The sequence below is a fragment of the Mercenaria mercenaria genome, chromosome 16 (assembly GCF_021730395.1).
Source record: "Mercenaria mercenaria strain notata chromosome 16, MADL_Memer_1, whole genome shotgun sequence".
Taxonomy (NCBI): Eukaryota; Metazoa; Mollusca; class Bivalvia; order Venerida; family Veneridae; genus Mercenaria; species Mercenaria mercenaria.
Window position 1 is genome coordinate 26,424,026 of NC_069376.1, and position 67,092 is coordinate 26,491,117.

At 36.2% G+C, this 67,092-nt stretch overlaps 4 protein-coding genes and 1 long non-coding RNA gene across 10 annotated transcripts; 2 read left to right on the top strand and 3 right to left on the bottom strand.

Annotated features, from left to right (window-relative positions):
* The first annotated feature begins 12,900 nt into the window (after nucleotides 1–12,900).
* On the top strand, nucleotides 12,901–14,429 carry LOC128549836 (uncharacterized). The gene is made up of 2 exons (XR_008367972.1): nucleotides 12,901–13,253; nucleotides 14,277–14,429. It is a non-coding gene; the product is annotated as an uncharacterized LOC128549836 (long non-coding RNA).
* A 7,095-nt stretch (nucleotides 14,430–21,524) lies between these two features.
* LOC128549268 (polyadenylate-binding protein 1A-like) lies at nucleotides 21,525–22,825 on the bottom strand. Its single transcript, XM_053525818.1, has 3 exons — nucleotides 22,604–22,825; nucleotides 22,213–22,437; nucleotides 21,525–21,665 (listed from the first exon to the last, which is right to left on the bottom strand). Exons 1-3 carry the CDS (start codon nucleotides 22,823–22,825, stop codon nucleotides 21,525–21,527), a joined length of 588 nt encoding a protein of 195 aa, XP_053381793.1.
* A 5,343-nt stretch (nucleotides 22,826–28,168) lies between these two features.
* On the top strand, nucleotides 28,169–34,533 carry LOC128549545 (N-acetylglucosamine-1-phosphodiester alpha-N-acetylglucosaminidase-like). The gene is made up of 3 exons (XM_053526468.1): nucleotides 28,169–28,399; nucleotides 30,296–30,424; nucleotides 34,396–34,533. Exons 1-3 carry the CDS (start codon nucleotides 28,360–28,362, stop codon nucleotides 34,479–34,481), a joined length of 255 nt encoding a protein of 84 aa, XP_053382443.1. The 5' UTR covers nucleotides 28,169–28,359; the 3' UTR covers nucleotides 34,482–34,533.
* Nucleotides 34,534–37,494: 2,961 nt separating this feature from the next.
* LOC123540040 (polyadenylate-binding protein 4-like) lies at nucleotides 37,495–53,690 on the bottom strand. Its single transcript, XM_053526458.1, has 11 exons — nucleotides 53,215–53,690; nucleotides 50,404–50,597; nucleotides 49,995–50,110; nucleotides 48,517–48,676; nucleotides 47,939–48,013; nucleotides 47,414–47,647; nucleotides 46,535–46,738; nucleotides 42,340–42,508; nucleotides 40,825–41,096; nucleotides 40,322–40,546; nucleotides 37,495–38,277 (listed from the first exon to the last, which is right to left on the bottom strand). Exons 1-11 carry the CDS (start codon nucleotides 53,411–53,413, stop codon nucleotides 38,188–38,190), a joined length of 1,938 nt encoding a protein of 645 aa, XP_053382433.1. The 5' UTR covers nucleotides 53,414–53,690; the 3' UTR covers nucleotides 37,495–38,187.
* Nucleotides 53,691–60,195: 6,505 nt separating this feature from the next.
* Nucleotides 60,196–63,245, bottom strand: LOC123541021 (protein qua-1-like). Of its 6 annotated transcripts, XM_053526463.1 has the most exons (4): nucleotides 63,031–63,245; nucleotides 60,626–61,786; nucleotides 60,509–60,547; nucleotides 60,198–60,382 (listed from the first exon to the last, which is right to left on the bottom strand). In XM_053526463.1, the coding sequence occupies exons 1-4, from the start codon at nucleotides 63,083–63,085 to the stop codon at nucleotides 60,249–60,251; spliced, it is 1,389 nt and encodes a 462-aa protein (XP_053382438.1). In that variant the 5' UTR covers nucleotides 63,086–63,245; the 3' UTR covers nucleotides 60,198–60,248. The 6 variants fall into 6 exon arrangements, with proteins under 6 accessions (XP_053382435.1, XP_053382438.1, XP_053382436.1 ...); XM_053526461.1 differs by having other exon boundaries at nucleotides 60,509–61,786; XM_053526462.1 differs by lacking the exon at nucleotides 60,509–60,547 and having other exon boundaries at nucleotides 60,199–60,382; nucleotides 60,587–61,786.
* Nucleotides 63,246–67,092: the final 3,847 nt, after the last annotated feature.

Below are 67,092 nucleotides of genomic sequence, written 5' to 3' on the forward strand. Positions count from 1 at the left end.
AAAGAAATTTTCCGTTGCAAACGTTTATTAACACGTGTAAATCTGAATGTGTCCCCGAATTGGCTATTTAGCTGTTATTGATTACAAAACGTTCTCATTTTCAAGGTTAAAGTGACATTATGCTTTGACCTACAGATACCAAAAAAAGCAATAATAGTAATATACTTTGACCTACTAACCCCAAAACACTGACCACAGGCAGTCGTCCTATGATGTTTGACCACTGCAGGCAGAAACCATTTGCACTTAGTGAGCGGAAACCGTTTTTCTATTATTTTAAGGCCACATTTTGTGTGTCTTATGACTCTTATGACAAATCCGGCATGTGCTAAATATATATGAACCCGCAAGCGTTGCCAGCTTTTTACTTTTAAATCCAAATATAGAAGCCTTATCTAGCTGCCTACTTGAAGCCAAATTCGTATCAAGTCACGAGTGAAAATTCACATTTATCTAGTACATTTAAGGTGAAGTTCTGCAAGACTGGATTTTTTTCTGCAATGCAAAATTTGATTAAGGAGGTAGGTTACCTTGTTACCAGGGTAAATTCAAATTAGTTGAGCCGCAGTGATTTTTTGTATTTCGTGTAATTTAATGTTTTAACTGCTACAATCTCAGTTCCGTTTATCTCTGTCCCTTCAAGTACAATTTTTATCCAGGTTTGAAGTACATGACCCTCTAAGGTATTTTATATAGAAAGAAGAAGGAAAATACGGGTATTTAACACTTTTCAGTGTAATTTAGTTTCATTGTTATCCGTAGAAGTCTGCATAATTAATAGTTTTTACTAGTATGCGCATTAGCTTTCTAATAAAAGCTTAAAAGTATATGTCGCGGGGCTCGTGTTTCCATGGTAACGCATTTTCTCCTCATTTTTTCAACAATTATGTATGAAAACGGGTTTTTTCGACGGCTTCAGTGCCATTCTGTTATTGACCAACATGGAATATTTGGGTAATATGATTAGCAAAATACCAAGAACTTTACATGGTACTATGTTTTTCTTAAAGTTTAGAGTAACCATGGCAACAGAGATGTTAAAGTAGCTTATATATTGCTTTTTATCGTAATTTCTTATAAAAAATATATTATAAAAATTATCTTTCTTCTTAATGTAGCTTTAAAACATCTTATTTCTAACGTTAGTAATATTTTCGTATGAATTGCAGTTAATTTAACAAATTCACAGCTAAAATACTTACAGCAGGCCGTCGACTGACATGTATATTGAAAAATCGTTCTGCATCGTTATTATAATTCTCATGGATATTGTTGAAATAAAATAAAAAGCCGAAGCTGAGTTCCTTAAATAGACACAGTGTCAACGCTTTAGAATTTTTACAATTAACATATAGGCACGGGCTTCCGTTTCCAGGTAACATCAATTTAATTCAAATCACCACAATTTTATACTGATATTGAACAATTTTAGAGCTTAGATTTAGTATTTAAGTAAACAAATTATCACGAAACTGGGAACTAGATATAACAAATCCAAACTGCCCAATTTTATTTGTAAAATGACCGTAAGAAGTCCGCTTTCAAGTAGCCAACTATATCCCAAACACATCATTACCATCTCCATTTTTTCTTAGCATTCCTGCATAACATTTCAATATAATTACATAAAAGAAGCAAACTATTGATCAATTTTTTAAGAGCAAAAGACTAAAAAAAAGTATTTCAGCAAATAATGGCTGTTTAAAAATAGTTCAAATAAAGAAAAGCACAAATCACGTACTTTCAAATAAAAGCTATTATATTTTGCGCGGTACCTGACACGTAACGTCATGACGTCAATGACGTCATTTTAAGCAACAATGTATTTTGAAGCGTTTTCTGCGGCATACATTCAATAATTTCAGCTAATTAAACCATTAAACACAAGATCGGAGGGCGAGGTTTTTCCTTGCATAATGGAAAAGTTAAGACCTCAAGAAAGTCTTTCGTGAAGATCACTACTTTTAATGCTTATTTTTGCAACCACAAAATTTTACTTTAATATAGATTTTAATGAATCTGGCACAGTACAGGTCTGTAATGTATTCATATGTACTGTATGTTAGGTCAATATGTGAGCCGCGCCAATGAGACAACCAACATAGTGGCTTGCGAACCATCATGATACAGACCAACAACCTGCGCTATCCGCCATCATCTTGTCATGATCCATGCTGTTCGCTAACAGTTTTCTTCTCTAATTCCAATAGTCTTTGAAACGAACGCATGATCCTGACCAGACTGCGCGGATAAGCGGTTTTTTTCTCATGCGCGGCCTCTTGTGTTTATTTTTGAGATTTTCATCCCAAGAATAAAGAGAGTCTGCATGTTTTCAGGCTGATTTAAGATATTTTTTTTCTCGTGTGGTAATATTTTATCTTTGAAATGCAGAAAAAGTTGCGTGGTTTAGCTCAGGCTGATGGTGAACTGTGCATTCAGCAGCCTGGACAGGCCCGGATCCCGGGCCGGACCGAGCCGAGCGAGCCAGCCGAGAGGGCCCGTGCCACCCTCCTCCCCCCCCCCCACCCCATTAGTTGGCTGAGAATTGACGTATACACATACAAAGATGCTTCCTAACTATTTTGGCAAAAAGGAATAATTTATTTTTTTTGTTTTTTTTTTTTTTTTTTTTTTCTCACATTTAGACCCAAAACGTTCAAAAGAGGCAACCATTTTATTTAATACCTGTATTTCAAAATTTTTTCCAGTCTCTGTACTAGACGGAGCCACCCGTCAACATATTTCTGGATCCGGGCCTGAGTCAGCCTATGCCCGTCGTGCAACAATCTTACTGTATGGACTCTAGAGGTCACATTTTTGCCCAATCATAATGAAACCTTGGTCAGTGTTTTCCTTAAACATGACTCTCATGTGCTATCTATGGATAAAACTAGGTCAAATAAATTAAATCTTTGTATATACCTTAAAGTCCACAATTTCCATCTACCTTCCTAAAGATTTGTCACAATTTTGTCTTTAATGAAATCTAGGTCAAAGTTCAAAACTGGGGTTTTCTAATTGAAAGGTTAAAGACTAGGTCACTAGGTTTATATCCAAGAAAACAAAGTGACAACACACTAGACGCCACACTTCTTGCTTGATCTACATAAAAATTTTGTCAGAATGTTTTTCTCTACGAGATAAAATTATGTCTGTTTTGAAATTTAGATTACTGAGATTAAAAACTAAGTTATTCGTTCAAAACTTAGAATAATGTTGTTAGTCAAAAGTAAAATTTGTTTTCCGCTCCAAAACTTTATTTACATTGGTGGAATCATCTTAACACTGCACACAAATGTTCCCCCATTATGAGACCAATGTGTCTCATACATGGTCTATGCTTGAAGGTCAAGGTCATACTATTGAAATTTAGGGTAAAAATAGTTTTTGTTTCTTAGCTACTAAATGCCTTTAAGCATTTCAGTCCAAACACTATTGTCAACAACACTAACAAAGTTTGTCACTGCAATACAGGGTCACTGTTAATACTTAAATACCACATTTTCTACCAATTGTTCAAGAAACTTGTCATAATCATTGATATTAAAATCTTAAAATCAGGAATCAACTGAGGTCAGCACTAGTTCACTAGTCATTTTATTGAAAAAATCTTGTTTGCTTACCTAGAGATCAATTTAAAAACCTGATATTCATGAAAGTTGCTTTAAAAAATCTGGGAAAGTTTTAAAACTCGGGTCTTGTCGAGTAAAAATCTAGATCACTAGGTCAAATTATTGACAAACTTTGTTAATGTACTACCAGGTAAAGCGTGTTCAGAATGATTTTGTAATGAAATATAAGTCAGATTTAGGTACTAGGTACTTTGGTACGAACAGGTCAAGCAGTCCTGTGTAGTGTCTTCATGGCCCTCTCTACTAAATTAAAGATCTACACGGGACCGCACATAATTTGTAAAGATTTTCCTTTTCTGTATGCTTGGTCCATGCTTTAAATCTACGTTTTCGTATTATTAATGAAGTTGATGCAAATACTCTGATTACGAAACGTTCAGAACTACTTGTACCATGAATTAAGTTTGTTGAACAGGTTCTATATGTTTATCAGAAGACTACGTAAGACTTCCCGTATATTTACTTCGTTCGCACGAACCTTGCCATTTTCGCAGTTGTCTTTGTGACAATAACCATGAGAGTATTTTCTCGTAGCCGTTTAGTTGCGCTGGCCGGTGGAGTATTACTGCTATATTTTAATTTACTGTCACCCCCATCCCCCCCAACCACACTCTACCCTGCCAACCCCTTTTCCCCACTTTAAACCCGCCACCCTTAAAAAGGCCCCTAATGTAAATTTTGCTGAAAATGTGCAGCAACACAGAGAGACATGAACGTGTTTTTTGTAATAAGCTGTTGGTACGAATTTCGGATTCTGATTCATGTTTCGCTGTAAGTGCTGACAGCTGTATTGGAAAGCTTACCTTTTCCCATAAAATCCGATTTCATTTTGAAATAAAGTTTCCGAAATGTAGGACGTTTTAGCTGGGGGGAACTATGTGTTTTTGTGGAAACAAATGGGACTGGACTAAAGACTTTCAGGGGAAAAAATTCTATTTTTAAAAGAAAAAAAAATTGGGGGTTCTTGGTTATTTGGGCCTTATTTGAACATCAAACATGAAATTTTATTTTTTAAATTTTTTTTTAAAAAAAATTTATATAAACACAAAAACCGCCCTTTTAGCAATACAAAAATGCGTCTTGAGTGGGAAATCGAACACGGGTTACCTGTCTATTGACCGTACACCACATGACCGTTTATAAAAAGCAATTTCCCCATCGGAACCCTTGCGAAAAACTAAAGATTTTAAATAAAAAATGAAAGAAACCTCCCTCAACTTGCCACTAAAAGACAAGGGGGAAATATAAAAATATAGAGCGATACTGAATTTATGTTATACTTACGTCTGAGATAAATGGCAAAATATTTAAATCAAAATAAAAATCTTTTTCCCGAGTTTTTTGAAAAGTGACAAAAAAAATGCCAAAAAATGTAACTGTTTAAATTTTCTGGCTAAATTGGGGCAACCCCCTTTTTTCTTGGGAAAATGCAAAGCAAAAAAAAATGGCGTGTTCCGTTTTGGGTTCTTTTAATTAAATAAAAAAACAGGGCCCAAAATCTAATAAGGACCACTTGTATAGGCATCACATTTTGGGTTTGGTTTCTAATATTCTATGTTTTTCTATTTGATAAACCCATTCTTCCCCGATTATTGATGATGGGCAATTTTTTTTATTGTCTTTCGAAATGTTAAGAAAAATTTATTTCTCATTATAGGGTCGTCAAAATTAAAAAGTGAATACCTTTTTGACTTCAGATACTAGCGATGTCTCGATTTACATTTGTTGGGGTTTGGGGTGAGCTCTGTAAGAAATCAACTCACTTTGGTTCAAAAAAAGCATTTATTCTAACATGGCCCCTTTTTGATTGCCAGTTAAAAAAACAAATGTCAAGCTCTGTTTCTAAGAACATGTTAAAGCGCGGGCCAGTAAAAGTAAAACGCCAATAATGACTAAAATGCCACTACGTTCCATTTAATACACTTGGATAAATAAAACCCCAGAAAATTTTTCATCAAAATATTAAATGAGCATGTAAAATGAAAAAAATAAAGGGTCTTCTTGGGGTTTGTCGCTAACTTGCACGGTTTATCTTTCAGTTTCTTGGGTTTAGCCAAAACCCGTGAAAACCAGGCGACGTACCACTCAACCTTTGGGTTATTTGTTAAATAACTCCATTTACGAAAAAAGATAAACAAGGGACAATTGGACGTAACGCAATAAACCACTCAAAATAACGTTAGCCTTTACGTTAAAAAATAAGCGCTTTTCGAAAAAATTTTTTAAGTTTGGGCGGCACTTCCAAAACACCGACTTTCTGAAAACCGTCAGAAAGAGACATCAAAATTATTAATGGTTTCATTATTGTGTTGTTTCAGTGTACGTTAGGGGGGGAAACATGTAAAACACTCGTGAGTGTCACATCCGGGTTTCCCTTTGCGGCAGTCATGGGCATTTTGTGTCCCAACCGCTTTTGTGATGTAGGGATGGTTTTTTCCGGGGGGTAAATTTCTCATTTTCTTTTTGGGGTTTTTAACGTCTTTTTCATTTTAAATCAAATTTGTTTAAAAAGTATTGTTGCTTTGTCGGCGTCTGGTACTGATGATAAACCCGGACAGATGATAAAGTCAAAACCCTTTGGGAAAATTTTTCGATTGCAATCTTTATTTAAAAAATTGAACCACCACAAATATTTTTCCACTTACAACCCAACTGGTGAAAACAAAAACAAAATTGGTAAAATTCTGTATAAAATGACTTACAAAATTTGTAAAAAAAATATTTTTCAAAATTACTGGGAAAGAGGGGTTTTTTGCGCATGGTCCTGTCGAAACATAAGACCTGACATTTGGGTTTAAATTTCATTTCTTTATCAGGAAAGACTGTTGAAGGCCTTTTGGGGGGAAATTTTAATAAATAAAACCAAAAAATTTTTTAAATGCAAAGGGTTTTGAATTTACACTCCGTTCAAAAGTCCCCTTTTTCATCCCTTGGCCCCACTTCGGTGAGTTTTTCTTCTAAATATAAATTTTTAAATTTTGTAAAGTTTTCAGCAAAGGTTTTGCTTTTTTTTGTCCCACCATTGATTTCAATTTGCAGAAAAAAAAAATTAAAGGGAAAAAACCCATTTTTATTCGGGTTTATCATCAACCATATTTTATCTTTTGCCTCTCAAAAATGCGATTCCGATTCTCATTTGTCATAACTGTTATCTTTGTTGTTCGATAATGCCGAATACTTAAAATGAACCTTTTTATACCAGACGGGGTTTCCGGTATTTTTTCCGGCTGGAAAAAACCATCAAAACGGCCCGGTGTTTAAAATCTCTCGTGCGTAAATGACGTATTCAACTACTAAATTTTGAAAATTTATGTATAATATTATTTTATTTAAAACACGGAAAAAAAATTAATCCCTTTACGTTCCTATTGGGTTCCGAAGTATATTCTCGATTCAAATCCGTTATTTTACCCCAAAAAATTTATACTTACGCTGCAAATGAAAAAACAAAACCGGGAAATAAACATTTTTATTTGTTTTGAAAAGTCTGATTTTCCGTTTACGGACGTTGGTTTCCCCCGCTTTTTTTAAATACATGCCATTGAAAATAGTTCAAAAAGAAAGCCTTAGATTGATTTTATTTTAATTTTAAATTTTTTTGAAAACGGGTTTAAAGAAAAAGTTTTCATGGGTTATAGGGGCAGATGGGAATATCCCGGGGGTGTGGGGAACTGTTTGGCGGGAACCGGCAAGAAGCCCGTTACCCCCTAAACAGTTACCCTTTGGGGCCCGGGTATTCCCATCGCACCTACAACCATGAAAGAATCTTATAGTCTAAATTTTCCTTTTAACATCTTTTGCAAAACGGTCAAACGTACAAACACGCGAAGACGGCCACGGAAATTTTTAAAGGGTTTTACTTTCATAAACTCAAGTCAAATTTTAAAGATACTATCTCAAAAGTCTTGGCATAACATAGTGGGGCGTATCCCTTTGCAAGAAACTTGAAGTTTTTCATTTCAGGTTTGGTGCAGCCCTTTTTTGGCAGCTTGGGAAACTTTTTCAAATGGAAAAGACGCCCAAAAAACTCTTTTTTTTGCATGCCCCCACGCATTTTTGGATAATGTGCATAAAACTGACTAAGGGTTTGGGTTGAATCACCCGGTTACAAAAAATTAAATTTTTAAATATTTTTGTTCAAATTTAGTAATCCGGTATATCCGGAGTCTTAATAAATCACAGGGCACCAATCTGATTTAGTCACGCCTTTATTTTTTTTATCTCAAAAACTCAAAAAAATTTAAAAATTAGTAAAATTTTCTTGCGCCAAAATAGCGTTTTCCCCAAAACAATGTGACCCAAAATGCAAGGCAAATATAAAAAAAAAAAATACCGTGTGGGTTCGTTCCACGAAATACATCTCGAAATGTCTAAAAAAAAAATAATAATCCCGTTCCACCTATTACTTTACCCCGTTTCTGAATTTTAGTTCGATAAAACGTCCAAAAAAAAATATTATATACCATAAAATCAATTCTCTAAAACCCTTTTTTTTCATTTTTTCAATAAAGTGTATTTTAAAAAAAAAAATTTGGTTTTTCTTTTTTCCCCCTAGGCCGTAAAGCTATATGACTTTACGTCGACTTTCCAATATGGCGGCGTCCGTAGCGCAACAAACTAGGGGTCAACTCAAAATTAAAAACGCCCGAGTTAATATTTGAAAATACTGTGTTTGTTATCGTATTATGCTAATTTTGGGGAATTCATGTCAGGCCACCTCAACATGAATAAATAAATAAATAAATAAGAAATAGAAAGAAAACAAACACAAAAATCAATGGCATTCTAAAACAAATGTGCGGCGAGCGTCTCGATTTTTTTAATAACACATGGGTATTCTTCTTATATTATGTTTTCTGTTGTTAGACCGGAAAATTATAATATAACTTGACTTCTGTGGATGTGACCTAGATAGATATTTACCTCCCGGAAGTATTTTTATGGATTTAATTAATAAAAGTGGAAACTAAACTGCGCAGTCCGTCAGGTATTCCCTTTCAATCACGTCACGTTAATCTGAACGGACAGGACAAGGAAAAAAATGTTTTAAACATAAAATAGTTAGATTTTCTTCTACTCGAATATTTTGCGTTGAAATACGTTCATAGTTACAAAAACTATCTTGACCGTTTAGAAATAGAAATATTGGGGTTTTCCTAAATAATTTTGTTAACATTTCTGTATTTTTTAGTTATATTTAGGACCCAGATCTAATTTTTAAAGAAATATCAGTTTATGTAAATGTTCCACTGAAGGCCAAATTTTTATATTGGACCAGTGACGGAAAACATACAGAAAAGTAATAACGTAAACAAATTTTTTCTTTAGACTCCATATTTATGTTGCAGTAAACTCCTTTAGTCACCACTGTGGATAAAAAATGTAGAACGGACAATGGCCTCTTTTTCAAAGGTAACAATTTACGTTTTACTGACAGGGTGTAAAATTCCACTCGCCCGCTCGCATTGGTGAGTTAAAGTCTGAGTAGGACGAGTGGACCTCGCTGTATACTCGACCGATCGGGCGAGTGGTCTTTTACGTCCTTACTTTACCAAATTCAGAAAGTACAACCCCAAAAACCCTCAACAAACTTTGAGATGGTTCAGTCGCTACCTGGATTGACTGGAATTTACCCGCGAATCGTAAAGATATCAAAACGTCATTCCGGTAATTTTCCATTCCACAAGCACGTGCGACCTGTCTTTATTAAATATCTAATTTACATCGACACGTACACAAAAACCGTGCGTAGTGCATTCATTTTTTAACATTTTCGCTTCAAGTTTTCAACACCTCTTGAGAAATAATACTTTTGAATTCTATAATGATTTAATAAGATATCGACAGAAATGTAGGCAAAATTCTATAAAAACGGTCGATTTTCATATAATCATTTGTAAAAATTCAAACAGCGCGATCTTAGTTACTTATTTCTTTCGAAAAGTAAATAAATGATGAATACTCTGGGCATAAAATTCAGACTTTTGACCAGAAAGAACAAAAAACAGAATAAAAAAAATCTTAAATAATGAAAAAGCGGGCAGCAATTACAATACATAGAGTTAAAACGATTTTTGGCAAACAGATTTCTGTTAGTGCGGCAGAATAGGTTACGTGACCTCGTGAACGTAAATAGAAATGCGATTTTAAAATAAAGCAATGTGATGTCATTGCGGTTTTTATTAATTTTTTAAATGAATCTTTGTACATGTATTTTTTTACCAACAATTTAAAAGTTTTTTTTGTCAAACAATAATGTAAATTCCTTGAGGGCAAATAGGTCACAGAGGTAGGATATCCGCTATAGTAACTATCGTTTGAGACATTTACCTTTTATACGGGATATAGCACATTCGCTTTTGATAACAAATTAAAGAAGAAACTTTTTATTGATTTCTATTTCTCCAGCTATTTTAAAGGTGGTTAATCAGATTTTGGTCAACTTTCAGATTTTTTAAAACTTTACCAACTGATAATTTTCACTTATTTGTGTTTATCAAGTTCTTAATTACACATCAGATTTTCACTGGAAGAATTTTTAAACTATGATTTTCCTATCCTGGTTGCCCAACCAACTTAATTGCCTAAGGAATGTTATGAATATAAGCGCTACTGTATTAGAGTTGTAAAAGATTTGCATTGACAAGAACATATCTTGCCAAATTCATTAGAAATAAAAAGTTTATAAAATTATTATTACCTCCCTTTGCCTATCTTGGTTGCGCAACCCAGATAGATTTAAAATAAATCAATTCCAAAGCTACACTTTGTTTCAAAACTTGCCTTTTGTTTCGATAGTTGTAATATTCCAATATATATCAATGCAAATGTAAAACTAGAAATTATATTGAAATTAAAAGAAATAATCCACGTTTTAAAACACTTTGTATTAAAGGGAGATAATTACAAAATTTCTTAAGAAGTAATAAATCATACATTTCCAATAGGTATCTAACTTTATGTAATGGGTCTTTTCGTTCCTTAAATAAATCTCTAACAGAATATATAAATACTGAAAAATGTCAGAAAATGTTCCTCAAAATTAATGTGATTGACTACTTTTAAGAACCGATGCGGTACGATCAGACAGTGATGTGTCACATGGCGTGAAAAAACATGACGTAATGCCATGACAATCTCGAGCAAAAATACCGCTCTGATCTCCACTTCAGATGTCAAGATACTGACACACTTCTTTTAGCTCTTTGAGGGGGTGTAAATTGATCATGAAAACAAGGTCAATTACTTATTTATCAACTGAATAATTACCGATAATCTTTAACGTTTTTTTTTTCATCTCTTTCAACACGGGTGGATGGACGATGGTTATTGTGTCCAAATTTTTTAGACACTTTTCAAAATAAATATTTTCGGGAAATAATACTATTGTACATAATACTCCTTTTTAAAAGTGACAGTATTAAAAGTGTCAATTATTAGGGCGAGTGGCTGGTTCACTAAGGGCGAGTAGATATTACTGCTATTAGTCCTGCAGGGCGAGTGATGTGAAAAATTTTTTTACACCCCTGAATTTAGTCTAAATTCTTATATAAATGCTCTCTCAAATGGGCTTTTTCTGTTAATTCTAGGAAAAAAAAACTCTTGTTTTAATTAAAAGTGCGGGAAACGATGGGGGGGGGGGGGGGGGGGGGGGGGGCAAAATACATTCTGTACACCGGGTGTCCTTCAGGTCCGCTGCTCCTACGCCTATGTTACACTTTTTGCTTATCATTTTGATCATTTATCATATTTTCTTCGATCGCGCGCCTCGTCAGTGCCAAATGTTACACGTGTGAGCACCGACCGAAAGAAAAGAATTATCAATCTGTCTCCGTGGACCTTATTAACAAGACTTTGTGCCAGAGACAATAATTAATCTGTGCTCGTTAAATCCAGAAAAAAAATCTGAAGTTACGTAACACTTGCGACGATTGCGCTCTTACCTTTGTGGGAATTTAAAAGCATACTCCAGACTGCAAATTCAACAGGAATATAGGATATATAAAAATAATGATTAGAAACAAAAAGAAAATATCAAACCTTTTTAAAAAAACCCTGACTGGAGTAATGTAAGACTAAAGCAAAACTTTAACGGAAAGAAAACAAGTTTCAGCTTGCATTAGCGTCAATTATTCATGAATGATTTGAAAATAGTTTGTAGGCCTAAATGTTTAAATCTGTTTCTGGACATCGTAGCTCTGATGGACAATAAAAGTTGATAAATTGATAGTTCGGGGATATTTTTTATAATTGAAATCGGCGTTTATGAATAACAATATTTTACGTTCTATGACTGCTCTCTGGACTTTTTACCAGTTATTTAAGTCAAATGTAAATCTGGCATAATAAAGATAATAATAATAATTTAATAAAAAACAGAGAATGGGTTCACGATCCGATTTCGCTTTCACCATCGCCTTAAAATATCTTTATTTCCCCGACAAAAACCGTATTTTTTTCACAGTTATTCAGATCATATGAGATAGATATTTGACATGGATATAGTTAAAGGTATGATCTTACACATTTAATACTAAACCTTTTCAAATCTTCAGTAAATAACGGAATAATTACCTGTCATAGGTGTGAATTTCCTGTTTCCAACATGTACATAATCACACGAGGGCGGTATCGCTCACACGAGTAGGTACCCGAATAACCAGTGTGTAGCATGACACACGTCAAGATTTCTATCTTCTATCGGCTGATTGTACACCTATGTAAATTTTCCCTTGTGCGCCTCATATAAATCTGCATAGTGCCAGCAATACTACGTCATTTATCTCATACGTCATAAGTTTCTTTCAAAGAAAAGAAGCATACACAACCGGGACTCGATAGGGTGAATATTGTGTTCAATGTGAAAGAAATTGGATATGTTGCGGACTGTAAATACTTCATTAAGGATGCTAAAATACAGGTTATCTTTGAACCATGCGTTTGGAAATGATGTTAAATTGAACAAGTCATCGTTTCAAGGGCATGGTGCGATTGATGCCTGAATTTCATCGATGTGTAAAAGAGCTTGTTTGTTTACAACTGATTCATTGAGGATTGGATAGAGGTATTGAAGACTTGGAAGAATTTTGGAGTGTTTACAACTTTGATAGGTTAAAAGTGAGTCAATTTACATTTTTTCTAGATCTAAATAACATGTTTTTTAAACACAAAATTTCATTTCACTCATGCATTCACTTGTAGGGAATTGTGAACGAAATGAGTTTTGAGTCGCTCCCGATAAAATTCACGAGAATTTTCCCTCAATATATGACCGTACAGGGACAGTAAATTGGGGAACCAGTATCCCATGGGACACACATCTAATAACTGTCTCGTGCTCTCATCTGGACTGCATACTAATGTGGAAAACCATTTTACAGGGTTCCGTCTTATACAAAATCATACTGGTTAGTTGGAAATCGTTTTGCAAGTTCCTGTCTGATATATAATTATATTGGCAGATACATAAACCATTCTACAAGTTCTCGTCTGACACATACATGTAAATATACTTGCAGGCAGGAACACCATTTTGCAAATTCCAATCTAACACATCATTAAACTGATAGACTGGGAAGCATTCTGCAAGTTCCCTACAGTTTTGAAATAATTATTTCAGAAGTAAGCCTTTAAAATATTTGTTTAATTTATTTATTTTGTTGGGCTTAACGTCGCACCGACACAACTATAGGTCATACGGCGACATTCCAGTTTTAAAGGTGGTCAGTCACATTTAAACAACATTTAATGACATTTTTTACTTTTTGTATATTATGGTAGAGAATTATTTAAGGAACAAAAAGACCGATTACATAGAGTTAGATTCCTATTTGAAATGTATATTTTATCATTTTTATAAAATTTTGTAATTACTCCCCTTTAATATGAAAGTATATAAAAAGCTGAGTATTTCTTTTTATTTCGATACAATGTCTAGTTTTACATTTGCATTTGATAGACATATCAACTATTGAACAATCTGAACCAAAATGCAAGTTTTAAAGCTGTGTGTAGCTTCTGAATTCATTTATTTCCAAATCTATCTTGGTTGCGCAACCAAGATAGGCAAAGGGAGGTAATGATTTTTCAAACTTGCGTTTCTAATGAATTCCATCTAAATACATAATTTTTAATGCAAATATTTTACAAATATATTACAATATGTCTAATATTTATACATTTCCTTAGGCAAAGTATGTTTATCAAATTTATACTTATGATAAAATAACTCTATCTTGGTTGGGCAACCAGGATAGGAAAATGAAATTTTAAAAATACCTCCAGTGAAAATCTAATTTGTATTAAGTGTTAAGTGAACATAAATGAGTGTAAATGATCAGATGCTAAAGTTTAGAACAAATCCGTTACATGGCCAAAATCTGATTATCCACCTTTAATGGTGGAGGAAGACCCTAGGTGCCCCTCGGTGCCTTATTTCATCACGAGCGGGCACCTGGGTAGAACCACCGACCTTCCGTAAGCCAGCTTGATGGCTTCCTCACATAAAGAATTCAACGCCCCGAGTGAGGCTCCCACATCGATGACGGACAAGTGATTTGAAGTCAGCGACCTTAACCACTCGGCCACGGAGGCCTCAGGCCTTTAAAATTATGTTGATGCTAATAACTATATTACTTCTTGCAGGACATAGTTGCACAACGGAAGCTGATTGCGGCCACTGCGCTCATCACGAACATGCGCATTGTGTAGATGGAACATGCCATTGTGCAGGAGGGCACTAGATTGACTGCAAGTCTTATAAAAAAATCTACGTATAATAAAGGAATTGCAAATTAATTGTACTGCTTCCATTTGTCCACGCACCTGGCGCATTCCCACATAGATGGCGCTTACCTACGTCTAATACTGCGTTCATTTTTATACTAAAAGTCCATTCCTGTGCAAGTCATATGTGTTTCAGCTATGACTGTCGGTTTTTATGGACACTTAAGATGTGAAGAACGACCAGTTTATTTCAGCTTCACTATTGACTGTTACCTTCCCAGCATTAATTAATCAGATGTTGAGCTTGAATGGTTGAGAATGGAATGTGTTCAGGCTCTCTCAAGAATCAAAACCATGACCGCTATCCAGACCAAAGCATGTGTCAGCTCTTCTTGTTTAGCTAACAAAAAGTTTCAGCTAAAACATTTAGTTTGAATGATTGATATGCCTGCCCACGGTTGATATAGATCAGGTAGAAAACTCTGCCATCCTTACTATATCAAACTTTTAACCTATGTTTGGACCAAGATGACTCAGTTTTAATCTTGGCATAATTTGTCTTTGTAAACTGACGTCCTAATGTTGACTTGGTAACCTATGTTTAGACCCAGATGACGCAGTTTCAACCTTGACATAGTTTTCATAAAGACAAACATTCTGTTCATAGTTCATTTATATATCCGATAGTTTCTACAATGTTCTCAATGCGTTTCTAGGATTTGACTTAGTGACCTACATTGTTCCTACCGTCACCTAAGTATGCAAATGTGGGCGCGGACGGACAAGGTGGCGACTTTATGCTCTATCCCTTCCGGGAGCATAAAGATACTCTGTAATAATGTTACCGTAAGTATTGTGACCTAGTTGGTGAATATTCGGTAAGAACAACTCCAGTTACATGACACTGTCCATTTTCAAAATTCGCTGATTGTCGAACTTGACCTGGATATTCTGCACATAAACATTGTGACCAAGCTAAATGAACATTCTTGCATAAAAACTACTTTTTTCACTGGATCCGCCCATGTATTAACGGGAGAAAAATCGTGTGCAAACAAGGAAATTCACGTGCTGTTAATACCCGATTTTTATTTTTGAAATGCTTTCCCAGGGACGTATATGTAATTCTGCGCAGTTTGACATCTGGTATCTGCGTCTTTTTTCTTTCATAAAAACCTCTTCTTGAAGCATTAAAGATGCAATCTACACCATAGAATGTTTTACTGTATCAGTAACTAACGCCAAATGCGCTGCCCTCAACATTGTTCGTACTCGTTTCTTCCTTTGTTTACCCCCTTTCTAGAACTCTGCGTCAATTCAGATTTTGTAGACAACCGTGTATGTTAAAGAATCGCGTGTTTACCTGTGCGATGCCTTGTTTTTAGGTATCATATTTATGATTTTGGTAAGTATCTGTCAGTATGTTTTTATCTAATTTCTCGAAGAATTTAAATAAACAGCTTGAAAACTTGACGCTACGTTCGTACTCATTCGTACTCCAAGTGCGTGTCCGTACTCAATATAACTCGAATGTAAAGTTATTATTCTTGAACTTGTGATCGAGTCCACCAAATTGTGAAATGATATGAACAATTATTGGCTATTTTATGTTTGTAATAATGAGAGATAAAAAAATCGCTTAAAAACCTTCAGGATGTGCTTTTGATAGTGTTGTTTATTTCCGGGCCCTGGATACGGATATTCAAACATGTTTACCGTTTCCAAGAACAACTGGAAAGGTAAATAAAAAATGTACCGGAATCGTCAAGTTATCACATATGAAAACAATACATAAATCGTCGTGAAATATATTTTTTGCAAGAATAGCGACAATACACGTTTATTTTGTGTATTAACGTCTGCAGAAGCCCTTTGGATATGTTTGTGACCTCGACCTTCGGTCTCGGTCACAAACAATCCCGCGGGCTTCTGCAGACGTTAATACACAAAAAAACGTGTATTATCCCTACATTGGATAAGAACTGTTTAATACCCCAGTCACACATACGGCGCGGATAGCTAGGTCAAGCCACGGATGAACATCTGCATTGTAATCTGCACATCAAGCTTGTTTATCTGTGAAAGTTTGAAGCAAATCAGACTAATAGTGTGGGAGGAGATGGACTCACAATTTGTTTTTCTATACTCTATAAAGCAAAACTATCAAAAGGCCATAACTGCGGTAAAAATAGTCACAGAAAAAGTTCCTTCATTTATGGGCACTGCAAATCTAGGTTGTTCATCTGATAAAGTTTGAGACCAATCAGGCTAATATTGTGTGAGAGTTGGACACACAATATTTCGGGATGAACGTACGTACGGACAGTAGCAACGCTATATGTAACCCCACATAAATGTGTGGGGGCATAAAAGGGGGCAGAAGTCAGCTATCCACGACTACTTGAACGTATTGTAAAGTTGTAAAAGGCGTATCTTTGTGCAAAGTTATAAGCCCGAGTTGTGAAACCCTTCTCATAATGCAAAATATGTGAAAAGAATCAAAACATATGATCAAAAAGTTCCAGAGAACTGCTTACATTCTAAATTTCAATTAACTAAAAGGGGCATAATTTGACATAATCAAAGCTAAAGTTGTTTAAAAGAGTACTTTACCTGGAACTAGTTTCAATCCAACGTGTTTGGTCAAAAGGGCCATATTTTATATCAGTTTCATGCAAAAGTTCGTTATTTTGGTAGGTTTACTTGCTAAACAGCCTTTAGTAACGTGTCAATCCTACTGTTACGGATATATGCAACTGCAAGCGAAACTTTAACTTCGGTGTTATGAAATTGCATGATTGAATAGAATAGCTCAATTATTGGAACAGTCCAGAGTAATGTAACTTGACTGTCGAGATAATCTGATGATAATAAATAAACATGTGAAGTTTGAAATATTTGGCCAAGTAGTTTTAGGGAAGCCTTCCATGTGAAACTTTTGCGGCACTAATGCAAAGGGAAGGGCGACTACAAAAGCTGTACTCATTAGTATAGTTTAATAATAATCCAACATTTCAATTTCTAGTTTACAATTGACAATGTATAACAAATTTTATCTGAACTGGATGAAAACTGAAGGAGTGCAGTCATCTAGGTAATGGTGTTGTTATAATATGGCCGAGTCCAAGCAATGACCATGTTGAAACTTCAATACTGCACATTTCAATTCAAATACATGATGTACATGGGAAATGTACAAAGAAAAAGTAAGAACCTATTAATAAAGTCTCGAAAATACCCATACTTCATGTTGATGTATTCCATGGATGAGATCTGTAGGCGCCGAGTATATAAAGTGCGGCAGACAGTTCAACAGGGTCTTGGTAGGCATAAAAAGACTCGTAATATATAAAATATTTTTTCAAAATCCAGTCCAGTATTTAAGCAGATGGAACAAAGTACCCTCCTTTCAAGTTATTGCACAAAATTAGACATAAAAGGTTTTTTGAGGACTTTGTAACGTAGCACTTGGTCTGTGTACCTGAAGCTTGTCTTGAAACACAACACATTATGACAGTTCTATCATCTTTATTTTACTACAAAGAGCAATGCACAGTTACTTATAAATGTTCAGTCTAATTTCATGAATATAATCAATGTTCAATAAGTCTTTTAGAACAGTTCTGTTTACTGATCTATTTAACAACATTTCTTAATTATAATTATATTTCAAACTAGCTCTTAACAAAGCTTATTAAGTTTCAGCTCATGAGAGCGGGAACAAGTCCCTTAGCCCGCCACTTGGGCAGTCTCCCTCTCTGATCACAGAGTATACTGAGTTTATAAAGGATTATACCGGAAAAAACAGCAGACACATTACCTAATTTCCTGATCATTTAAGGATCCGTAGAATGTATACAAGTTCAACAAGCCTTAAGCTACTGAAGATTGTCAAATCTTGTCTGGCTTATAATTTATGAAATGTACAGCTTTTTCTGAAAGAAATATCAAAATAGAAAATTATAAACCTAGGTATTACATTACAAATTCCTTCATTTCTTCACGAAAAAAGAAACAAACAAAAAAGGTTGAAATGTCTGGATGAACTAAATAAACAGTAAAATTATAGAAGTCTAAAAGATCCAACTAATATGGACTAGCTATTATGTTGTATATAGGGGAATTGAATAATGTGTCAATATAACAAAGCACGCCAATCAAGGAGACAGGAGATGCTCCTTTAATTGTTCGTTCCCTTGCATACATCAATGAAATCAAATAAACAGGAATCCTTACTTTTTTAGGTTTTAGAAATTAAAACATATGATAGATTAACATAGATTAAACATACAAAGAAGTTATAACTTGAACACAGAATTCATCATAAAAGTTACACAGAAAACATCATTTCATATGTGTACGTAGCATTTATTATTTGATATAGTCCTATTCACAGTCACACATTTGTACGTAATGAAAGTCATTTCCATTCTTCATATTTAGAATGCTCCAGTTTGCGTAGGGATTCCATTCAATGTCTGTGTTTTCACGGATAATCTAAATCAATAGGTACAAATACATCAAATTCTGAAATTAGAAAGCACAATTAAAATTCTGTTTAACATTGCATGAAACTCAGATATACGAAAGTTCATTAGTTTGTATGTTAACACATTTTTCTGCACGATAACATATTTTTAGTTTCCTTACTATTAAAATAAACATTCTTGAATATTATATTAAGAATATGTGATTTCTTAATCATAAGCAATGTACTAGTCTAGGATGAAAAAAAAATCAGTTGATAAGATATAACAACTTGTTTAAAAAAATAAGTGATAAAAGAAATAAAGTTAAACAAATGCAATGAGAAATTTTCCATTGGTGTTCCCAGTTGGCTGGTGGAATTGACATCTACTGCACATAACCATTGATCCAACCGTAGCATAACGTTACACGACCATGGTATCAGCAGTCGGTAGTTCTCGATCCGTCAGCATCTTAAAAATGTCCACTGCCATCGTTCATCGTTTTGTTAAACGATATCCACCAAAGGAGATGTTATCATGATCGTTGAATCGCCAAAACTTCATCGTACCATATCCAACTCGATAGTGTGGTTTCATTCCTCTGTGTACTAAAATTTTCTAAAGATCTGCGATTTTAATTTCATGCTAACTTTCTGTTGTTTCAGCTTGTCATTCATTAATATGCAATAATATGCATTGGTTTTAATATTTATGATACTGTGCATGCTATGCCCAGACATTACATTTTAATCTGAATAAAATAGCTTCGTAGTAAGAAATTCAGTGAAATGTCTCTCCTTTTCTATCAGTTTTTAATGTGAATGTTTCGTTTAAATATCACTGTTTAATCTGAATTGCCAAGTTCTTATTACTTCGTAGAAAGTCACTGTTAACGAATGTTGTGTTAGAACTGTCTTTATTTCTAAATCCTTTACCGGAATATTCGCATGAACATGTGAGCATTTTTAATCTTCATAGTTCTTAATATTAAGTACAAGCTTGTACCAATTTTCTTTAGAGTCTATATTCTAAAATAGACAACGGACAAAATCAGTACCTCACACAAGAGAAGAAACGCTAGCAATACGTCAAATATTATACCGTATGACACCTTACATAGAAATTAACAAATTTGAAAGCAAACAAAACACATACTGAAATCAATATTTACATAAATTAATGACAATAATCAGTTATGCTTCTACATGCATAACAATAATGGAGTACATCTCTTTACTTCACGAACAGGTGGATACTTATACCCATGAATGACCACAAACTGTTATTTTCAATAAAAACAGTCTACATACTGAACCTAGTTCAACAAACCCTATCAAATCAACTCTACACCTAAAGGGATTTTTATATTATATCACAACACATCGTCTTCTCTAGACGCAGTTGACAAGCCTGCCTTGAGGCTACGAAACAAATATATCGATTCAGCTTAATTAATTTTAAACACTCAAATCAGTATAACTGTACTCCGATGAATCTATATACAAGTAATAAATAGTCAATAAAATTGATATCCAAAAGTGCCTTAAATAAACGTGTACTTAAATGTTCAACCCGTGTGAAAGCACAGCATCTCTATAGTTTTAATTACTAGTATCCATATCGAAAATGGACACATTATAGAGGACACACCATTTAATACTATTAAATGGTTTCAAGGAATTTAAGCTTCCATAGCTTTTCCTTTACAATTACAATATAAGAATGCACCATTGGGTATCAATAAAATGACTATTTACAGAATGAAATATGCATAAACAACAAAAAATAGGATCTTTATATACACAAAAATAAACATTTGAGGTTTCGTTGCGTTTCTTTAATCCTTTACTATTTTTCAGCATTTTGCTACTTTTTATAACTCAACAATCGTATCATAATAAAATTTCGTCATGATTCCTTACGAACTCATCTAAATATAAAAGTTTTTTCAAGTACATTTTTGTTTAATTTCTTGTTTTTAAAACCGAAACAGCTTCTATTTTGTAAGAACTATGTATGAAAATATAGGTCTTACTGTTAGCGGCATCACATCATTCTCGGCGTGTCATTGTATAATGGTAGTACTTGCACATTGATCTCGCGACAACTTTTTTAATTTCATGAAAAAAAAATTCAAAAAATCAAATACAGTAATTGATGAGTTATATCCATTAAATCTCTCTCTAAATGTTTAATAAGAAGTAATAGCCATTACTTTCCCTCTTCTCGAGTTACTGATAACACAATATACAACATCAACATTAAAAATGAATTCTACACGCCTCTACGTAACAAAAATACAGTTTCATTTATATATTTTTTTCATATATAGCAGAATAAGGTAATTATAAAAGTAGCTTTTCTATTATTTTTTTGTGTTATTTTTCTAACAATTATGAGTTAATTAAAGAGAGAGTTAATAATGGTTTGCCATTCAATTCTGTTTTAATGACTGGATTTTTTTTGGTTGCTTATTTTTGAACATTCATCTCAATAAAAAAAAAATGATAGTTTTTATCATTGCAACAAATGCAATAACTGTTCAAAAATATTCAAACGTTATTCTAATATGCAAAAACACAAATAGCAACGGTAAAGTTGGGATACTTCTGCATTTTCCGACATATCAATACTTCAAACTTAAAACATTCTGCGCTTTCAATAAAAATCCTACCAAGAGTTGTTAAAAAATGCAAAATTAACGCGTCAAGCTATTTTCTTCTAACGGTTTTCTTTCATTAAGTCTAATTTCTCTGAATGCACTATTCTTTCTCCATGGCATTGGTGGAGCGGCCTCCTTGGCTTGATGGGCCTGAAGTATATCAACGGCTTCGTCAACCTGGCAACAAAGTAAGTGTCCTGTACTGTAAAAACTAACGAAAATCGTTATTCTAATATAATTATGTCAGTGTCTTCAAAACGATTGTCCAATTAATTACATAAATGGCTAGCTACCTGTAAATTTGCCAAAAGATAAAACTAACTTGTACTAGTGTGTTATCTGAAGTGTACCCTATACTTGGTTAAAACAGCATTATCATGCATTTTAACATGGCAGATGCTTATTGAAATGTGCAATAAAACTTACATTCATGTATACCCATACAAGAATGAAGAACAAAATCTCCATCTCTCCAATTTAAAACAAACGTTTCACAAACTAATATTTCACGTAGGGCAAACACTGGAGCACTGTATGTTCAGGTGAGCTAGAAAGCCCGCAGAAGTCTTTTACTCTTCCGTACTTAAGGGGCCAAAATGTATTTTTAAGTTCACACTAGGTTAAATGAAACGAGTAGGATTTTACTGAAAACTATCTCAATTTCACTGCATATGTGTTTGCACAAAAATACTGATGTACAATATTTTTGTACTCAAAATCTCACTTTGGTTTTCAGAGACTCGGTTGATTCCAACATGTGCAGCAAGTCGGAGTTGTCGGTTTCCAACAACATGCCTGTAATTTTACCCGCGAGGTCTGGGTACAAGCGCTGGATGAGGGGGAACAGACGTTCTCCCAACGTCTGCTTCTGTTTCTGGGGAGGAGCAGCTGCCAACATGGAGGCGATCAGAGCATCCTGGCCTGGTACAACAATAGCCTGGTTCTGCTGCTGCAAATCACAGAAATACATATTTTACTTATTTCTTAGGGTAAAGGGAGCTGATAAAATGGTTACTATGTCACAGATTTTGTCGAACCAATTGTGGGCTTGCTTTTAATGTATTCCTGAAAGCACCCTGGGGCATGGTTTGGGCCTGTGGCTGCTGGGGTCTTACTGGCATCGAGCTCTGAGGCACGCTCATCCCTGGTCGAGTCTGGGCTGTAGAAAGGCCAGTGATTGGTCTGGCATTCATGGTTGATGGCCCCATTTGCTGCTGAGCACCTGGGCCTCCGCTTGTGTTGGCTGATGCTGAAGGTCTTGGACCTGGTCTCACTGGTCCGCCTGGCATCGACTGGAAGCTTGCTTGTAATGGTTGCAATTTGTCAGTTAATTCCATTCTCAAGTTCAGAGAAAAATTCTCTATTTTTTTGTTATTCTTTCTTCAGGCCTGGAACTCACAGCAAAAACTCGAAAAATCAACTTTCTAAAGCTTGACATACCCTTTTTCAACAGAGTTATATAGAGAAATTCTGGCAGTCAAAATTAAGCCTGTAATTGGGACCATAATGAAAAGTCAAAGCCCAATTTCTTCTGTGAAAAGATCACTTATTTTCCTTAAATGATATAATCTAATATGCAAGAAGTGAAGAACATAATATATGTGTTATGATCCAGTACAATCAGGTCAAAAAGAAGCAAATTCGATTAATTGGTATCCCCTCCGAATCGGTTTGTGGTGAGGAATGGCAAAGATATATATACAGCAAAAAGTTAAGGATATTACTAAGTAGCAAAATAATTTCATTACATTTGAACTTAAAAGAGCAAATGTTCTCAAAAGAGCACAATCAAGTAAGAAATCTGGAATGTGCGGTGGGGGGTGGGGGGTGGGGGTGGTGTTGGTGGTGGGAGGGGGGTGGGTACAACTTCACATGTTGAAAAATTTTCATGGAAGGTTTAAAAATTAAAAAAACAATGGTTTGGGGAATGGGGGTCGAGGTGACCGGGTGGAGGAGCGAGGTGAAGCGGGGGCAGCCTTACTAATTTGGCTTACGGGAAGACTTATTTTACATTTTATAGTTGTCATCCCTCTAACGGAGACAGCGACAGTCAAAAGTTATCACGCTGTCTCGAAACGTCCTATTATTTGGACTATTTTGGCTTTTGCAGCCGTATATGATTTGATACAAACTTGCAAAATATCTTTAACAACAATAGATCTTGGATTACATGATGAATCCGTTATATCCAATCATAGGTTCCTGAGTAACGGCCCCTGATTGACCCCTGAAAGAGCCAAATTTGTTAATTTTTACCTTGTGAACACGAAAGAAGTGACATTTTACATTCGATTTTAACCACACTTACACACACCTTAAGTCACAATAAGATCTCGGTTCCTTTCGAAAACCGGCTAGATTCCACCATGGGTTCTAGATGTACTGCCCTGAAAGGGGCAAAATGTTCTATTTTGGCCCTTTCAGCCATGTAGAGGTTTCATTTATTCTTTGATTTGAAACAAACTTGCACAGACAGAGTGTTTATCTTGATGATCTCTAGGCCAAGTTAGAAACTGGGTCATGTAGGTTGAAAAACTAGGTCACCAGGTCAAATCAAAGGAAAAGCTTTTTAACACCCTAGATGCCAGATTTATGACCCTATCTTCATGAAACACGGTCAGAAAGTTTATCTTGATGATTACTATGCCAGAATTAAAACTGGGTCATATGGTGTCAAAAACTAGGTCACCCGCTCAAATCAAAGGAAAGGCTTGTTAACACTCTTGAGGCCACATTTATGATCCTATCTTCGTGAGACTTGGTCAGAATGTTTATCCTGAGGATTCCTAGGCCAAGTTCGAAACTGCGTCATGTAGGTTCAAAAACTAGGTCACCTACTCAAATCAAAGGAAAAGCTTGTTTACATTCTAGAGGCCATATTCATGACCTTATCTCCATGAAACTTGGTAAGAATGTTTTTCTTGATGATTCCTAGGCCAAGTTTGAAACTGGGTAATGTGGGGTCAAAAGCTAGGTCTCCAATCAAATAAAGAAAAGCTTGTTAACACTGTAGAGGCCACATTTATGATCCTATTTTCATAACACTTGGTCAGAATGTTTATTTTGATGATTCCAAGGCCACGTTCAACAGGTGAGCGATATAGGGTCATTGTGACCCTCTTGTTATTTCATTTTGGACCTATACTTGACATTTTGGGAGCATTTTCAAGGAGTTTTTTTTTTTTTTTTTGCATTTGTAGAAATGTAAACAAATTTGATTACTCTTGTGTTCATACCCGCATTTAGCTGTCCAGTTGGAAGATATTCCATAGTTTTGACAAAAGATCTCTTTGTTTTGGGTTTAACGCCGTTTTTCAACAGTATTTCAATTATGTAACTGCGGGCAGTTTACCTAACTAGTGTTTCTGGATTCTGTACCAGTACAAATCTGTTCTCCGCAAGTAACTGCCAACTTCCCCACATGAATTAGAAGTGGAGGACGAATGATTTCAGACACAATTGACCTATTAACCCCAAAACACTGAGCACAACCCATTGATGTTTGACCACTGCAGGCAGAAAACATCTCCATTTTGTGTGCGGAAACCGTTTTTCAATTTGAAGTCGGACTGACCCCAATTAGTGTGTCTTATCACAATGTCATATGTGCTCTATATATATGAACCCACAAGCTTTGCCAACTGCTTACTTTTAAGTCCTTATATAGACGCCTTATCTAAGTCAATTTCGTATGAAGTCATGAGTCAAATTCACATAAATCTAGTACACTTAAGGTGAAGTTTTGCAGGGTCGGATGTTTTTTCTGCATTGCAAAATTCGATTAAACACTAATTTTGAAAAAAACTGCAGAATTTCCTAAGAAACTTTGAGAAGTAAAAAAAGATAGGGCCTTTGTGGGTTTGATTTTTCCTTGACTAAAAGTGAAAGTTTTGACCCCAAGAAAGTCTTCGTACTGAAAGACTATGGGAAAATCACAATGTTAATGATATTTTCGCAAACAAATTTTTTTCTTTAATATAGATTTAAATGAAACTTGTCACAGTACTGTCTGTAATGTAGTCATATTTAATGTATGTTAGGTCAGTGTGCTTACTTTTAGCTCACCTGAGCTAAGGCTCAGGATGAGCTATTGTGATCGCTCACCGTCTGTCGTCCGTACGTCCGTCCGTCTGTCCACACTTTCCTTTAAACAACATCCCCTCCTAAACCATCATGGCCAATTTTGATGACATTCACGGGGACGTTTCTTTGGTAGTTTCTTTTGAAAATTGTTCAAAGAATTGAATTCCGTACAGAACTGTGGTTGTCATGGCAACCGAAAGGAAAAACTTTAAAGATCTTGTTCAAAACCAAAGGACCCAGGGCTTTGATATGTATCATCATCTAGTGGTCCTCTACCAATATTGTTCAAATTATCAAATTATTCCCCTAGGCCCCGCCCCGTAGAGGGGGGGGGGGGTGGTCACATGGTTTATATGGACTTATATAGGGAAATACTTTGAAAACTTTCTTGTCCAAAACCACAGGGCATAGGGCTTTGATATTTGGAATGTAGCATCATCTAGAGGCCCTCTACCAAGATTGTTCAAATTATCCCACTGGGATCAAATATGGCCATGCCCCGGGGGCACATGGTTTAAATAGACTTGTACAGGGAAAACCCTTTAAAAATAATCTAGTCTTAAACCATGAGGCCTAGAGCTTAGATATTTATTATGTGTTATGCTCTAGTGGTTCTCTACCAAGATTGCTAGGGTCAGTATAGGCTACGCCGGGGTGGTCCCTTGTTTTACATAGTCTTATTTGTTTATGAAGCAGTGACAAAGAAATTTGGACCACAAGCATAATGTTTTATACAGATTTCAATTATTATCTTGAATTGTCATATTCATGACCTTCTGACCTACTTTCTTGTTTCTTGTTGAAGGTACAGCATAGAAATGTGGACCACGTTTATAACATTTGATACTGATTTCAATACTCGTCTGTAATATTCTTAACCCTGACCTACTTTCTTGTTTTTGAAGCTAGAGCAAAGAAATTTGGACCACCAGTTTAATTTTTAAACAGGTTTCAGTAGTTATCTTGAATAATCTTTACCATGACCTACTCACCTAGTTTTTGTTAGTGAAGCTTAAGCGAAGAAATTTGAGCGATATAGGGCCATCATGGCTCTCTTGTTTATATTTTCCCATGATTTAAGAGATCCGCATGTTTCAGGCTGATTTTAAAATATTATTTCTTTTTTCTCGTGTATGATATTTTATCTATAGAAATGCAGAAGAGTTGTCATGTTTAACTCAGCTGATCGCGAACTGTTGCATTCAGTCGGTGTCCGTCGCCAAAAATCTTACTGTTAACACTCTAAAGGTCATAATTTTAGCATTTTTTAATGAAACTTGGTCAGAGTGTTTTCCTTCAACAAGTGTCGGGAGAATTTTAAGGCTTTGCAATCTAGTGAGAAAAACTGGGTCACTAGGTCAAGAATTAAAAACTTAGTTTATACCTTAAATACCACATTTTCCATCTGATCTTCCTAAAGCTTTGTCGCAATGTTTGTATTTATGAAATGTAGGTCAAGTCCAAAACTGGGTTTTCTAATTGAAGGTTAAAAACTAGGTCACTAGGTTATATCATAGAAAAAAAGTGTCAACACTCTAGACGCCACACGTTTTGCTTGATCTATATAAAACTTTGTCATCATGTTTATCTTTATGAAATATATGTCAGCTCTGAAATTGGATTACCTGAGGTTTAAAACTAGGTAATTGGTCAAAACATAGGAAAACGTTATTAATACTTCCTGACTTTTATAAAATTTTGTAAGAATGTTTTCTCTATAAAGATGAGGTTATCCTTGGAACTGTATTATTAAAAGTTAAAAACTATGTCACCATGTCAAATCATAGAGAAGCCTTGTTAAAACTCTGCAGAGCCAGCCACACTTTGTACCTGTTCTTTATATTAATTTTTTGTAAGAATATTTGTCTTTACAGAATCTAGGTGAAGTCTAAAACTTGGATATCGGAGGTAAAAATCTGGGTCATTTTTTATCAAGTGTTACCTTTCTAACCCTCTAGAGTTCATATTTTCTACCTAATCATGCTGAGACCAGATTAGAAGGCTGTTTGTATTTAATATAGGATGAATTTACAATTCGGTCACATTGAGTCTAAAACTAGGTAAAACGTTTAAAAATCTAAAAGTTTCCATACTCCAGATGCTTCGTTTTCTACCTGATCTTCGACAGTTCGTGAAACTTGGTCTAACTATTTTAATCTATATCATCTATTATCAAAAACTTTTCGTAAGTTCAAGTAATAAAAAAGCCTTGTTAGTACCCCAATAGTCACATTCCCTACCAATTGTTCATGAAACTTTGTCACAATAATTAATTATACTTATAAAATCTCGGATAAGCTCAAAACTTGATCAACTGAGGTCAGAAACTAAGTGACTAGGTCAATTTATTGAAACATCTTGTTTGTCAGATTTAACTATAATACCTGATATTCATGTAATGTTGCCAGAACGTCTGTCTTTATAAAAATCTAGAAAGTTCAAAACTCGGTCAAGTAGAGTAAAATTCTAGGTCAAATTATTGACAAACTTGGATATCTTTTTGTAAGATTTAGGTACTGGGGAGAGAACCAGGTCAGATGACCAGTGCAGGGTCTTCATGGCCCTCTTGTAGTAAATTAACTCATTCGTAGGTCTTTATTCTACGTGTTCCTATTAAATGAAGTTATACAAATACTTCTGATTTGCGAAACGTGCAGACTTTTTTTAAAAATAGGTTTGTTAAACAGGTCAATTTGTTATCTGTAGATTCTACGTCAGACTTCCAGTATATCTACTTCTTTCGCATGAATCTTGCCATTTTCACAGTTGTCTTTATCGAACAATAACCATGAGAGTATTCCTCGTAGCCGTTCTAGTTGCGCTGGCCGGTATGTATTACTGCTTTATTTTAATTTTATTAGCGTTAAGGCTCATAATGAATTTGCTGAAAATGTGCGCTGAAAATGTGCAGCAAAGAGAGACATGAACGAACGCGTTTGTAAAGTTTTTCATTCGAAGTTTAGATTTCAGATTCATTTTTTACTGAGCAGTTATATCGAAATGCTTAGCTTTTCCATAAACCCAATCTGACCGAAGTCAGTCCTGCAAATGACGGACAATAATAGATATATTAGTTATGACTATGATCTTAATGGGACTGGACACCAGACTTTTGACTAAACAAATGATCTTTCTTAAAAATTAAACACTGGTCATGTTACGAACATTAAAACTTGAGCTTTTGTTTCGAAACTTTAAAAAAAAAAAAAACGCTGTATTATGTGAGTCTGGAATTGAACTCGAGTTACCTCTTCAAAAGCTTTCCTACAATCTTGACCAAAACAAACCACACTTAATTAAAAGACCATTCATAAACATCTTTATCAAAGTAAAATGTTTGAATTGAAAATGGAAAGAAACCTGTATACACGGGAAATGTAAAATCATGCTGCAGACATATTCAGAAAAATTACATGAAAGTGAAGTCAATAATACAGTATTCTTTGCCCGAGTGTTGACAAAATAACTGCCACAAAAATGTTTACAATTTTGTAAATCATAATGGCAACTTCGCAAATGTCGAAAAAATGTCGCAGTGCTCCGATATTTTTGGCTGCTTTTATCATTACAAACCCGACCGACATTGATAAGGACGAAGGTTACAAATGAACATGAGGATGTACCTTTTTCGATTGTCCTATGAGTTACCTCTTTATTGTCCCCACATACTTTTCCGCTTCATTATTGATAAGGCGTAAAAAAAATGTTTCCGGTATCCCGACCTACCCTAAATTTTTGGCCCCACCCTAAATGTTTTTATGGCCTTGGAGAATTTTTTTATGCTTTAAACATGGCCAGTGATGTTAGAAATCAACTTACTGATGCTCTAAAGGCATACCCCCTTACTTGCATTCATTTTTGACACAAAAATAATTTCCGAAAAGTCTCCCTTAATAAAAAAAAATCTGACCTAGCTACCCTAACTTTTTTGAGCATGTTACCGGAAACAAAGAATTTTTTTAGGCCTAAATAGTATTAAGTTTTCAGCAAGAAAAAATTTGCAAAGGCGTCTTTAATCTCAGTCACCTTTATTTGTAGATAGAGTTTATGAAGTGATTTCTTCGCGGAAAAGAAACCGATAGGGAAACGGAGCGTAGCAGAGTGACCGACCGAGGTTTCTTTTTCTCGAAGAATATTGTCTTCATTGACTCTATCTGACATAGTGTGAAATCTATGTTTGACCGATCAGAATTGCAGAGTCAGTCGTGTCGACGCTCTTCAACGTGTAGAGCTGTTCTTCGATAATTATTGCTACATTCACATTGGTCTTCAGAAATAAGATGCCACATATTTTTAAAAGTAACTCGCTCTGATTAGTCAAAAAAGTAGGTTGCACACTATTATATCAAGGGTTGTTGAAAAGTAGTCTGACTCGGAATATCATTCACTTAGCGATGTTTCAGTTTTATATGTGGGGTTTGCGGGTGAACTCTCTAGAAGAAATCAACGCACTTCTGGTTCATACGAAATCTTTTGATCAACTCCCAAGTAACTGAACATAGATAACAGAGGTGACATTCTGGATGTTACGCAATAAACCACGTCAAAATAACGCCAATCTTAATTTTAACCAATCTTAAGGTTACAACAATGCGCGCTATTTCCGACAACACTATTTCAGGTTTGGGCTGGCAACTCGGCAAAATCACCGATTGTCCGCAATCCAGCCAAGAAAAAGTACTTTACATCAAAATTAATAATGGTTCATTATTGTGTTGTTTCAGTGTACGTAAGCGGAGAACATTGCGGTGACAACCATGATTGTCACCAACACGGGATTACTCATTGCGGTGGTAATACCCATGTTGTATGCCACGACCACATGTGTGAATGTACCGACGGCGGCGCTGGAGGTTAATTTCTCTCTTTTTTTGCTTTGTGCTTTACGATCTGATATAAAATGATCAATTTTACTACAAAATCTGTTTCATAAATATTGATGCTCTGTCGTCGATATGAATTTTTGCTGCTCAGTGCTATTTTCTTATACCCGATGTCTCAAAAATAGGACTACGATAATGTTATATTTGTTGTTCGACTCTGATCATAGTTTAAGTTAATCTTTCTGAAAGGATTCCATGGAACAACTTTCAAAAAGAACGGTCAAACAGGACAAACACTTCGTAAGACGGACCACAAAATGTTTTAAATGTAATTACATTAAAAAAATGACTTAAAACCCAAGAATAATTAACTATATCTTACACATGCTATGGTGTGTTAGAAACATTTGTACGAAATACTATCTCAAAATGCCTTCCGAAAACATTATGACTGGTTAATTATGTCTTATGCTCGTGATTGTGTTTGTACCGTTCGCACGAAACACTACCTCAAAATGTTACCTAACAATGGTTTAAACCCCAATCTAACTCCCGCCTCCACCAATCCAAAAGAAAATCTTTAAAATTTATTTTATCTTGTTTCTTGATATTTTAGTATCCATAGACATGTCACTAATATATGACCGTACATGGACATTAAATGGGGCCACCAGTATCTATGGGCACACCTGTAGTCACTATCTTGTGCTCTTGTCTGGATGTATATAGGAAACCATTTTACAGGTTTCTGTTTGTTATTCACTTATATTCGCATATAGGAAACGATTCCCCGTTTGATACACAGACTTCATTACCGGCCAAAACAAAATAATAGTCTTACCGGCCAAAACGCAACCATTCTACTAGTTCCCGTCTGATACACAGTCTTGCCGGCCAAAACGAAACCATTCTACTAGTTCCCGTCTGATACACAGTCTTACCGGCCAAAACGAAACCATTCTACTAGTTCCCGTCTGATACACAGTCTAACTGGCTAAAACGAAACCATTCTAGAAGTTTCCGTCTGATACACAGTCTTACTGGTCAATAATGAACCATTCTTCTAGTTCCCGCCTAATCATATACAGGTTGAAGGTCAGTAATTCAAATCCTTTGTTTCATGTTAAAAACGAAAACTTCAGGTCGTCTTTATATAACTTTATAGAGCATCACTTTTTCCTACACCTATTTTTCATGAAAGTTCTATTATAAATTAACGAAAAAATGAAAAGAAAATAGGGGATGAATAGTTCCTAGTGAAATGCCAGTCAGTTGTGGTCTGCTACCCTAAAATGGCGCATATTTGTTCTCGTCCGCACAAGAAACACCTACTTCTGGTTTACATCTGCAAAACTTGCCATGTAGGATGTATGAACATGAAAACCGTCTCATTTCATGCAGAATGTGTCCTGGTAGTGAAAAGTGTGATTAAAGCACTCGTTCTACACGAATTTGCGCAAAAAAATGGGAGAATTAGGATCTATTTACTATGGACTTCTTTCGACTACACCACGGAAGCACATTTTCGACCGAATTACTGACCTTATTCCTACCAGTCTTACTGGTCAATAAGAAATCATTCTAGAAGTTCCCGTACGATACACAATCATACTGGCTTTTTGGAACTAGTATTTTAAGTTCATGATTCATACAGGATTTTATTATATACCTATATAAATTCTGTAAAAAAAACGGCTTGTATTTCACAATCAAATATAAACAGACAGAAAAAGTCCGTATTGTGCCTTTTAAATTCCGTATTGAACCTTTTGTATTGTATGTTGCCGGACTACTTTCATTAATATGCATGACCTGACACTTTTCTATAAGTAGCGCACATAAAAACTCCACTTTGTTCCATTTTAATATCGATAAACAATGAAGATTTCGTTCAATAACAAAACAAACAAAAAGGTAGAGGTATATAATAAAAGGGTCACTATAACAGTAGCTAGATCTAGGATTTTATATTCGGCTCTCGTGGATTTTGCAAGGTCGGATCACATGCACTCGACGCTTGTGCGCATCGTGAGATCCGATATGGCAAAAATCCACTCGAGCCGAATACAACATCCTAGATCGAGCAACTATTATAATAACCCTATTATACTTGAAGATTAAGGAAACCATTCCGCAAGTTCTCGTCTGACACACATACTGGCAGACAGGGGGCGTCCTTGGGGGCTTCGTTCTCCTTGTCCTTCTGTGTCCGACCCGAGATAGAATCGCCCTAATGACACGAACAAAGCCCAAGAACATTGTTCTCGGGTCAAAATTTCGCACCACCTCCTAATCGGGAGGACCGCGAACAATGCGAGAACAATATGACGGAATGAGAAGGTGAGGACGATTCGTGTATGATTTCCAGGGCAAATGTATAAACATATGATAATTTATGACCAAATAAAATATTATTTGAATGAAGAAATTACACTACTTGAGTAGAAATGTTGGATTACCCCCGTCTATAATGTAAACAAGCACCGTAAACAAGGCTGTAAAACTCCACTTCCGGTTCCCGGTGTGAGAGCGTTTTACTCTATATATCAAAACACATTGAACAAACTTTTGAAAATGTATTGTCTTAAAAATCCCTAAAATAAGGTATGAAATTTGGTTGAGAGGTCTAATCAATGTTTATATGTGCAAAAGTAACATTCTAATCTTGTTCACAAAACTTACTAATACACAGCAGGAATGTCAATGATCAAAACTTGACGATTAATATACAGTTATCCTCACTTTAATGTCATTTATAATTTGTCCTTGAATTCTCCACCATACTTTTCATAACTCTGTTTGCACGAGTTGCACGAGAACGCTGTCATTCACGTAAAAAACGGGGTCAGATAAGTTGTAAAATGCAAAATCGTGTAAACGTAATTAATGGATTATGCAGTTCAAGAAAAACTTTATCTCATAACGTAATGAACAAGTATAATGTTGTAACAACAACTATACTTAAACTGATCTAAGTAGCTGTCGGTTTATAAGTGACTTTATTGATTCATTTTGTGTTTTGTTATTGTTGTCAAAAAGTTTAACGGAAGTGCCTCACAACTGAAGCGGAAACCAGTTTGATGCGCAAAGTAGTCCACTGTAAGTAATATTTTTTGATAAATGTCCATAGAAATTAATAATTTTCTGATATTAAAGACGAATCTCGGAATAGGATTCGTTATTTGATAAGAAATTATAATCATCGACATGTTTGTTTTTAAAAATCATACACGTGCTGACACCTAAGTTGTCTCCCGTTGTTTATTAGAGTTACCTTTCGTCCGGCGCAGTAATACTTTTTGCAGTGAATCGCCGAGAAGTCGTGGGAAAATTAAAAAAACATGTAAATAAACTAAAATTAACCACCTTTTCAAGATCAATTTCAAGTGGTCGACGTTATGCATTTAACCCACCTGACCTGTGTAGCATCTTAGATATCTGTTCTAAGGTATTCATTGTGTAGAATGTCATGTTATGCCCTTGCAATGCTAATCCCACTCGATTTTTTTGTTTACATTTTTTATCAATGAGAAATATGGCGTCCATCTCGAGCTGAATTGACGTGGCGTTTAATTTGTACATGTTTAAGCAAACCTGGTGTGTTAGAAAGAAAATTTCATCCCTTCAACATTATTTGTAACACTGGTATTGTAAAATACCTGTTTTTTCCTTATACAAAAGCTTAATATTTTGTGTTGAATGTACTTTCACAAAGACTTCTGTTTTCCTATTACATTCATAGTACCACATACTTATGCACAAAGTACTGAATATTACTGGTGTCCATCAGTATTATATCAGTTTAGGAATATGTTTTTTTATCTTCCCACCATCGATTTCTTGAATATGCACCCCTTCCTCATTTCTGTATGAACTGTGAATGTAGCAATATGCGTCCCCTTAAACTGGCAGACTGGGAACTATTCTCCAGGTTCCATAAATATTTCAGATCTCAGACTTTAAAATAGTGATGATGCTCATTACTATGTTATTTCTTGCAGGACAGTCTTGCACAACGCAAGCTGATTGCAACTGCGGCCATCACGGACACTGTGTAGATGGAGAATGCCATTGTGCAGGGAACTAGATTGACTGCAAGTCTTGTAGAAAATCTACGTAATAAAAGAGTTGCAAATTCATTTACTGCTTCCATTTTTTTGTTCACGCACCTTGCGCATTCCCACAAAGATCACACTGTGAAGATAGCGTTTAACTATGTCTAATGTTGCTTTCATTTTGAGCTCATCTGATTTTTTGAAGAAGAAAAAGGAGTTATTGTCATCACTTGATCGGCGTCGGCGTCGGCGTTGCCTGGTTAAGTTTTATGTTTAGGTCAGCTTTTTTCCTAAAATATCAAAGGTATTGCTTTGAAACTTTCAACACTTCTTCACTATCAATAGCTGATCCTGCCAGCAAGAAACATAACTCCATCCTGCTTTTTGCAAGAATTATGGCCACTTTTGGACTTAAAAAATCAGATTTCTTGGTTAAGTTTTGTGTTTAGGTCAGCTTTTCTCCTAAACTATCAAAGCTATTACTTTAAAACTTGCAACACTTGTTCACCATCATAAGCTGACCCTGTACAGCAAGAAACATAACTCTGTCCTGCTTTTTGCAAGAATTATGGCCCCTTTTGGACTTAGAAAATATCAGATTTATTGGTTAAATTTTATGTTTAGGTACACATTTCTCCTAAACTATCCAAGCTGTTGATTTGAAACTCGCAACAGTTGTTTTCCATTATAAGCTGACTCCGTACAGCAATAAACAAAACTCCATCCTTCTTTTTTTTGCAAGGGTTATGGCCCTTTTTAGACTTAGAAAATCATAGGTAGGACACTATTTCTATTATACAGAGACAAAAAAATCAGATGAGCGTCTGCATCCGCAAGGCGGTGCTCTTGTTATACCAAACGTCCATTCCTGCGCAAGTCATGTGCGAGTTTAATATGATTGTCGGTTTTTACGGCCACTTCACAACTGACTATGATTAAGATGTTGAGCATGAACGGTTGTAGACGGAATGTGTTCGGCCTCGCTCAAAAATCAAAATCCTGACCGCTATCCAGGTCAAAGCATGTGTGAGCTCTTCTTGTTTAGCTAACAAATAGTTGAAATGACACGTTTGATATAGATCCAGTAGAAAACTGTGCCTACCTTACTATATCAACCTTTTAACCTATGTTTGGACCCAGATGATCCAGTTTCAATCTTGACATAATTTTGTCTTTGTAAATGGACGTCCTAGTGTTAACAGGGAAGTCTACGATTTGACTTGGTAAACTATGTTTAGACCCAGATGACGCAGTTTCAACCATGAAATAGTTTTCATAAAGACACATATTCTGATCATGTTTCATTTATATATCCGATAGTCTCTACAACGTTTTCATTGCGTTTCTAGAATTTGACATAGTGACCTACAGTGTTTCTATAGCAACCTAGGTATGCAAATGTGGGCTCGGACGTAAAAGGTGGCGACTATATGCACCACCCCTTTGGGGAGCATAAAAAATACATATAAAAATCTGTAATTATATAAATATTGTGACCTAGTTAGGTGATCATTCGATTAGAAAAACTCAAGTTACACGACACAATTTCAAAATTTTGAGCGACTCATGAGCTTTAACTCTAGAGACTTGGATTATTTCGCTATTATCGAACATGACCTGTATAGTATGACGGCCGACACTGTCAATTTTCACAATTTTGAAAAATTAAAGGACCATACATGCTTTTGTGCAGTTATAGGCCCGAGTTGTGAAACCCACCTGATGAAGCAAACGATGTGAAGAGAATCAAAACATATGGTGAACTGCTTACATGCTAAATTCATTTAACTAAAAGGGACATAATTTGACATAATAAAAGCTTAAGTTGTTCCAGAAGTCATCTAAGAAGCTAAAGAAAGAGCATTTTGCCTGGAACTAGTTTCAATCCAACATGTTTTTGGTCAAAGGGGCCATATTTTTTATCAATTTCATGGAAAAGCTTTCTACCTTCGTTATTTCAGTATGTTTCTTTGCTAAAAAGCCTTTAGTATCGTGTCAATCCAATTGTTGCGGATATATGCAATCGCAAGCAAAACTATAACTTTGGTGTTATGATATTGCATGATTGAATAGAATAGCTCAATTATTTGAACAGTCCAGAGTAATGAAGTTTGAGAAACCTTCCATGTGAAACTTAGCGGCGATAATGCAAAGGGAAGGGCGAGTACTCTTTAGTATAGTTTATGGAAGTCATAATTTTCACATGTCAATTTCTACTTTGAGTCGTTGACTACCAAATTTCATTTGAACTGGATGAAAACCGAAGTGCAGTTCTCTAGGTAATGGTGTCAAAGCAATGTCCATGTTGAAACTTCAATACTGCACATTTCAGTTCAAAATTTCAATTACATGGAAAATGTTAAAGTACTAGAGTACTTAAGAACAACTAAAAACCTATAAACAAAGTCTCGAAAATATCTATACTTCTGTCGATGTATTCCATGGATGAAATCTGTAGGAGCCGGGTATACAAAGTGCGGCCGACTGTTCAACAGGGTCTTGGTGGGCATAAAAAGGCTCATAATATAGAAAATATTTTTTCGAAATCCAATCCAGTATTTAGGCAGATGGAACAAAGTGCCCACTATTCAAGTTATTGCCCAAAATTAGACATAAAAGGTTTTCGAGGACTTGCAATGTTATGGAACTTATTTGAACTAGGGTAATTTAACTCGTTTTCTCCAACATGCTAGTCCTTTTGAAATTCTGTGTAAAGTGACTTAGTAGATATGAATGGGACATAGATAGACACAATTTAAAAATCAGATATGCAGTTTCATCGAGATCAAAGCTCCGGTTGAACTATATATTGACCTGAAACAAAGTCCGTACCACTCATTGGGCAGACAGTACTGGAATACACTTGCACATACCGTCCCTGAATTTTTCACAGCATGAGTATTTGCTAAGTTTTGTATTGTTCAGAAGATGAACTGATGACGTACATACTGACAATGGAATCAGTTTCACTCCCATACCAGTGAATTCCACTCCCACCCCAGGGGCTAAAAAACAATGTTTTTGGGAACAGAAAAAAATAACACATTATGTAAATAACTATCTCAACTTTTTTAATTTCATGAAAAAAAAAATTCCAAAAAATCAAATACAGTAATTGAAGAGTTATATCCATTAAGTCTCTCTCTAAATGTTTAATAAGAAGTAATAGCCATTACTTTCCCTCTTCTCAAGTTTCTTGTCAAAGGTCCTTACTTATAACACAATACACAACATCAACATTTTAAAATGAAACCTACACACTTCTACCGTAACATATAATACAGTTTCATTTATATATATTTTCATATATAGCAGAAAAAGATAATTATAAAAGTAGTTTTTCTATTTTTTTGTTATTTTTTCTAACAATTATGAGTTAATAAAAGAGAGAGAGTTAATGGTTTGCCATTCAATTCTGTTACAATGCTTGGATTTTTTTGGTTGCTTATTTTTGAACATTCACCTCAATTTAATTTTTTTGATAGTGTTTATCATTTTAACAAATGCAATGACTGTTCAAAAATATTCACACGTTTTTCTAATATGCAAAAAAACAAATAGCAATGGTAAAGTTGAGTTACTTCTGCATTTTCTGACATATCAACACTTCCAACTAAAAACATTCTGTGCTTTCAATAAAACTCCTACCAAGATTTGTTAAAAAATGCAAAATTAACGCGTCAAGCTATTTTCTTCTAACGGGTTTTCTTTCATAAAGTTCTTATTTCTCTGAATGCACTATTCTTTCTTCATGGCATTGGTGGCAGCCTGGTTAGCAGCGGCCTCCTTGGCTTGATGGGCCTGAAGTACAGCAACGGCTTCCTCAACCTGGCAACAAAGTAAAAGTGTCTTGATTACTCATGTACTGACAAAACTAACTAGAAAAGCTTTTGGGAAAAGCGCATGTCTCTAGATGGTTTAGACGAGTGGATCCAATTAGATGATCTGGACGAGTGGATCCAATCAGTAATTCAAGGGCCATAATTCAAAAGTGCCTGGGCGGATTTGGCTAGTTATCAAACTTGGCTGAGGTCTTATGGTCAAACATATTTTGTTCAAGATTGGTGAAGATCGGATGAGAAATGTTCGACATAGTGCGGACAAGAGTAAAAAGGCCGATTTTTGGGTAATTCAAGGGCCATATAACTCCAAAATGCCTGGACCGTTTTAGCAAGTTATCGAACTTAGCCGAGGTCTCATGGTCAAACACATTTTGTTCAAGTTTAGTGAAGATCAGATGAGAAATGTTCGACTTAAAGAGTGTGGACAAGAGTAAAAAGGCCGATTTTTGGGTAATTCAAGGGCCATAACTCCAATATGCCTGGACCGATTTGGGTAGTTATCGAACTTGGCCGAGGTCTTATGGTCAAACACATTTTGTTTAAGTTTGGTGAAAATCGGATGAGAAATGTTCGACTTAAGTGCGGACAAGCTCTGTGACAGACATACAGACTGGAGTAAATCAATATGTCTCCCAAACCACTGTGTGGTGGGAGATATAATAAAGGCGGTTATTTTAATATTACGTCGAAGTGTCTTCAAACAAGAGCACCGCCTTGCGGGTGCTGACGCTCATCTGATTTTTTTTGTATAATAGAAATATTGTTCTACCCATGATTTTCTAAGTCTAAAAAGGGCCATCATTCTTGCAAAAAGCAGGATAGAGTTATGTTTCTTGATGTACAGTGTCCACTTATGATTGTGAAAAACTGTTGCAAGTTTTAAAGCAATAGCTTTGATAGTTTATGAGAAAAGTTGCCTTAAACATAATACTCAACCAAGAAAATGATTTTCTAAGTCCAAAAGGGGCAATAATTATTGCAAAAAGGAGGATGGAGTTATGTTGCTTGCTGTACAGGGTCAGCTTATGATGGTGAACAAGTGTTGCAAGTTTCAAAGCAATAGCTTTGATAGTTTAAGAGAAAAAGTTGACCTAAACATAAAACTTAACCAAGAAATCTGATATTTTCTAAGTCCAAAAGGGGCCATAAATCTTGCAAAAAGCAGGATGGAGTTATGTTTCTTGCTGTACAGGGTCAGCTTATGATGGTGGACAAGTGTTGCAAGTTTTAAAGCAATAGCTTTGATAGTTTAGGATAAAAGCTGACCTAAACATAAAACTTAACCAAGAAAACTGATTTTCTAAGTCCAAAAGGGGCAATAATTCTTGCAAAAAGCAAGATGGAGTTATGTTTCTTGATGTACAGGGTCTGCTTATGATGGTGAACAAGTATTCCAAGTTTCAAAGCAATAGCTTTGATAGTTTAGGAGAAAAGTTGACCTAAACATAAAACTTAACCAGGCAACGCCGACGCAGACGCTGACAACCGCTCAAGTGATGACAATAACTCATCATTTTTTTTCAAAAAATCAGATGAGCTAAAAACTGTTGCAATCAATTACATGAATGACTAGCTACCTGACAGTAACCTGTAAATTTGCAAAAAGACAAAATTAACTTTTGCTACTGTTCACATGTTTATAATAAATGTACCCTAAAATTGATTAAAACAGGATTATCATGCATTTCAATACTGCAGATGCTTATTGAAACCCACTTTCATGTATACCCATACAAGAACAAAATCTCAATCTCTCCAAATACAAACCAACAATTAACAATATATATAACTCTTTTAACACACTGGAGATTTTCATGCAGGGCATTCTCAGTACCTTGAATTGAGCACTGTGTGCTCAAGTGAGCTAGAAAGGCTGCAGATGTCTTTTGCACTTCTGCAAGCGTTATCAAGATGTTGTAATTCATTTCAAAATTCAAGCTTGGTTTGGGACACTAGTAGGATTTTATCCAAGCCTACCTCTATTTCACTGTATATAACTTTGTATATAATTTTTGTAAGCAAAATCTCACCTTGGCTTTTAGAGACTCAGTTGATTCCAACATGTGCAGCAACTCGGAGTTGTCAATTTCCAACAACATGCCTGTAATTTTACCCGCAAGGTCTGGGTACATACGCTGGATGAGTGGGAACAGACGTTCTCCCAACATCTGCTTCTGTTCCTGGGGAGGAGCAGCTGCCAACATGGAGGCAGTTAGAGCATCCTGGCCTGGTACAACAATAGCCTGGCTCTGCTGCTGCAAATTGCAAAAATAAAATACATATGATTTCTCATTTCATAGTGCAAGGGAGCTGACAAAATTGTTACTACGCCACTGAATTTCTAAAACCAACTGCAAGTTTAGCTTCAATTCCTAGAAAAATTTCAATCCATTGATAATCAAGACCATCTGCTAATCATTTGAATAAGTTTTGTCGTAATTTCTTCAATGTAAATAGCTAGTTAACTAGCCTTGTTCAAAACCTTACTGTTTTTAAAAGACGATCAACTGCCATTAAAGGAAGTTCATTTTACCTGTGGCCGGTTGTTCTGGAACTGACTGTACCCTGGTCTAGCACCCTGGGGCATGGTTGGGGCCTGTGGCTGCTGGGGTCTTCCTTGCATCGAGCTCTGAGGCATGCTCATCCCTGGTCGAGCCTGGGCTGTAGACTGGCCAGTGATTGGTCTGGCATTCATGGTGGATGGCCTCATTTGCTGCTGAGCACCTGGGCCTCCGCCAGTGTTGGCTGATGCTGAAGGTCTTGGACCTGGTCTCACTGGTCCACCTGGCATAGACTGGAAGCTTGCTGCAATTGTTGCAATTTGTGAATTAATTCCTTTCTCAAGTTTTCAACAGGTTTACACAATTCAGAGATAACTATACTAATTTTTTTTTAATATTCATACTTCTGGCCTGAAACTCACAGCAAAAACTCGGAAAAATCAACTTTCCAAAGCTTGACATACCCTTTTTCAACAATGTTATATAGAGAAATTCTGGCAGTCAAAAGCCTGTAACTGGGACCATTAATGAACAAGAGCTGTCGGAGGACAGCAACGCTCGACTATTTAACAGCCTTGTCGCTTGAATGAATAAGAAAGTCGAAAAAGGGGCATAATTTAGTAAAAAAGTAAAATAGGGTTATGGAACCTGCAAAGTGCTTATCAGCTCATGACAGTGGACAAGTGTATGAAGTTTCAATCCATTCCCATTAGTGGGTACTGAGATACCAGCTTACATATAAGAATTTAACCCAAAAACTCCTAAGTTGAAAAAGAGGCATAATTTTGTAAAAAGCAAAGTTGAGTTATTGATCCTTTGCACTGCATGTCATATCATGACAGTGAACTAGTGTGTGAAGTTTCAATCCTTTCCCATTAGTGGATACTGAGATACCAGCTTACATACAAAAACTTAACCAAAAATTTCTATGTTGAAAAAGGGGCATAATTTTGTAAAAAAGCAAAATAAAGTTATGGGACCTGCTTTGTGCATGTCAGATCATGACAGTGAACAAGTGTGTGAAGTTTCAATCCATTCCCATTAGTGAGTACTGAGATACCAGCTTACATACAAAACCTTAACCAAAAAATTGTAAGTCGAAAAAGGGGCATAATTTTGTAAAAAAGCAAAATAAAATTATGGAACCTGTGCAATGTAAGTCAGTTTATCACAGAAAATAAGTGTGTGAAGTTTCAATCCATTCCCACAAGTGGTTACTGAGATACCAGCTTACATACAAAACCTTAACCAAAAATTTCTAAGTCAAAAAAGGGGCATAATTTTGTAAAAAAGCAAAACAGAGTTATGGAACCTGTGCAATGTAAGACAGTTTATCACAGTGAATAAGTGTGTGAAGTTTCAATCCATTCCCACAAGTGGTTGCTGAGATACCAGCTTACATACAAAAACTTAACCAAATCGGGACGCGGACGCCGACGCATGGGCGAGTCCAATAGCTCTACTATTCTATGAATAGTCGAGCTAAAAATCAAAGCCTTCTTTAGTTTCTTTATGTTATGTAATCAATCATAAAAAAGTACACTTACTTCCGCCTGGTTGTCCTGTAGGTCTTACAGTCTGCCATCGAGGTCCGGCTCTCATCTGCGGGATCTGGGTAGGAGCAAAGTAATTGGCTCTGGCAGCACCAGGGTTCATCGTTGGTACGAAGTACCCAGCACCTCCGCCTGGCTGGAACACTTGACCCATCTGCTGAGACTGTAAAATACATCATGCATCGAAATTTGTTTTTATGAAACTGTTTGATACTGGCCTTGTGTGATTTATTTATTCAGTTATGCCAATTCGAGAAGTTAACCAAACCAGTCTGAATGTAGTTCTTCACAATTGCAAACAGTAAAACATTGTAGCATCCCACTAGAGCATTCAGGCTCTTGACAATTTGTAGAACTTCAAAAGTTTTCTTTTTATCTCATGTAATTTCAGGTTTCACCAGTGTTTGAAAATCTGGAGAAGTCAGCACTTTCCTCATCTCCTTGCAACCTCGAGTAGTCAGTGTTTTACTGCTTAGCTTTGCCCATGCGTGGAAGAGTGATTTCAATATCCTTTATTGCTTTCGCTTTTATCAACATTTACACAGCATGTTTGCCTCACCAGGTGGTCAAACTATACATCTGTCATGTCTTTATGTTCTGCCTAAGCTAAGCTATGCAATTTTGCAATGCATGTTCACTTTATACCAAAACATATCTTTATTTTATTTTTAAAACAAGAGGACCATGATGGTCCTGAATCGCTCACCTATCTCCACATGACCCAGTGTTCAACTGAGTATGACATCGTTATTTCTATTATTTGACATAGTGACCTAGTTTTTGAGCACATGTGACCTAGATATCATCAAGATAAAAAATTCTGACCAATTTTCATGAAGATCCATTGAAAAATATGGCCTCTAGAGAGGTCACAAGGTTTTTCTATTATTTGACCTAATGACCTAGTTTTTGAAGGCACGTGACCCACTTTTAAACTTGACCTAGATATCATCAAGGTGAACATTCTCACCAATTTTCATGAAGATCTCGTGAAAAATATGGCCTCTAGAGAGGTCACAAGGTTTTTCTATTTTTCAACCTACTGACCTAGTTTTTGACTGCACATGACCCAGTTACGAACCTGACCTAGATATCATCAAGCTGAACATTCTCACCAATTTTCATGAAGATCCATTGAGAAATATGGCCTCTAGAGACGTCACAAGGTTTTTCTATTTTTAGACCTACTGACTTAGTTTTTGACCCCACGTGACCCAGTTTCGAATCTGACTTAGATATCATCAAGATGAACATTCTGACCAATATTCATGAAGATCTCATGAAAAATATGGCCTCTAGAGAGGTCACAAGGTTTTTCTATTTTTAGATCTACTGACCTAGTTTTTAACCCCACGTGACCCAGTTTCGAACTTGACCTAGATATCTTCAAGGTTAACATTCTGACCAATTTTCATGAAGATCCATTGAAAAATATCGCCTCTAGAGAGGTCACAAGGTTTTCCTATTTTTAGACGTCACCTACTGACCTAGTTTTTGACCGCACATGACCCAATTTCGAACTTGACCTAGATATCATCAAGGTAAACATTCTGACCGATTTTCATGAAGATCCATTGAGAAATATGGCCACTAGAGAGGTCACAAGGTTTTTCTATTTTTAGATCTACTGACCTAGTTTTTGACCCCACGTGACCCAGTTTCGAACTTGACCTAGATATCATCAAGGTGAACATTCTGACCAATATTCATGAAGATCTCATGAAAAATATGGCCTCTAGAGAGGTCACAAGGTTTTTCTATTTTTAGACCTACTGACCTAGTTTTTGACCCCACGTGACCCAGTTTTGAACTTGACCTAGATATCATCAAGGTGAACATTCTGACCAATTTTCATGAAGATCTTGTGAAATATATGGCCTCTAGAGAGGTCACAAGGTTTTTCTATTTTTAAACCTACTGACCTAGTTTTTGACGGCACGTGACCCAGTTTCGAACTTGACCTAGATATCATCAAGATGAACATTCTGACCAACTTTCATAAAGATCCCATGAAAAATGTGACCTCTAGAGTGGTCACAAGCAAAAGTTTACGGACGCACGTACGCACGGACGGACGACGGACACCGCGTGATCACAAAAGCTCACCTTGTCACTTTGTGACAGGTGAGCTAAAAACATGAAAAATTTCGAATTTTCATCAACAGAGATTCCAAATCTTCAAGTGAAACACCTGAATTACATTATGACCAATTTCCTTGCTAAAATAATAAAATCATACTGTAAAAGCAAAATTTTCTCGAGGATTTCTTGCGAAAATTAATCCTCGCATAAATATTCACCATTAGTATAAATTAATCAATTCAAATACGATACCATTTTTACAATTTCGCGAATATTAAACCTCGCAAACATACTCAATTTCCAAATTGTGAAATTCTGACCCAGCGAAAATCTGTGCTTTTACCTAACTTCTTGTTAAACAAGAGCACCGCCTTGCGGGTGCTGACGCTCATCTGATTTTTTTTGTATAATAGAAATATTGTCCTACCCATGATTTTCTAAGTCTAAAAAGGGCCATCACTCTTGCAAAAAGCAGGATAGAGTTATATTTCTTGATGTACAGTGTCCACTTATGATGGTGAAAAACTGTTGCAAGTTTTAAAGCAATAGCTTTGATAGTTTATGAGAAAAGTTGACTTAAACATAATATTCAACCAAGAAAATGATTTTTCTAAGTCCAAAAGGGGCAATAATTATTGCAAAAAGCAGGATGGAGTTATGTTGCTTGCTGTACAGGGTCAGCTTATGATGGTGAACAAGAGTTGCAAGTTTTAAAGCAATAGCTTTGATAGTTTAAGAGAAAAAGTTGACCTAAACATAAAACTTAACCAAGAAATCTGATATTTTCTAAGTCCAAAAGGGGCCATAAATCTTGCAAAAAGCAGGATGGAGTTATGTTTCTTGCTGTACAGGGTCAGCTTATGATGGTGAACAAGTGTTGCAAGTTTTAAAGGAATAGCATTGATAGTTTAGGATAAAAGCTGACCTAAACATAAAACTTAACCAAGAAAACTGATTTTCTAAGTCCAAAAGGGGCAATAATTCTTGCAAAAAGCAAGATGGAGTTATGTTTCTTGATGTACAGGGTCTGCTTATGATGGTGAACAAGTATTCCAAGTTTCAAAGCAATAGCTTTAATAGTTTAGGAGAAAAGTTGATCTAAACATAAAACTTAACCAAGAAATCTGATATTTTCTAAGTACAAAAGGGGCCATCAATCTTGCAAAAAGCAAGATGGAGTTATGTTTCTTGCTATACAGGGTCAGCTTATGATGGTGAACAAGTATTCCAAGTTTCAAAGCAACAGCTTTGATAGTTTAGGAGAAAGGCTGACCTAAACATAAAACTTAACCAGGCAACGCCAACGCCGACAACCGCTCAAGTGATGACAATAACTCATCATTTTTTTTCAAAAAATCAGATGAGCTAACAATATATAATATTACAAGACTTCTAGCATAAATCACCAGTCCATATTTCTAATTTACTCTACCTAAATTTTCAATTACAGAGCATAAAATATATAAAACTTTCTTCCAAATTCAGATATGCCATAATTCAAATGATCTGAAATATGTCCAAGTCTATTGGAAGAAAATCTGTCACAGAATCACACCATAAAAAGCCTGTGACTTCAGACTTTTGGTATGTGCGATGTTCTGTATATTTGTGTACCCAAACTGGGAGGAGACCAACATCCTGTCAAGACTCCAGGGTTTTTGGGATATAGATTTCTCAAGTTTCTCCTCCGCTGTGAACTGAAAATACACTTCAAGCAAAGGACAGGAAGTTCATTAATTACCGTACATCAAATCCTTACTCCTGGGTTACTAAGACTTAAATTTTGTCAAGGGTTAAAAAAAATTAGACTGTCTTCTGAAAAGCAGTTTATACTGTTTGCTGAAAAGTGGCTTTTTGCAATGGTGTTGAAAAACAATTTACAGAATAAGCCAAAGCTTTCTGTTAGAACAAACCACTCAAAGATCTACAGTTTATTCAATGCATGCATCATGAATAGAATTTCAACTGCTGTTGTTTATTGAGCTCTCACAAGCTACATCCACTCTTTTAAGACAAAACAGATGTTGACTTGCTGAGGCATATCTTTAGTAAGACTTGACCAAGAAACTTCTAAAACCACTAACAGTAACAAGACAAAAAAAGTTACCTGTATTCTCATGCTTGCAAGACGTTGCATATACTGTGACGCAAGATGAGCTTTCCTGTCTTCCTTTCTCTGAGCCAGAGCTACATACAGAGGCTTGGCTACAATGATACGACCATTCATCTCCGTCACGGCCTTCGTAGCTTCTTCTGGAGAACTAAAGCAGACAAATCCAAATCCCTTTGATCTTCCACCCTCTACCATCACCTGAAAGTAGCAAGCCAAACAATCTCATACATAGGAGCCAAGACTGATCACTTGTAACTGTTTCATTCATCACTTTATCATCTTCCCGATACCTTACTATTATAGTAAAGCACACAAACTTCAGAACAGGCAATAAAACAATAACACACATACAGAAAATTCAACTCCCACTTTAGCTTAATGAACACTATCATGGTTTACTCTGGTGCAAATCATTTTTCATAAAAAGCAGCTCGACTTTTTTGAGCCACATGAAAAAGTGTGAGCCACTTTCGCGAGACTGCAGCAAATGGCTCGTGTGAAATAGCATTTTCCTTAAATGTTTTATGTCTGAATAGCAACATGAATATTTTGTTCATTCCTATGCAATTGTGAGCAATCTTTATTTCACTGTATCAAAATGAAAATGGGAGGAATTCAACCTTACTCTGGCTTTATTTTTTATTTATTTATTTTGTTTTATAATAACCAAAATAACTTTTCGACATAGTTTTTAGAAAACATACTACAACATATTCACCTGGTGTAGACCTGTACATATAAAACATGAATCAGTACCAAACAATCATTACATACATAAAATGGCTTTGTAAATCCTTAAATCATGTGTTGCACCTTCACTTATTAGGTATTACAAATGTTAAAACTATCTTGGGTAGGGTAAAAGACACAAACCTTAGCGCTGGTGATAGTTCCAAACTGTGAGAATTCTTTACGAAGTCTTTCATCGTCAATGCTGTCATCGAGGTTCTTCACATATAGGTTTACACCTTGGTAACGGTTCATTCTCTCCTGTTTCAGGCGGTCAAATTTGTCCTTCAGTTCTGCCTGTCTCTCGGCACGTTTCTGAGCACGACCTACATACAAGGTCCTGTTGTCGGACTCTGTTCCATTCATCTCGGTAACAGCCTACATTTATCGCAAACACAAAGTTAAAAGATATGTATAGATACTGTGGGCAAACAAAGTATCATAGTTAAAATCGCAAAGTTGCAAAAACAACTGTTATAATTCACTCTATTCACCAGTTTGTGCAGGTGAGTGAATAGTAATTTTACCAAAATCCAACATTAAGGAAATAGAGGAAAAACTATTTTCAAGCTAGTCAAGTACTAAAAATGTATGCCGAGCTGGTATGTTTTCTACTTGCAACATGCTTTCAAACGAATGTTTTTGATGTCTATCTTCTATTTGTTTTACCTTCTCAGCAGCCTCTGGTTCTTCATAGCTCACAAAACCAAATCCACGACCTTTACCATCATAACCAGTCATCACCTGTAATCAGAGAGCAAGTTATTTCTGCAATGAAATTTTTATAAATTAATGTTGGGAACAACAGTTTTTATAAAGCTCATCTTTCTACAATGTTTTTATATTATTCTCAAGATACTGATTCTTCTTCAAAGAAAATTCAAGTGCTTTTAAATTTACGACGACTACTTTCCTTGAATCAACATATTCATAGTAGTAACAATATTGCAATAAAATGCAGTCGAACACTGTAGACTGCTTAAGGTGCCCACAAAGATCGACTTGTGGCAAAATGCCAGATTTTCTTTAAAAAATATCTTCATTTTTTTGTTTCTTCATTTATTCTTTCCATGAACATTTTTCAAGGAGTTTTGGGTAAAATACACACAGAATTTACATCTCCTCCTGTTTACAGTTTTAGTCATTTTCAACCACTGAGAACCACTTAAAGCAAAAGTCGCAAACATTTTAAACCGATTCCCATGATCCTAAAGAACAAGAAAAAATATCAACATGCAAGAACAAACCTTGGCGCTTATGATTTTTCCAAACTGTTCAAACCAGGCTTTCAATTTTTCATCATCAATTTCTTCACTGAAGTTCTTTATGTACACGTTGTTGAATTTTTTCATCTTGTCACCCATCTGTTCCAAACGTTCACGGCGATTCATGAAACGACCGACAAATCTGTAAAAGTAACTGGACTAGTCTACCTCACACCCAAATACTTTTTTTATACTAGACAGCACTGATCTAAACTGGTGCACTGCTGGCAACTGCTTATACATCACTGTGCAAGAATAGATAGTAATTTCAAAGTACTTCAGGTGTGTTAACCCACTTAAAACATTGCTTACAACAAAATTATGTTTTAAAATAACATAACTAAACAAGCAGGCCATGATGGCCCTATATCGATCACCAGAGTTTATCTGGCCTACTGACCTAGTTTTTGACCCCAAATGACCCAGTTTCGAAATTAAGCTAAAGATCATCAAGACAAACATTCTGACCAAGTTTCATATAGAATGAGTCACAACTGTTGCCTTTAAGAGTGTTCACAAACTTTTCCATTGATTCGACCATGTGACCTAGTTTTTGACCCCAAATCACTAGAGTACAACTGGACCTACAGATCATCAAGACAAACATTCTGGCCAAGTTTCATAAAGATCGAGTCACAACTGTGGCATCTAGAGTGTTCACAAGCTTTTCCTTTGATCTGGGCTACTGACCTACTTTTTGACCCTCATGACCCAGATTCAAACTTGACCTACAGATAATAAAGACAAACATTCTGACCAAATTTCATAAAGAGTGAGTCACAATTGTGGCCACTTGAGTGTTCACAACCTTTTCCTTTGATTTGGCCTACTGACCGAGTTTTTGACCCCATATGACCCAGTTTCGAATATGACTTAGAAATCAACAAGATAAACATTCTGGCCAAGTTTCATAGCGATTAGGTCACAACTGTGGCCTCTAGAGTGTTCATAAGCTTTTCCTTTGATTTGACCGGGTGACCTAGTTTTTGACCCTAAATGACCCAGATTCAAACATGACCTATAGATTATCAAGACAAACATTCTGATCAATTTTCAGGAGTTTCAAACTTAAATTGTGGTCTCTTAGAGTGTTGACAAGATTTTCCTTTGATCTGGCATAGTGACCTAGTTTTTGACCCCACATGACCCAGTTTCAAACTTGACCTAGAGGTCATCAAGACTAACATTCGGACTAAGTTTCATAAAGATTGGGTCACAACTGTGGCCTGAGCCTCTAGAGTGTTCACAAGGCAAATGTTGACGGACGACGCACACCGGACAATGACCAGTCACAATAGCTCACCTTGAGCACTTTGTGCTCCGGTGAGCTAAAAAAAAATTATATATTTTTTCAAAACAAATAATATACAACTTTTAACAAAAATATTTTGCTTTAATAACAATTCTTTAGATTGGGAGCCTGTAGAAAAAAATGCCCCTAGTAGAATGCTGCAACTTACACTTTCTTTCCGTTTAACAACATGCCATTAACCTTTTCAATGGCATTTCTTGCAGCCTCTTCCGTCTCAAAGTGGACAAAACCGTAACCACGGGAACCATGCTCGTCGGATACAATCTGTGCAAAAACAAATGAAAAAGTTACACGAAATCCATGTACTGCTTCAGTTATTGGTAACTTCACTATCAGATGTTTCAAGAGTGTAACACTCTACAGATCAAATTTGTGCAAATGTATAACGGCTAAAAGCTAAACACCACAGTTATGCCAGGCGATGAAAGTGTTAAAAGCATTTCTTATGAAACCTCAACAGCTTTTGATAATGAAATTATGAAATTCAGAATTGTTACTTTTTCAAACATCCTATCATACAGTAACTAAAATGTATAGCAACAAAACAGGACACTCACTTTACATGACAGAATGTTTCCAAATGCCGAGAAGGTGTCGTACAAGGCTTTGTTATCGATGCTCTTGTCCAGGTTCTTAATGAAGACGTTGCCGACACCAGACTTTCGGAGTGAAGGATCACGCTGAGACCACATAATTCTGATTGGCCTTCCCTTGATGGTATCAAAGTTCATCGTGTCTAAAGCTCTTTCAGCTGAAATGAAGGCGTAACATGTACAAACTAAGTTCATTATATGCCATTAAAGTTAATCACTTGCTATGAATGCAACCTAATGCATCTTTAAGCTCTTTCAGCTGAAATGTGAAGGTGTAACATGAACAAACTAAGTTCATTATGTGCCATTAAAGTTAATCACTTACTATGAATGCAACCTAATGTATCACCACAAGTCTTCTAAAACAAACAATCTATGGAAAAGACATCGTCAGCAACAGCCATCTGATGTGACAGTGCGCTAAACTTTTTCCATATTGGATAGTATGTACAAATGCATCTTTAACCAAAAGTGACAAAACTCAAACAACCACAGGTGAAATGGTTTACTGATTGCATGTATAACTAGTGATTTGTGATTTTCAGAAATACTGAATTGACTTTTTAACTTTAAGAGATTTAAGCTATATGAAACTCGCATTTCAGTTTAACATTTCATTTGAATCTGCAGATCTACTGAGTTTGAGATTTTAACAGATGTCATACATCTGTATCATAGACCCTTTCAAATTATAATTATTATTACTATACCCAGGGATCGAATTTAACGGTCGCTAACTCGCGAAATTCGAGTTAGAATCTAAAAATGCGAGTAGGAAATAATGGCACTCGAATATTTTTGCGACCGCGTCCGAAAATCAACGCATTCGATCAAACTGTCCTTCGTGCTTTTTAAAACTACTTTAGGGTAATTTTACCGATAACCACGTGACTGATTGTAGACGCTTGTCGTTTTATACAAATGTAATTATCGGATACTTAAGTAAGCGTCTATACGATATTTGTTTACGATTTGCTCCCGTGGTTCGCAACATGGATGGAAAATGAATAAAATCACTAGTTTCTTCGGGATAAAAAGGCCCGCGGAGGCTGACAATGACAGTGAAAGCAAGGGGAGTGACCCCAAAGAACCTAAAGCAACATCGGCCGTTTCGACGACGAGTACTTTGGTTCGTACCGCTCAAACCACAAAGTCCCGGTCTGACCCCACGGTATCTGTCAAAACTGTAAAAAAATGGGAATCCGAGCTAAATATAAAACTTTTGTATGAAACAAAAGAAAATGATGACAATATAAGTAAAAACGTTACACTGGTACCTTGTGGCTTTATTGTTAGAAATTTTCATGTAATAGTCAGACAGTGGATAAGTTTGTATGAATAAATAACAAAAACATTAAAGGTTTTTATAGTTTACTTTCAAGTCGATCAGTAAACACAATAGCAGAGCTATACATAAAACAACAAAAAATATCACTTTAGGGTATAAAATTTAGTGAGCAAACAACCTCTAAATAATTGCTAGTGGAACTAACCATTTTGCTAGTGGAAAAAAATGGCACTAGCAAAAAATTGCTAGTGGAAAAAAAAGTTAAATTCGATCCCTGATACCAATCTATATAGCACCCTTTTCATGATAAAGACGTTCAAAGGCACTTTACATATAGCAAACGCAGCCACACAGGGCGCGACATTCATCCTCTACTAGTACAGACACGCGCGATCTGACCAGAGGGACAGAGTGAGATAAAGCCCCCAGAACAGATATAGAGAAATCCGTTATAGATACAGACTTGTACGGCTAACTTAGCCTAGCTCTTTGCGAATACAGTATAGCACCAATATTCGCTAATCCATCTTTCCTGGGAAGCACCAGTACAGGCCTCTAAGTTAGGTGGGAGACACTCAAGAGCATCTCAGAATTTCCAGTGTCTGGACCTGGATTCGAACCCCGGACCTCTGGATTGACAGTCAAGCGTGTTACAACTAGACCACCGGCACAAATTCAATACTCTAGCTGACAAAATAAAACATTTCATGTGCATGGTGATGTGTATGCATCTTTTCATTTTAATGCATATTAAAACTGACATGTTAATTAAATAGAGCATCTGTTTATTCAAGATTCATCCACAAAAAAAGCCAGAGGAATCATATTCTGTCATCTTCAGGTTGGTCTTAATGTTAGATTCTATTTTAAATATTATTTTAAACTTATTTAGTCTTACACTAGTAAAAAAAACTCAGTGCTGTTAACACCAAAAGCCCGAGCATTGGTCTCCAACAACCCTGACCACATTACAGAAAGACCTGGACCATGCAAGTCTTTACCATTACTTTCTACCAAATATTTTTTTAATGACTGAAGTAATATATTGAAAAAAATTAACGTTGTTGGTTTTAATGTCGCACCGACACAAATATTGGACATATGGCCACTTTCATGCTTTGATGGTGTAGAGCCATCAACCTTCTGCAAGCCAGCTGGACAGCTTCCTCACATGAAGAATTCAACACCCTGAGTGAGGCTTGAACCCACACTGATGAGGGGCAAGTGATTTGAAGTCAGCGACCTAAACCACTCGGCCCACCTTGATGAATACTGTCCATCTACAACTCTACTAGTAATTTTATTACCTCAAAATAACATACTGTATTTTTCAAAATAAATAGTGGTCTAGAACTTTCAGAAACATGGTCCATTTCATCCTAAATTGTGGTTGTCCCAATTATTATATGGTCTGAATTCACCATCACTCAACACACTAACTTCATATAAATTTGATATCAAAATTATAAAAGTTGTATATAAATTACCATCTGCTGGCTGCTGAAAGTTCACATAGGCATAACCTAGTGATCTTCTGGTTATCATGTCTCGGCACACACGGATGGACAGGACCGGTCCGGCAGTTGAGAATTTTTCAAACAACATAGCTTCAGTAACATCTGGGTGAAGGTCTCCCACGTATAGTGAGGCCATAGGATAGCTCTGTGGTCCACCGGCAGACTGCATTTTTGACTGTTAAAACGGCTTCTTTACAAACAAAATCTGGTTCAATATGGCGATTTCACGTTCCTCTTTCGTTTTTCTCCAGCAACTTGCTCGACTAAAAACTTACCGTTACTCTAACTTTTTGGTATTTTAACCAAGTTTTTCAGATTTTTTTGTTATTTTTAAATGTTTTTATAATTTTTATAATGTTTTTTTCGCAATTTTTGTGTTGTGGTTGCTTGAAATACAACAACAACACGTGTAATTTCGACGGCGCGATGTCGAGAAGAGGGACTAACAGACAGAGGAAATTTGGTTTATATACTTCGTTACACGGAAGTTTCCGCGATAAAAAAGAGTTCTACACATTTATTGAAACATTGTAAACCTTCGTATGTTTCCTTGATAGCATTACAGACAGAGAACATTTTAAATCGTAAAAGATCTTTTAAATTTTCATGACAGAGATGCAACTATATTTTAATCATTTGAAATTACTTTCATGCGCCCGTCTGTAAAATAGTTCGTAACGGACAGACCGCACAGGAGCGTAGCCGTTCGAACGGTTAATGAAACAGCCTCATGATCTTTCAAAAATAATTTTGAGAGACCCTGATGAAAACAAATGGTAGCTAGCTGAGTTTGCGACACAATCTGCTTAAAGATCATCATGTATTAGTCCCAACTGAATTCTTGATCTTGACTTCGAAGCCTTCCAACCGCAATAACACATCGTTGTCGTCTCCGTCTCGGTTAAATGTCTTACAATGTAAATGTCTCTCAGGTAGTGTTTTGAAAATTTACATATTATTTTTACATTCAAGCATTTTAGTGGAGTCCGGTTGTGAGATCGACCAGAACTGCTTAACAAATCTTTTTGATTTATCAATAAACTGGCTAAGTTCGTCTATTATAACTGATCTTATATCTTTCCATGGGTCAATTTCTCCTGGACTTAACAGCATTTTCAAATCAAGGTCGCGTACACCTGTTCTGAGATTCAAATTTGTTTTCATTATTTCTCTGTGGTTCTCGGTAATTGGGCATTCCAGCAAGTAATGCTCTACTGATTCTGGGTCACGACATTCACAATGGGGATTACTGTCCAGTCCAACCTTGTATCTATATGCTTTTTTAAATTACAATGGCCACTTTGTAACTTAACTGTATGAGGATTCTTTGATTTGTATTTTTGCTGTAATCCAGTTGTTTAAGTTTGACTCTTTCACTTACCAGAAGTGTCCCATCGTCTTTGCCACAGCATTGTTACTGTTTTTTTTTGCTGCCTTCTTTATATCCCTTTGAGTGATGGGCTCTTGTGCCCCCCCCCCCCCCCCCCCCCCCCCCCCCTCCTCTTTCATGTCTTCAGCCTGTAGCACAGCTTCCTTTGCTAAAACGGTCTGCAAGTTCATTCCCAGCAATTTCGGCATGCCCTGGTGACCAGTCAGGTTTTATAGTGGTTCCACCCTGCTCATCAGCTTTCCAGATGCTTTTAACTTCTTGAACCGCTCTGATATGTAATTTGTTGTCCCATCCTAATGTCATAATACCAGTTACTGATTGGCTGTCAGAAAATATTTGAAGAAGAGGTATTTTGTATTTTGTTTGCTCCATTAAGATGAATTCAAGTGTTATCTTTATTGCTATAAGTTCACCAAGGAGAATTGAAGCTAATTTAGAAACTTGCTGCTTTAATTCCATCTGTTCTCCACTTGGTAAAAGCACACATGATCCTGCACCACATGGGCCAGGATTTCCTCGGCACGAGCCGTCAGTAAAAGCTATTTTACTTATTTTATTTGAAAATATGAACAAGTACGTCCTAGAAATAGAACGCTCTGTAACAGTACAGTTATTTAAGAAATACTTTAGATATCTATAGCAAAAGAGTGCTTCAACACTATTTATGCACGGTGGGCGGATATACGTCGGGCGTAATAATTTCACGAGGGCGCAGCCCGAGTGAAATTATTTGTACAACGTATTAAAATTACCGCCCGAGTATATAAATAGTGTTAAACACGGTTTTGCTATAAATTAGGCCTATTTCAATTCTAAAATGTCTTTAATATAAAACACTATATGAAATATAGTAGCGCTCTTTCTTGGTCGCAACAAAAAACGTTGACGTCACCACACGTTAATGTGACGTCATTCTAGCGTAAGTGTGTTTTAACAGAGGCAAGCATAGAATATACAGTATAGGCGCACACCCTGGAGGCCATATTTTGACTCTAGATGTGCAGGCCAGTATCTTCATGAAACTTGGTCAGAATGTTCCTAGTCCAAGTTTGAAACTAGGTCATGTGGAGTCAAAAACTTGGTCACCCGCTCAAATCAAAGGAAAAGCTTGTTATAAATCACTCTAGGGGTCATGTCTATGACCCTATCTTCAAGAAACTTGATCAGAGGGGTTATCTTGATGATTCCAATGTCAAATTTAACAGGTGAGCAATATAGGTCCATCATGACCCTAATGTTCATTCAAGTTAGGATCTTCTACATTAAGGCCTAAAGTTTAACTGGTTTAGTGAATGATGAAAACTTGATAGGCCTATCTTTAAAGAACTTACAACCAGAGAGTGCTGGGGGTAATTTGTCACCAGGACTGGACAAAACTTTAAACTACTTGTCAGACAAGTATTTATATGCTCTCCAATCTCCATTGGCACGCCCGATAGGTAGACCTAAAATCTTAACGCTTTGATAATATATTCTTGCCTTTAGAACCACTCACACTGATATATGGTCCAATATCATAGACGCTAAATGATTCCGTGGTTCTTTAGTGTGTCAGGAGTAATCACCAATTCACGAGACGAACTCAATTTGCCCGACTCGTTTTGATCAAAATATATCGTAGTTACATTTTTTTCCCAATCAAAATAGACACTCATTATATCATAAGCCTAAATTCTTATTTTTCAACACATGTTGCTTATATGTTTTTTTTTTTTTTTTTTTTTTTTTTTTTTTTTTTTTTTCAATTAAGATCTTAATTGAGTCGGATGTGTAGGCTGGTCTTGATCCATGCTGGTCGCAAACGCACCATGTTGGTTTTCACATGGCGCGGCTCATATCAGTAATATTCGAAAACGGTGCGAATGCAGATGTCAGATCCATTAACAGGCAAAGCTACATGCAAGGAATTTTAATAGTGGAAGTAGGAGACTTTTTTTTAACTTTAAAATATCCTTAATTAGGCCTATTAGTTTAAAATAAATCATTAAACACGATTTTGTAGGATATTTTCCACTGTGAAATTCAGTCATTTTGGAAACCGAAATCACCTAAAATACAAAATTTGGCTTTAGTTCACTGTTGTTGATGGATTATTATAAAACTTCTGGATATCGTACGTAGCTAGCATATTTCAAAAAAGATTTTTTTCCGGAAATGTGATTTGGCCTTTTTTGCACAGGGAAAATAAATTTTGGCCAGACGATTGACATTTTTCAAGATGACTTTAAAATTTAAAAACTTTCAGCTACATGTACCACATACAGAGACCTTTGGAAAGAGTATACTTTGGAAAAATTATACTTTGGAAAGAGCATACTTTGGAAAGATTGTACCATATATCTAGATCTGAAGTAATAAAGCAGAAATTCGAGGAAATCTGCACGGGCAGTAATTCTTTATTGTTTACGTTACTGATTAAACTTCATTATAAGAAGTTAATGTCATATGAAACGGACAGCTTTAAAATGCAAACAAATTTTGATAATCTTAATAGTCTGTTTAGGTCCTACACTATTTTCATTTCTTTTATTTATACCGTATCTCATAACCAGTGACGTTACGTATTTATTCTACTTACGCCCTTGTCATAACATTTGTATACATTAAATTGTCGGTCAATATCATTTTTGGACAAAGTTCTGAACCTTTTTTGAGGTGGTTGATTTAATAAATTTTGTAAAATACTTCCGTTAGGCTAGTGTACAGTCAAAGTCAAAGTCAAAGTTGATTAATTTAGGTAACGTAGAAAATCACGCACAAATTGTTTGAAGTCATTGTAGCATGGCCGGGGGCTTATTTGTCCATATCTTGATTTGACAGTTTGACATCTACTCTGTATTTTTATTCTCATTTACGATGCTGCACACAAATAAATTCAAAATTTGAAAAACATCAATTATATTTTTCCCCGCCCGACCAAAGGAGGAAGTGATATATATAGGCGTTTTCCTGTCTGAACGTCGGCCACAACTTATACAGTGCGTTCAACTTTCACTTTGAGACGCCACAAAACAGAGCAATAATTTGTGGAAATTGGTGTGTAAAGCTTGGACACTCTCTAGTGACGTTTTTCATTCGTTTCGAAAATAACACTGAATACCGACTGTGCGAAAAGAAATGTTGCTGTTGTTGTCGTGTTGAAATGAGAAAAAGACGTTTTACACCTATTTGAGTATGATTATAAACAGGAAATTCATTTTTATGCCCCCCGCCCCCTCTGGTGGGGGGGGGGGGGATATAGATTTGCCCTTGTCCGTCCGTCCGTCCGTCCGTCCTTCCGAGAATGTTGTGTCGCGCCTAGCTCCAAAAGTATTTGACATAGAGTCACAAAACTTTACAGGAATGTTGGTCAGCATGCGTAGTTGTGCACCTTGGGTTTCGCGTCCGGATTCATTCAGTCATGTAGAAGTTATGGGCCTATGGCCCCTGACTTTGTAAAAATTGGTCATTTTAGTGTTGTGTCGCACATAGCTCCAAAAGTATATGACATAGAGTCACAAAACTTTACAGGAATGTTGGTCAGCATGTGTAGTTGTGCACCTGGGGTTTCGCGTCCGGATTCATCCAGTCATGTAGGAGTTATGGCCACTGACTTAGTAAAAAATTGGTCATTTGAATGTTGTGTCGCGCATAGCTCCAAAAGTATTTGACCTAGAGTCACCAAAGTTTACAGGAATGTTGGTCAGCAAGTGTAGTTGTGCACCTGGGGTTTCTCGTCCGGATTCATTCAGTCTTGTAGGAGTTATAGCCCCTGACTAAGTTAAAAATGGTCATTTTAATGTTGTGTCGTGCGTAGCTCCAAAAGTATTTGACCTAGAGTCACCAAAGTTTACAGGATTGTGGTCGATCAGTATGTGCAGTTTTGCATCTGGGTTTCGCGTCCGGATTCATTCAGTCGTGTAGGAGTTATGGCCCCTGACTTAGTTAAAAATTGGTCATTTTAATGTTGTGTTGCGCATAGCTCCAAAAGTATTTGACCTAGAGTCACCAAAGTTTACAGGAATGTTGGTCAGCATTAGCAGTTGTGCACCTGGGGTTTCGCGTCCGGATTCATTCAGTATTGTAGGAGTTATGGCCCCTGACCTTGGAAAAAATTGTCATTTTAATGTCTTGTAGTGGGGGCATCTGTGTCCCATGGACACATTTCTAGGTTTTGTATATGTCTTTATATTCATTCTATTCAATGAAAACAAAAAAAAGGTGTTCATGACAAAAACGTGCGTATCTTTTCTTCTTTATTTATATATATATAGTTTTACGTGTATTTTTGCATAGTAGTATTGCCAGTTAAACATACAGACAACATCTGGATAAGCGAAAAGATCTTTTAGACATAAATCACAATTTCAAATATGAATGTCGTAGGACGCCGTAAATCACACAGCCCATATCATGAAATATATCATGGAGACATTTATTAAAGCATTTGTACTTTCGCATTACATGCACTTTGTTTCCAATATACAAATGTACACTGAATTTGAAACTTTTTATTGACTTTTACGTAGACGCGTATGTTCGAAGTTTAACTATGCTTAATAAGTTTGTTGCTGAAAGAATATTGGGGTATAAATTAAAAAAAAAATGCAAATCAACGACAACATTTTAGTCAGTAAATGAAATGATTTTTGTTCGATTTTTTTTTTCAAGAGATTGTTTTAATTAGTTTCCATCAATAACATATGTGACCATGAGTTACGTTGAAAAAGCAATGGCTTGTTGACGTATTGACGTTACGTATGTGTTCTTGAACAATGGCCGATATGCTCAATTTATTTACATGACTCAAACGTAACAGTTGTTTACTTTATGGTATTAATATCTTTTTTTTTTCTGCTGAATTAAGTCATCAGATTTCCAAATCGTTAAGACATCGGGGTTTTCCGTTTCCTCCATAAAGGCCGAGGTGATGTAGTGATATCATGGCAAACTTTCAGATACTTCAATCATGAGATTTATCGTGTCATTAACTTGACTCCAAAAAGAAATAAAACAAACAAAAGAAACATTGAAATATGTTTTTTTTTTTGACATTGTTACGAAAATAATAATAACAAAAACACTAAAAAAACAAACTCATTGCTGCGCACAGTTACTTATCTTTTGTCACTCTCGTCCTGGACTACTCTCCTGAAAAAAATACAAGTGTATATGTATATAATAAACAGCGAAGATTACATACAATGATGTAGAAAATTCATGTTTTAAATTAGTAGACAGTTATTACCGCCGGTTTAAGGGATGTTGCTCTTTCGTTATTTCTCTTGAACAGACTCAATCAAACCGAGTCGGCTTTGTTGCACTTCATGTTTCCACAGGATCTTCTTATATACATTTCTGATTTATTGACGTATTTCGATGCAGATGGATATAGAAACTAACGACAGACTATATAAATAAACATTGATCAATAATTTGTATAGAAGCTACTACGTTTGCACATACAGGATAAAATATATTTTCAATTGCGCGCGAAAGCTACCGCTTGTACATATAAAAGCTATATATGCGAAATGTTCACGTGCGAAATGTTCGCACAAGTAAGTATCCCATATCCACTCTGTGTCACTTTAATGCATATACATGTATTGCTTTAATAAAGGCTAACGAACTCTTACCAACTATGTAATTCACTGCTGCAGTAGATGGACATAATTCCGAACGCTGAAGCGATTTCTTCTGTATGATCTCCATAATCGCCGCATCTACCACAGCATTCATCATCAACAACTGTACCATCACATCTACCTTTGTCTACATCATCATCAACAACTGTACCATCACATCTACCTTTGTCTACATCATCATCAACAACTGTACCATCACATCTACCTTTGTCTACATCATCATCAACAACTGTACCATCACATCTACCTTTGTCTACATCATCATCAACTGTACCATCACATCTACCTTTGTCTACATCATCATCAACTGTACCATCACATCTACCTTTGTCTACATCATCAACAACTGTACCATCACATCTACCTTTGTCTACATCATCATCAACTGGGCCGTTTCTATTGCATCTACCGTAGTCGTCTTCACCATCAACTCTGCCATCGCGTCCACCATACTTTTTGTCAACATCAAGACTGACCTCGCATCTACCACCACCTTCTCCACCATTAACTGTGTCAACGCATCTACTATCTCCTTCGTCATTATCAACTCTGCCATCGCATCTACTATCTCCTTCGACACCATCAACTCTGCCATCGCATCTACCAAACTCTTTGTCACCATCCATTCTGCGGACACATTTACCATCACCTCCGTCATCATTAACTTTAGGAATGCATCGACCACCGCCTTGGTCACAATGAACTCTTCCATCGCATTTACCATCGCCTCTATCACCATCAAATCTGCCATCACATTTACCACCGCCTCTGTCACCATCAGCTCTGCCATCGCACCAACCATACCCTTTGTCACCATTAACTTTGCCATCACATCTTCCATCGCCTCCGTCACCATCAACTTTAATATCGCATCGACCATCACCGTGTTCACCATTAACTCTGCCATCGCATCTTCTGTAGCCTTTGTCACCATCAACTCTGCCTTCACATCTACTATCGCCTTTGTAACCATCAACTCTGCCATTGCACCAACCACACTCTTTCTCACCATCAACTCTGCCATTGCATCTACCATCGCCTTTCTCAACTCTGTCATCGCATTTACTATCGCCCTTGTCACCATAAACTTTGACATCGCATCTACCATGGTATTCGTCACAATCAACTTTAACATCGCATCTACCATCTCCTTCGTCACTGTCATCTCTGCCATTGCATCTACCATCGCCGTTGTCACCGTCAACTCTGTCATCGCGTCCACCATCGTTCTCATCTACACCAACGTTTCCATTGCATCTACCTTGATCTTCAACAGCATAACTTTTACCATCGCTTTTTCTTTCCTTCATGACTGCTTCAAACTTCTGTTCCTTTATAGCAGCGTTAACCTCTTTATTTATCCAGCGAACTCTTCTCTCCATCCTATAGTGGGGCTGGCATCCATGTTCTCCACATGTACATACACTAGGATTGAATCGGATTGTTTCTACAACCATCTTGGGTGGACTAGGCGTTTTAGGTTGATCTGACGATTCATGTGGATCTGACTGTCGTTTAGGTGGTCCTGAAATTGATACAAATCTTCTGTTATGCATGTTTTTGTAACACAGCTATAATGAATAATATAAACTGTATCCAGGATATAGACTATGCGATTTGGGTATGAAAATGTTTGGGTTACTAGTATGATGATGGCCTGTCAAAGTTTGTTCCAAACTGTATTTTCTAAATTTGTATAACCTTAATATTTGCAATGATTTCCTGTTAAATACAAAACAGCAATATTTTGAATAGACGCAAGTATTTATAGACATCTGAATCAATGTGAACATAAGATATTTCGCAAATATTTTAAACCATGTTTCTTTTTTCTTTTCTTTTTTTTGGTTTTTTTTTTTTTGTAAATATAACTTTATTTTGTAAAAATAAACTTTAGTTATATTTTATCTCGCTAAATGAAGACGAAACTCACGGAAAGCACTGTTATGGATTTGTTGAATCAAACGGTAATTAACTAGCCAAATGGAATGAATTCATTTGTCCCAAGACATTTCCAACCATGAAATATTGTAATAATTGGTGTGTCTTTCTCTGCATACACTTTCAAAGCCTATTGCATTTGGAGAAACTGTTAGCGAAGAGCATGGATCCTGACCAGACTGCGCGGATGCGCAGGCTGGTCTGGATCCATGCTGGTCGCAAAGCCACTATTTTGGTTTTCTCATGGCGCGGCTCATATATATGTTTATGAATGTGAGACAGAATGCATTTGCCTATTCTTTTAAATCTCTCTCCACTTTTTACTGCCAAATTTCTTCGGTCCTCAAGAACAATTTTCCGCTCAGACGAATAGAGAAGTGATTTACTGAGAAATACCTTCTTTTTTTTCTGAAGCATGACTGAGTTATTATATTCTCAGACGCTGTGGTTAGGAACATTTTTAAACATGATTAATATTGTATAGTATGTGAAATTTCTTTACACAACGCATGAATTAATATTTCTGCAAGCTGTATTAATTAATTTATCTTTCACTCATGAACATCATATCTTGCATTTTCACTCGTGGCAATGCCACTCGAGAAAATATTGCTTCTGGTGTTCTCTCGTGAGATATTTCAATCTTACACCGACAAACAAATATGTTCTATTTTTTACTGCGGTTAGATGGTAAAAAAGGTTTCCTGCAAATGAACGTTTTAAAATACATTTCTTTAGTTGGTTATCATTTTTCTTAGAATGCATGCTCGTAGTTAAGGCGTCCACGTCACAGAAAATAATTTCCTTTCTTATACAAACTTCACTTACTGTAATGGATGTTGTATAATAAGTTTGGCTTGTACCACTGATCTCTTGTTTCCATTTTTATCTAATATGTTGAAATTCCTCCTGTCTGCATTCGCACTATTCTGGTTGCTATGACGTTAACGTTTCTGACGTACGTCGACACAGGAAGTGACGTATGTCGTCGGCGAATACGTCAGATAATGGGAGCATCCGCGACAGGCGGGCGGCGTGCAAAAAGTTGTCTGTTGTTCCTATCCAATTTTATTAATCTTTGTTAGAATATAAACAATGAGCATAATATTTCTGCCAAGTTAGATAACAAACCAAATTGTCCCAGTCGCTTTAGAGTTACGGCCCTTGAATAACTCAAACGGGCGAAACTGACTACGTTTGATTCTATGGAAGCGTGAAAGGGCCATCAGTCGCCAATACGTTTTATTACGTTAAAGGCGCGGAAAGGATATAAAGTCCTAAAATCCACAGTATTTAAGTAAATTATAATGCATTTATGTTAAACGCTCAGTTTTCAAATATTATTCAGTCCCTTCTTGTCTGGGGGTAATGTAGAGAAAACCATTTCTGATAAATGACTTCAGAACCAGTCTACCAAGAACGTTAACGCTAAATACCGTAATCGGATTCTGTCTGCAACAGCTTGACGATCGAAATTCAAATTTTCAGAAAAAAGAATTTCTAAGGAACTGAATTCGAGCTTTAAATAAATTTTAAGCTGCTAGAAGAAACGTCTTATTGTGAGGTGGGATATTTTGTGCAAGTTAAAAATTCGAATTTCAAATTTTCGAAGGGATGGCAGTCATGACATTGAGTTGCACTGATATTGAATTTCGAGCAAAATCGGAGATAAATTTAAAATTAAAAGAAAAAAAAAACCACCAAAATTCGTGCTAGAATTGAAAATAGAGCCAGCTGGAAGATTGAAATTCAAATATTTCGAACTAGCATGAATTTCTTGTTTTTCGGCATTTTGAAAATTTTAACTGCGATCTTCAGTTTTAAGCTGGCTCTTAATTCAATACGTGATCGATATTCAAACTGAAAATTTTAATTTTGATGTTCGAATTGGCTCGACATGCAGTGTTAGATTTTCGAAACCTCGATCAATTCAATGCAAAATCGAAAATAAGCCGTTTCAAAAGTTAGTTTCACATTTATAAATCGTAGCTTTAATTGTGATTGTTTTTTTTTTTTTAAATTCGGACAGGCTTGCAATATAATGCCAGGGGTTATATAAATAACTTTTTATATCCGATCCAGAACGATTTTTAAACATTGAATTATGACCTTCAGCAGATCTATATTGAAGCTTAGCTTTTTAAAATTTAAGTACGATTTTCGAGCTGGTTCGATATTCAATGCCAGCATGTACTATACTTTCCGTGTCTGAACATACTGTTAATTCGAAACTAGGTCGAAACTCGGCTTTTGAAATATTATGAATTTCAATCATTGAGCTGGCTCGAATTTAAATGTTATTTATGTCTACCCCCACTGGGGGAGACATATTGTTTTTACCCTGTCCGTCCGTCACACTTCATTTCCGAACATTAACTAGAGAACCATTTCACCCAGAACCTTCAAACTTCATAGGGCGATATGACTAGATATGGCTTACGGAGATGACGGGTCACTCCATTAAAGGTCAAGGTCATAGGACCTGAATATTGAAGACCGTTTCCGATCAATAACTTGAGAACCACTTGACCCAGAGTGTTGAAACTTCATAGGATGATTGGATATGCAAAATTGATGATCCTATTTTTTGTTGGGTTTAACATCGCACCAACACTATTATAGGTCATATGGCGACTTTCCAGCTAGGTGGAGGAAGACCCCAGGTGCCCCTCCGTGCATTATTTCATCAGGAGCGGGCACCTGGGTAGAACCACCGACCTTGCGTAAGCCAGCTAGATGGCTTCCTCACGTGAAGAATTCAACGCCCCGAGTGAGGCTCGAACCTACATCGACGAGGGACAAGTGATTTGAAGTCAGCGACATTTACCACTCGGCCAAGGAGGCCCCCAGATGATTCCTATAGATTTTGGGGTTACTCAATCAAAGGTCAAGGACACAGTCGCCAGAACATGTAAAACCGTTTCCGATCAATAACTTGAGAACCCGTTGACCCAGAACGTTGAAACTTTATAGGAGAATTATACTTACGGAGTAGATGACCCCTATTGTTTTTAGGGTCACTCCATCAAAGATCAAGGTCATAGTGGCTTAAACGTTGAAAACCGTCACCAATCAATGACTTAAGAACCACTTGACTCTTAATGAGACGATTGTACATACAGGTGGAGGACGATCCCTATTAATCTTGGGGTCAGTAGGTCAAATGTCACAGGGGCAAGAACATGCAAAACCATTTCCTATCAATAACTTAAAAACCACTTGACCCAGGACCTTGAAACTTCACGGGATGATTTCCTTGCAAAGTAGAAGACCCTTCTGATTATGGAGTCACTCGAGGTCGCAGGGGCCAGAACATGGAAAACCGTTTCCAATCAGTAACTTCAGAATCACTCTAACCGGAACGTTGAAACTTCATAGGATGATTGGACATGCAAAGATGACCCCTATAGATTCTGTGGACACTCAGTTGGAGATCAAGGTCACAGAGGCAAGAACATTGATACCCGTTTCTGATCAAAATCTTCAGAATAATTTGACACAGAAAGCTGAAACCTCAAAAGATGATTGGACAGGCGGAGTATTTGAATTTGCATATTTTTGGCATAAGACCTTAAAATGATATTACAGACCAAGTTTGATGAAGATCCATCAAGTGGTTCCTGAGAAGAAGTCGTTTAAATGTATTTCTACTTTTAACTCTGACTGAAGCTAAAAGGGTCCAAGTGGCCCCATTTGTAAAAATTTGAAAAAAGACCTTCTTATGATGCTATAATCAGTGTTTGAGAAAGTTTATACAGCGGTTCATGAAAAGTTGTTTTTGAGATATTAGTTTGTTTGTTTTGGGTTTAACGCAGTTTATGATCTGTATTTCTGTTATGTAACGACAGGCAGTTAACCTAACCAGTGTTTCTTGATTCGGTACCAGTAGAAATCTGTTCTCCACAAGTAACTGCCAACTTCCCCACTTGAATCAGAGGTAGAGGAAGAATGCATCATGTGGTTCATGAGAAGAAGTCGTTTAAGAGTAGGTCAATGTCACAGTCAGGTGAGCACTAATCACTTGGCGTCATCAGGTAATTATAATTAAACAGCCTAGGAACTATGATCTAATAATTTTTAAGTACTTTTTCCTATATAACTCTTATAACAAGTGACCCACTGGGCGGGGCCTCTTTTCACCCCAGGGGTATAATTTGAACAATCTTGTAAGAGATCCGATAGGCAATGCTACACACCAATATCAAAGGCCTAGATCTTGAATTTTAGGACAAGAAGATGTTTTTTCCTATATAAGTCTATGTTAAACTTGGGACCCCCAGGGCAGGGCCTCTTTTCATCCCATGGGCATAATTTGAACAAATTTGGTATAGGAACACTAGGCAAGGTAACAATTACCAAATATCAAAAGCCTATGCCTTGCAGTTTCAAGCAAGAAGATTTTTAAAGTTTTTTTCCTATATAAGTCTATGTAAAACTTGAAACCCCCCGGGGCAGGGCCTTTTTTCATCCCAGGGTAATAATTTGAAAAATTTTGGTAGAGGACCACAAGGCAATGCAACATACCAAATATCAAAAGCCTAGGCCTTGCAGTTTCAGACAAGAAGATTTAAAAAAAATTTCCTATTAAGTCTAAGTAAAACTTGAGACACCCCGAGGCAGGGCCTCTTTTCACCCCAGAGTAATAATTTGAACAATTTTGGTAGAGGACCACAAGGCAATGCTATGTACCAAATATCAAAGGCCAAGGTCTTGTGGTTTTAGACAAGAAGATTTTTAAAGTTTTTTCCTATATAAGTCTATGCAAAACTTGGGACCCCCGGGGCGGGACCTCTTTTCATCCCAGGGTCATAATTTGAACAATTTTCATAGAGGACCATTAGATGATGTCACATGCCAAATATCAAGGCTCTAGGCCTTGCGGTTTTGGAC

Coding starts and splice junctions, on each gene's coding strand:
- LOC128549268 (XM_053525818.1), bottom strand. CDS start 22,825: ATGGAATTAACTGACAAATTGCAACCATTACAAGCAAGCTTCCAGTCG. Junction 22,438..22,603: donor TGCCTCAGAGCTCGATGCCA/GTAAGACCCCAG, acceptor TGTGATTTGCAG/CAGCAGAACCAGGCTATTGT. Junction 21,666..22,212: donor CCGAGTCTCTGAAAACCAAA/GTGAGATTTTGA, acceptor CTTTGTTGCCAG/GTTGACGAAGCCGTTGATAT.
- LOC128549545 (XM_053526468.1), top strand. CDS start 28,360: ATGAGAGTATTCCTCGTAGCCGTTCTAGTTGCGCTGGCCG. Junction 28,400..30,295: donor CGTTCTAGTTGCGCTGGCCG/GTATGTATTACT, acceptor GTGTTGTTTCAG/TGTACGTAAGCGGAGAACAT. Junction 30,425..34,395: donor TACCGACGGCGGCGCTGGAG/GTTAATTTCTCT, acceptor TATTTCTTGCAG/GACAGTCTTGCACAACGCAA.
- LOC123540040 (XM_053526458.1), bottom strand. CDS start 53,413: ATGCAGTCTGCCGGTGGACCACAGAGCTATCCTATGGCCTCACTATAC. Junction 48,014..48,516: donor GAAAAATCATAAGCGCCAAG/GTTTGTTCTTGC, acceptor CTCTGATTACAG/GTGATGACTGGTTATGATGG. Junction 40,547..40,824: donor TCCAGAACAACCGGCCACAG/GTAAAATGAACT, acceptor TGCAATTTGCAG/CAGCAGAGCCAGGCTATTGT.
- LOC123541021 (XM_053526459.1), bottom strand. CDS start 63,085: ATGGAAACAAGAGATCAGTGGTACAAGCCAAACTTATTATACAACATC. Junction 61,787..63,030: donor ATTATACAACATCCATTACA/GTAAGTGAAGTT, acceptor TATCAATTTCAG/GACCACCTAAACGACAGTCA.